Below are 72,089 nucleotides of genomic sequence, written 5' to 3' on the forward strand. Positions count from 1 at the left end.
TGAGAATCCAGAGAAAGTATATTCCTGTTAGGGTGAAAGGCAAGGCTGGTAGGTGTAAGGAGTACTGGAAGACTAGAGAAATTGAGGTTTTAGTTAAGAAAAAGAAGGAAGAATATGTCAGGTATACATAGGAGGGATTGAGTGAATCCTTAGCAGAGTATAAAGGTAGTAGGAGTACACTTCTTTTCATCATTTATATAAATGATTTGGATATGAACATAGGAGGTATAGTTAGTAAGTTTGCAGGTGACACCAAAATTGGAGGTGTAGTGGACAGCGAAGAAGGTTACCTCAGATTACAGTGGAATCTTGATCAGATGGGCCAGTGTGCTGAGGGTGGCAAATGGAGTTTAATTTAGATAAATGTGAGATGCTGCATTTTTGGAAAGCAGATCTTAGCAGGACTTATACACTTAATGCTAAGGTTCTGGGTGTGTTGCTGAACAAAGAGACCTTGGAGTGCAGGTTCATAGCTCCTTGAAAGTAGAGTCACAGGTAGATAGGATAGTGAAGAAGGCATTTGGTATGCTTTTCTTTATTGGTCAGAGTACAAGAGTTGGGAGGTCATGTTGTGACTGTACAGGACATTGGTTAGGCCAGTGTTGGAAAATTGCGTGCAATTCTGGTCTCCTTCCTATCGGAAGAATGTAGTGAAATGTGAAAGGGTTCAGAAAACACTTACAAGGATGTTGCCAGGGTTGCAGGATTTGCACTCTAGGGAGAGGCTGAATAGGCTAGGGCTGTTTTCCCTGGAGCGTCAGAGGCTGAGGGGTGACCTCACAGAGGTTTATAAAATCATGAGGGACATGGATAGCATAAATAGACAAGGTCTTTTCCCTGGGGTGGAGGGGGTCCCGAACTAGAGGGCGTAGGTTTAGGGTGAGAGGGGAAAGTTATAAAAGAGACCTAAGGGGCAACCTTTTCACGCAGAGGTACGCGTATGGAATGAGCTGCCAGAGGAAGTGATGGAGGCTGGTACAATTGCAACATTTAAAAGGCATCTAGATAGGTATATGAATCGGAAGGGTTTAGAGGGATATGGGCCGGATGCTGGAAAATGGGACTAGATTAAGTTGGGATATCTGGTCAGCATGGATGATTTGGACCGAAGGGTCTGTTTCTGTGCTGTACATTTCTATGACTTTATGACTCTATCTTAGCCTGTTGTCTAGGCCTTGACACAGCACAGGATATTGAAGTACCTAAGAATGGAACATATTATATGGAGACAACTTGCATGTTCTGTAATTTTCAATACAAATCTTTTGTAATGTGCTTTTTCAAATTTTATGAATAAAGTATATTTTTGGATAAATAAATAAATAGATCTGGCCACCTATCCTTCAGAATTGACATCTCTGTTCAGTCTGTAGGAATGACCCTGACCTCACAGCTATCATGCTGACATTTCTCTCTTAGGCCTGTGACAATTTTCCAACTACGCACAGCGCAAGCTTGAGGATAACATCTCATTTTCTGCTGAAGTAATTCACAGCCTCAAAGTTTCAATATTGAATTCAATAACATCAGAAACTGACCGCAGTATCTCTGTTTTCTATTTTTCCTGTGTTCTCTCCGCCCCCCCCCCCCCCCCCCCCCCACCTCCATCCCCCACAGCTATGCCATGTTTATGTCTTGCTTAGTTTGTATTTAATAGAGTGGATTATTTCTCTCCTTTTAGCTACTGAATTATCATCCATTTTATGTCTTTTTTTTCTCTATTATTACTACCCCATTTATCTTTTACATTGGGCCTCTATACTCTCTTGCTCCTCAATACCACCTGCCCTCTTGTACCTATTCTGTCTCTGTCAAGAGTAGAAAAATTAATAACCTATTTCCAACACCCTTTTAGTTCTGAAGAAGTCATACCAAACACAAAACATTAACTTTGTTTGTCTCTCCACTGATGCTACAGATTTGTTGAGTTTTTCCAGCATTCTCTGTGTTAGTTTCAGATTTTCAGCATACACAGTATTTTGCTTTTTTCAGATGAGTCTTAGTCTTGCTTATTTTGATGGGGATTTTGCTAGTCCCTCACTGACATGATAGAGGGAGATTTTTCTGAAATAATGTAAAATTTTAGGAACCATGCTTCTGATCACATTAAAAAATTTACTCATTTTATTTTCAAAATAAATATTCATATACAGCCACGGAATAGAAAGATAGCGAGTGATAATCTAAAATGTTACAGTTTTACTCAGACCATAGTTGGGTGATATGAGTAATTGTCAATATTCTTTACAAGAAAAACAGTAAAGACATAAAAAAGGAATAAAGCATACTGTAGATTCATTGTGCAGGTTCAGGTATGAGCAGGATTAGAGATATGAAAGCAAATTTGCTAAGCTGGTGCTTCTTTCACTAAGATTGAGAAATTTAAGGATTGTTCAGATAGAAGTGTTCAAGCATTTAAAGTTACAAAAGAAAATGTGTCGAACGTGTGACTGAATTACTTTTATTGTGGCCTGGTGAGATTTATCACCCACTCTCAAACCTGGTTCACTTAATGACTACGAGACAGTGAGGTGTGCAGATGCTGGAGATCAGAATTGAGAGTATGTTGCTGGAAAAGCACAGCAGGTCAGGCAGCATTTGAGGAGCAGGAAAATCAACATTTCGGGTCAGAGCCCTTCATCTGGAATGAGGCTGGGAGCCTCGGGGTGGAGGCCATCTGGTGTGTTCTGTGATAGAACTGGTCTTCCTGGGAGCAGATGCGGCAGAGGCGGAGGAATCAGGAATACAGGATAGCATTTTTGTAGGAGGTAGGGTGGGAGGAGGTGTAATCCAAGTAGCTGTGGGAGTCGATGGGTTTGTAAAAATTGTCAGTGTTGAGTTGGTCCTCATGAATGGAATGGAGAGGTTTAGGTAGGGGAGGGAGGTGTCAGAGATAGTCCAGGTGAATTTAAGGTTGGTGTGAAATGTGTTGGTGAAGTTGATGAACTGTTCGACCCCCTCGTGGGAGCACAAGGTTGCGCCGATGCAGTCATCAATGTAGGGGAGGAAGAGGTGGGGTGTGGTGCCAGTATAACTCCAAAAGATGGACTGTTCTATGTAGCCGACAAAGAGACAGGCATAGCTGGGACCCATGCGGGTGCCCATGGCTACCCATTTTGCTACCAGCCTTACCCTCTCTTCACCAGATGCCATTGGCACCTTTTTGCCACATCTTATTTTTCTCATTGCTTTTTTCCTCTTCTTCTGTATCTCTATGTAACTGCGCCACGCTTATTTCCTCCACCTCAATTGCTGCTGCCAGGGCCTGATCAGGGCCTTTTGTAACTGCCTTCTTAGCTGCCTCAACAGCACGTAGTGTATTCCTTTCTGATGTGCTTTAAACTTTATCACTGCTGCCTCTGCTGGTAGTCTGACAGTTTGCACTTAATTCACTAATTACTGTCTCATGTTGTACATGTTCATTTTCCTGAGGTGATATACCCCATCCAGTATTGTATTACCATATATGCATGACGAAGCAGAGAATCCCTAGTGTGGAAACAGGCCATTTGGCCCAACAAATCCACACCGACCTTCCGAAGAGTATCTCACCCAGATCCATTCCCCTACCCTATTACTTTACATTTCCCCTGACTAATGCACCTGAACAGTATGGCAATTTAGCATAGCCAATCCACCCAACCTGCACATCTTTGGATTGTGGGAGGAAACCGGAGCACCCGGAGGGAACCCATGCAGACACAGGGAGAATGTTGCAAACTCCACACAGACAGTCGCCTGAGGCTGGAATCAAACCTGGATCCCTGGTGCTGTGAGACAGCAGTGCTAACTACTGAGCCATGGTGCCACCAATATAAGTAAATATAAAAAAAGTATCCCAAAAACTTAACTATTGTCTATGTAAATGTTAGGCTGTTGAGTACAATATCACACCATGTATTAATCTGTACCTGACATTTCAATTTGTTTCTCAAGATTTAATTTCTTCTCTCCACTTCACCTGAAGATGTGGATCTGTGATGGTCTTGCCTGCACTTAGGGCTTTATTCTCTCAATGACATTCTGTTACAAAAAATATTGCTAATTCTCAATGAACAGCAGATGCAGATAAATGCATTAACCAGGTGAAAGTGAGGACTGCAGAAGCTGAAGATTAGAATCAACAGTGTGGTGGTGGAAAAGCACAGCAGGTCAGGCAGCATCCGAGGACCAGGAAAATCGATGTTTCAGGCAAAAGGCCTTAATCAGGAATGAAGGGCTTTTCCCTGAAACATCGATGTTCCTCCTCCTCAGATGCTGCCTGAAATGCTTCAACCATCCAATCAAATGAACTTAAAAGATCCTGCAGCTGTCTTTTCCTTAAACTGTATCCAATTTGTTATTTCTGTTATAGTTCCCAAAAATTAATTTTTCCAATCCAAACGTTATCCTTAAAGTACTCAGCTTATATGCATTTTCCTTCAATAAAAGTAATATCGAGTTATAGAGTTCCACAGCATGGAAACAGACCCTTCGGCCCAACTTGACCATGCTACCCAGTTTTCACAATTAAACTAGTCACACTTGCCCACATTTGGTCCCTATCCCTCTGTACCTATCCCACTCATAGACCTATCTACATATTTCTTAAATGACAAAATTGTATTCGCTTCCACCACTACTGTGGCAGTCACTCACCACCCTCTGTGTGAAAAAATTGCCCCTCTGGATCCTTTTGTATATCTGCCCTCTCACCTTTAACCTATGCCGTCTGATTTTAGATTCCCTACCATGGGGAAAAGCTGTTGGCTATCTACCTTACCTGTGCCTCTCATGATTTTATCGTCCTCGATTATGTTACCCCTCAGTCTCCTATGCTCCTAGTGAAAAAAATGTCCCAGCCTATCCAACCTTTCCTTATAACTGAAATCTTCAAGCCCAGGTTGCATCCTAGTCAATTTTTTCTGTACTGTTTCTAGTTTAATAATCCCTTTTCTACAGCAGAGCGACCAGAACTGCATGCAGTACTCCAAATGTGGCCTCACCAACATTTTGTACAGTTGCAACAACAGGTCCCATCTCCTATATTCAATGCTCTGAGGAATGAAAGCAAGCATATTGAAAGCCTTCTTCACTGCCCTGTCTACCTGTGATTCCATTTTCAAGGAACTATGAACCTATACCCTTTGATCTCCTTGTTTTATAACACTTCCCATGGCATTTCCATTGATTGTGTAGGTCCTGCCCTGGTTTGACCTACCAAAATGCAATATCTTGTATTTATCTGAATTAAGCTCCATCTACCAATCCTCAGACCACTGGCCCAGTTGATCAAGGTCTCAGTGTATTCCCAGATAACCTTCTTCACTGTCCACTATACCACCAACTTTGGTTTTATCCATAAACCTATTACTGTAATTATAACTCCTAAATTCTCACCCATTTATATATCCAATTGGCTAGCTCTCCCTGGATCCTGTGAGATTTAACCACACTCAACAACCTACCTTGGCAAAGGCCTTGCTAAAGTATATATAGACAACGTCTACTGCACTGCCCTCCTCTGCTTTTATCTTCAATCAAGTTACACCATGAAAGGTTGTTCTGAGTTCTCAGAACGAAACACATTTATTGATTCTATATAAAAGCCAAAAGAACTGCAGATACTGTAAATCAGAAACAAAAACAGAATTGCTGGAAAAATTCAGCAGGTCTTGCAGTATCTGTAAAATCAGTGTTAATATTTCAGGTCTGGTGACCCTTCCTCAACTCTGAAAGTAGTGAGGAAAAATTTGCTTTTATGCAGAAGATAGGGGGAATGAGCAAACAATAGGTGGAGATAAAGTCCAAAGATAGAGAAAAACAGTCGGATAGACAAAGGTATGGATAAAAATCAGTCGGGGGGAATGAATAACTACTAATGGTGACTATTTGTGGATAATAATGTGTTGTGCGTAATAACAGACCAGGCCTGATGTGTGGGGGTTGGAGTAAGGACATGGGAGAAGGTGCCTCAATTTTGATTCCAGAAGGCTGTAGAGTTCCCAAGTGGAAAATGAGATGCTGTTCTTCCAGCTTGTGCTGAGGTTCGCTGGAGCACTGTAACAAGCCTGAGGTGGAGATATTGGCCAGGGAACAGATTGGTATGTTAAAGCGGCAAGCAACTGGAAGCTCAGGGTCTTTTTTGCAGGCAGAATTTAGAGGTTGTGTGAAGTGGTTGTCCAATCTATGCTTCATTGCTCCAAAGTCGAGGACACCACATTGTGAGCAGCAAATGCTATGGACTAGATTGAGAGAAGTGCAGGTAAAGCACTGCTGCACCTGGAAGGTATGTTTGGGGCCTTGGATACGGAGGAGGGAGGAGGTAAATGTGGATGTTGGTGGGATGGTAGGCAAGGACAAAGGGATACTCTATCGCTGTTGTGAAAGGGAAGAGAGAGAGGGTGAGGGCGTAAGTTAGGATCAGACCCATTGAGGGCCCCGTCAACTACGGTGCTGGGGAATCCTCATTTGAAGAAGAAAGTGGACATTTCAGATGTGTCCTTATTGAAGTTGGCATCATCAAAAAGATGCAACAGAAACGGAGGAACTAGGAGAATGGAACAGAACCTTTACAGGAAGCAGGGAGTGAAGAGGTATAGTAAAGGTATCTGTGGGAGTTGATGAGTTTGTAGTGGATACTGGTGGCCAGCCTATCCCCACAAATGGAAACAGAGATGTCGAGGAAGGGCAGGGAGGAGTCAGAGATGGACCAGGTGAAAGTGAGAGAGGAGTTGAAATTGGAAGCGAAATTGATAAACCTTTCCAATTAGGCAGAAGTGAGGAGTTTAGATTAGAGTGATGCTGGAAAAGCACAGCAGGTCAGGCAGCATCCGAGGAGCAGGAAAATCGACGTTTCGGGCAAAAGCCCTTCATCAGGAATGGAGGCAGAGAGCCTCCAGGGTGGAGAGATAAGTGAGGTTGGGGGGGTGCTGGGGAGAAGGTAGCAAAGAGTACAATAGGTGAATGGGGGTGGGGATGGAGGTGATAGGTCAGAGAGGAGGGTGGAGTGGATAGGTTGGGAGGGAGATTGGCAGGTAGGACAGGTCATGAGGACAGTGCTGAGCTGAAGGTTGGAACTGGGGTAAGGTGGGGGAAGGGGAAATGAGGAAACTGGCGAAGTCCACATTGATGCCCGGGGTTGAAGTGTTCCAAGGCAGAACCTTTCTAATTCCAGACAAGAGCAGGAAGCCGCACCAATGATTCATCAGTGTATCAGAGAAAGAGTTGTAGGTGAGGACTAAAGTAGGACTGGAACAGGGAAGGTTCCATGTAACCCACAAAGAGTCAGGCATTATTGGGGCCCATGCAGATGCCCATGGCCAGCTCTTTGGCCTAATGAAAGTGAGTGGAGTTAAAAGAGAGGTTGTTCAGACCGAGGAAAAGCTTGACCAGCTGGTGGATGGAGAGGACAGGTCAGGCCTTTTTTCCAACCATGACTAATTTACAATTGCCGCTCCTTGTCTTGCTGAGCAACAAAAGATGTTACCAGTGAAAAGTGAAAAATATATATACTGCATCAATGCTGTAGACATAAACAGCTACTATCATTTAAAAGTAAAACAGTGTCACCTTTTCGTGTGTATCTCCATTGTTGGAAGGAAAGGCAACTCTTTTGGGAACTTTGAGCCAATATTAAGCAATTCTAAGAGCTGTTGCTTATAAATATCCATTAAAAACAAGTTGAAATCTATCACAGAAATCGACAACCTGCACATTCTTTGACTGAACTTAATTTTAAAAATCCCTTTTATCAAATTCTCTCCTCGCCTGACTCCTTGCTTATGATTGGATTCCTTAGTTAACAAGGTCTTTCTGGTATCTCACTGCATTAGCCATGAACTGTGATTTTCAATTATTAAGTTCTTCAGTTATACTGGGGGATTAGTGGAGGTGCAATACAGCTGATTCACTGCTGTCCACTTCCATATTAAAGGTTTGGGTTTAGTCTAAAGAGAATCCTAGCCCTTGCAGGTGAAAACTAGAGTAGTCATAGAATCCCTACAGTACAGAAAGAGGCCATTTGGTCCATCGAGTCTGCACCAACCCTACAAACAGCATTCCAACCAGAATCACTGAGCCACCGTGTCACCTTCAGCACTAAGTGACATTACTCAGATCTTTTGAAAGGAACTCGAATAAATTTTGGTCACTTGTACTGAGTTGGAGCCAATAGCAGGTTGAGAATTTCTTTGGTTAATCTGTGATCTGTCCAATAATCTATACCCTGCACTGCATGTGTAATCCTGAAGACTACTCTGACAATGATGTAAATCATTTGGACAGTACGATGGCTCAGTGGTTAGCACTGCTGCCTCACAGCACCAGGGACCTGGGTTTATTTCCATCCACGGATGAGTGTAGAGTTCGCACATTCTCCCCATGTCTGTGTGGATTTCCTCTTAGTGCTTCAGTTTCTTCCCATAGTCCAAAATTGTGCAGGTTAGATGGACTGGCCGTGCTAAATTGCCCATCGTGTCCAGGGATATGCATGCTAGCTGGATTGGCGACAGGAAATGCAAGGTTACAGGGATGGGGTGGGTCTGGGTGGCCTACTCTTTGAAGGGTTGGTTACTTATGCTGAATGCATAAGTTCATTGAAATATACCACCAATATGCTCACCCCCGTGGGAAGGAAGATATGTTCAGGAATATTGGCAGATGCTGGTGGCAAGGAATGGGACAAGGCAAAACAAAACATTTGTCAGTAATAAAACTAGAGATTGCAGGAAAAGCTCAGCAGGTCTGGCAGGATCTGTGGAGAGAAATCAGAATTACCGTTTCAGGTCCAGTCACCCTTGCTCAGAACTGCAGCAATGCTAAAATAACACAAAGACCAGTCAAGGTCCCAACCTTGACCAAATGACCAAACAAGCAGTTATAGTTAATTTCACAGCACTTCTCCTAGCAAGTCAGGAAAAAAACATTGTAAATTGGTCAATAATGCCCAATCAATGTGGCTGGAAGTCTTTCCAACAAGAGACAGTTGAATGACAAATTTTGGTTGAATAATGCTTAATAATGCCATCCAGGAGATCTTGAAGGGCTGGTCAGATTTGTTATCTGGATAGGACCTAGGGTACACTGTGTAACTGTCGGGGCAATATTACTATAGATCTTGTTTTCTACAGTGGGTATCTCAACCTGTTCGTTCCTGCACCTACTTTCCCATTGTGGCAGATCCCAAACCTTTCTCAGTTTGTGCAGCTCCTTGTACTGCTTTCTGTCAAATCTTTGAACTTTCACTTGTGGGAGCTAGTTCTCACTTATGATCACAACACCCCCATGCAATCTCATTTGCCCTTCCTACCAATAACTCATACAGTCTATCCAGTTGATTTATTTAGTGTAGCCCTTGCTCCTATCCAAGTGCTTGGTAACAAATCTGCCCATCCCTTCCTACACTGGAAACGATCACGATTAGTGATATGTGCACTGGTATAGACAGTTAGGAAGGTTTCTGTGATGTATTGGTAGTGTCCCTACCTCAGATGAAGACACCTGGATTCAAGTCCCATCTGCTCCAGAGTGTCTAATACCATCTCTTAACTGGTTGATTAGAAAAAAAAATCTGAAAAAAGGTCATTGGAAACACTGGTGACTATTAAGAGCAAATCTCTAAGTGACCAGCTTTGAGAGCCCATCTGCTTTCCTCAACTAGAGGAGGCATTTCCACTGGATACCTCATGTGACTCTGTAACGTGGGATAGGGCCCCAATAGACATGAAGGCTCAAGATTCTGATATTTAATGTGAGAAGGTCTGAATTAAGTCATTTCAAGGAAAATTAATTTTTGAAAAATAATCTTTCAAACAGGACAGCCAGGCCGATTTGATGCACCTGGTGGAGACAAAACTATCATGGGTTAGAGCCACAAAATTGATCTTCTTGATTCTGAATGTTTGCAGGCATTGTTTTGGGGCCTGTGCTCACAACAGACATCATTAATACTAAACTACTTTACAAATTTACTGCATCTTAACTTTTGAGCTGTGACCAAGCTACAAATCATTACCAAACTACAAACTAAGGTGGCTTGATTTCCACTTTGCATCATTGTGAAATACTTATTTCTACTCCTAAGACCTTCTATCGCTTCAAATCATCTTCCCTCTGCCCTCCATGCCTACAGGGCCAAAGATATTCAAAAATTGACCAAGCTGACAATCTGAATCACAGAAAACCTATGCTTAAAGGCCATCGCTTCAAAGGATTTTGTTTTACTCTCAATTCTTTTTGTGAAAAATAAATTTGCTTTTTTGCACCGGGGCACCTTGCTACTCAAGTGGCAATTGTGCCTCAGCTTGCACTATACTGGTTTGTGAATTAGTTTCTGGGTTGACAGCTCACTTCTGGGCTCTAGCACAAAAAAAAGGCATATTCTAGTATGGGAAATAATATTGCATTAGAGTTTTTAATGCATGAGACATTAAATGGAGTTGCTATGATCTTGAGAGATGATTTTGAAGACAGTTAAGAGTTGCCCCCCCTAGTCAACATTTATTCTTCAATTAACATTACAAAATGATAATCTGGTCAATATCAAAGTCAAATCACAGCAAAGTGATTTGACAAAGCCCTTTGAGACAGTCTAATCATCCTGAAAACTTCTATCAAAGTGTGTTCGTTTTTTTTGGGAAAAATAAGTAGTTAGTCAAAATCCAACAAACTTTTGCCATTTCATGCTTGTCCATTCTACTTTACCATTCCTTATATGACAGGGACCATTTATTCAGGATCACTAATATAACACATCACCTGCAACTTTCTTGCAGATTAGCAAAGTGCAAGAGAGCATGCTGGTGCAGAATTTCACCAGCTACCTTCATGTTAATGCCAATTGAAATGAAATGCATATCTGGAAAGTGTAAAATATTAGGCAGCGCCAATAATCTATCCTTGTACAAATCAGTACTTTGGTCTAATCAGTACTTTCATCTTCAGCTTGGGATACTTGATTATATGTCACAGGGTAAAAAGATCAAAATTTATACTCAAAAAGACAAAAATAGTTTTATTAAACATTTTCCCTCAGCAGTCAACAAGAAAGTGAAAACATTACAGAAGAAACTGGGCAGTACAAGTATTCAACAAAAACATTGCTTAAGTCTAAATTTATAAATAAAATAACTCAGATTTCAAAACCAACTTATGTATTGCAGAACTGGTCACATTGGAGAACAAACTGCTGCATTAGCTCAATATTCGAGCAGAATTGTTTTGACTGATTAGCTACTTCATGATCATATCATTTATAAGCTTGAACAGAGTCAACTTCACAATAGTTACAGGCTGTAATACACTAGTGACTGTCAAATGGCACTTAGCAACTTGATCAAGTACCTAAGTTTCAATTCAGCATTACAACAGCAAATTTATTGAATATGAAGTGCCTGATCAGTTTCTTGGTTGTTTAATCCATTCAAAAAAACCTGAGTTAATAGTAACTCCAGAGCAATAGTACATGGCTAATGATACTTTGAAACCACATTTCCATAAACTGCCAACAAAACATTACAGTAACATTAGAAATAGGATATAATTAAAATAATTAAAATAGCCATAATATGTTGCTAAGCCAAATATTCTGCAAGTTGGAAACTGACTGATCATTTGTCCAGATGTAGTCTTAATGTGTCATGTGTCCACTTGCAGTTCAGCTTTCTTAAATGTCAACAATATAAGCAAACAGGTTCATATCAAAGCGATTCAAATCGGGGTGACTGCAGTTTAATCGTGGATTTGAATGACAGATCGCAAACAAACTGTCCATTAACGTGCACAATTTTTCTGGCAAAACAGTCAAGGTAACCTTATTACTGTCAATAAAAGGACCAAAAATACATGTGATATTTATGCATTTAATCAATATATCCCAAGTAAATGTAACAAATGTTCTCAATGCATAAACCAGCCAGCTGAAATTCACCTTGCAGTCAAAGGGCATTAAACAGATGGTGAACTTGATATTTCGGGTGCAGATTTTAAAATTTGACAATAACAGTACTTCTGAACATGAATATGCAAAACCTTGCCAGAACTTCCTTTAAATTTACTGCACAGAGTTAATTTTCATCATCATCCGTGGAATAGGAATGCCATGTCAGCCTCTCCTCATAGAACGCAATCACAACCTGCGGACATTTAACATTTGCTTCCTTGGATGGAACCAGGTCTGCATCATCTGAATCCTTCCTAAAAAGGGGGCAAATAAGAAAGGTTTACATAAAATCGGTGAAACAAAACATCTAAAGGCAACTTTCTGAAATCAAGCTCCATTTAATTGAGCTATTCATACACTAAACTAAGTTGCAAACTGTTAATATCTGACAGTTCCCTCAGAATCCCTTTCTCATCACTGAGATTGAATTCACAATGTCACTTTTATCCTGGCTGCATGAATACCCAGACTCTGACAGAGCTCAGGTTCCCAGCATAAATTGGCAACTGTAATGGCACAAGCTACCCAAATAAAGAACTAAGTGCTGGAGTAATTTAACAGTTCTAGCACCATTTTAAAATGGAACAATAGTTAGTATTGAATACAATGTGACTGTTTCAGAAAGCAAATTGCATTTATACTTTGATGGCCAATTCAAAACACAAAGCATTCAAAGATGCTCTTTATATTACAAAGTTGTTTCACAAACAGGAAGTTAGAAACAAATCACCATCATGCTAATTCAGTACTTTTAGTCATTTTGCCTTAAAATCATGAATCCATAAAAGGCTCATTTATAAAATGATCACCTATTAGGTTATAATAAATGCAAAAAAGAACCTTTAAGTCTACTTGAAATTTTGTCATGGCATAACACCAGGTGAGCATAAGGCCTTGAACACAAAGCTGCCTGTTAAATGTCAAACAGATAAAAACACAACAAAACAGGAGAAGGATGCATTCATGTGAAGGCATCAGATAAGCTCACTAAAATCTTGCTAGACACACAAGAAAAATTGAATCACAAAGGTGAAGAATGGACAATCACAGGTTGCTTTTCTCCTATATTTGCTACAGATAGACCATCAGCAGAAATGTTAGGAGAAAAGTAACCTGTGACTGGAGGAGCAAGGTGAGCAGGAGTTAGCAAGGTTGAGGCTGGAGTGATTGGGGCTGCAGGTTCAGGAGCAAAGCCACAGACACCGGGGTCCTAACAATGACAGGGAAAAGAGGGGCTACAGACACTAAATGTTGTTGACCAACACCAGACTAATGAATTACTGACTCAATAGTGAAAGCACCCCAATGCAACTGAATTTCAAATACAGTTCATGGGAGAGAAGTGTGCATCCAAGACCACGACTTTGTATTTAAGAACAATTAAAAGGAAATGAGATCAGAGCTCAGAAAAGTGAACAGGCAATTTAGGTTAAGGATAGGTGAAATAGAGGTGTAGTGGTAAACATTTAATGGGACATTTCACAAAGCATTGAATAGATATGTTCCAGCAAATAGAAAAAATTCAAAGTCACAACTGCCACCTGTGGTTAAATAAAAGTCAAGGATAATATCAAACTCAAAGACAATTGTATAAAGGTAGGTGGCAGGTCAAAAGATTGGAAGGGGAAAGTGAGGACTGCAGATGCTGGAGATCAGAGTCGAGAGTGTGTTGCTGGGAAAGCACAGCAAATCAGGCAACATACGAGGAGGAGAATCAACATTTCGGGCATAAGCCTGATGAAGGGCTTATGCCAGAAATGTCGATTCTCCTGCTCCTTGGATGCTGCCTGACCTGCTGTGTTTTCCCAGCAACACACGAGGTCGGAAGATTAGATAGAATTTAAAATAAAAATCAAAGAATTACTGAGCTGTTGATATGAAAGGAAAATTAGAATACTTAATTAGAAAATCCAGTTAGCAAAAACAAACCAAACAGATAGGAAATGTTTCTTTTCATAGTCATAGAATCAAGAAGCATGGAAACAGGTCCTTCAGTCAAACCAGTCCATGCTGAACACTGGGTGCAACAGATGACATTGGATAGAGGTGCAGATGAATTTCTGACAGATGTGAAAGGATCCCTTGGGCCTTGAACAGAGGCAAGGGGAGTTGTGCGGGTGCAGGGTTTGTGCTTCCTGCTGTGGCAGGGAGTCACCCTGGGAACAGATGCAGCAGAGGAATTGGGAATAAAGGATAGCATTTTTACAGGAAGTAGGGTGGGAGGATGTAGTCTAGGTAGCTGTGAGAGTCGGTAGGCTTGTAGCATATGTCTGTGGTTAGTCGGTCGGTAGAGACTGTGACGGAGAGATCCAGGAAGGAGAGGGAGGTTGCTGAGATGGGCCAGGTGAATTTGAGGTCAGGGTGAAAGGTGTTGGTAAAGTTGATAAACTGTTCAACCTCCTCATGGGAGCACAAAGCTGCACCAATACAGTCAGTCATCGATGTAGCAGAGGAACAGGTGGTGGGGGAGGGGGGGGGGGGAGGAGGTGGTGCTGGTGTCACTGCGAAAGATGGACTGTTCTACATATCCGATAAACTGGCAGGCATAGCTGGGTCCCATGCAGGTGTCCATGGCTACACCTTTGGTTTAGAGGAAGTGGGAGGAGTGGAAGGAGAAGTTGTTGATGCTCCAAGCAACATCCTAGTAAATCTCTGCTGAACCCTCTCCAGCTTAATAATATCCTAAAACAGGGTGACAGTATTCCAGAAGAGGCCTCACCAACATCAAGAGGAGCCATACAAGCGGGAGAAGGAAATAGATGTGTGGTTGTGGTAGGTGACACAATAGTTAGCGAATATATACTGTTTTCTGCAGCCATGAGCAGGTGTACAGATGACTGTCTGGTGTTACCTACAACATAGTTAGAACTAAAAAGGAGATTTTGCTGAAAGACTTGGAACACTTATGACCTAAATTGGAAGGCAGAATCTCCAATGCAACAATCTCCAGATTACCATCAGCCTTGGGCAAACTAGCATAGGGTTTAAAAAAATGTCAAGGAGTTAAAGATTGGTATAGGTGGAATGGGTTTCAGTTCATGAGGCACTGACATCAGTACCGGGGTATAATTCTATTTAAAGTTAAAGCAAGCACTGACCCCATCGTGTTGGTCTTCACTAGAGGAGGATGTATGAATGACATCCAGAAAATAGCTATGAATTAGAAAATTGCAAGAAAGAAGAAGGAGGAGGAATGTAGACTACAATCACCAGGGAAGTATTACTGAGTAAACTGTTGGAACAGAGTTGACAAGTCCCCAAGTCGTGATGGATTTCATCCTTGTGTTTTATCAATAACCAATGAAATGGATGATACATATGTTTTGGAGAATTAAAACCAATTAGATTTAGAAAAGCTTCCTTTAGGTCGAAAACTAGCTTTGATCAAAAAAGGAAGGAGGTAGAAAGCAAGCAAATGCAGCCCAGTTAACTTATCTATGATAGACAAATGCTAGAAACTATTAGTAAAGGCATTATAATAGAACAGGAGGATAAACTTGATACAATTAAACTAAGCTAAAAGGATTTTGTCAAAGGGAAATCATTTATCATGTTTATTGGAGTGACCAATGGTATGGTAGCTAAATTTGCTGATGACATGAATAGGTAAGAATGACAGTTGTGAAGATGATATAAGGAGTCTACAAAGAGTCACTGATAGGTTGAGACAATGTGCAAAGGTTTGGCAAATGGATCACAATGTAGGAAAATGTGAAAGTGCCCATTTGGCAGGATGAATATAAGAACATTTAAATGCTGAGAGATTCTGGATCGCTGGCTTGCGGAAGGTTCGGAGTCTCCTTGTTCATGGATCACACATGGTGCAAGTACAAGTAATTAGGGAAACAAATAGAATGTTACCATTTATCACGAGAAGAAATATAACAGTAGGTAGATTATGTTTCAGTTACACAAGTTATTGGTGAGACCACATGTGCACAATACTGGTCACATTATTTAAGGACGTAAATAAGTTTGAGGCACTTCAGAGAAGATTTGCTCGACTATGACCTGGAATGAGAGGGTTGTCATTGAGAAATAATTGCATAGGCTATATTTGTGTCTTCTGGAATTTAGAAGAATAACAGGCACCTTGATTGAATTTTACTAGATTCAGAGGGGTCTTGACAGGAAAAATGTCAAGTGGAGGTTTCCTTTCATGGGAGAATCTAGAACTAGGAGTCACTATTTAAAAGTCAGGGGCCACTCATTTAAAACAGAGGTGGTGCTTACTGAAAACTGTGGCAGAAACTAAACCCTTATATTTTTTTAAGAGATGGTAGATGGGATTCTGGTTCAGAAAAGGCTGAAGCTTATCAGGGCCAGGTGGGAATGTGGATTTGATGTTACAATCAGATTAGCCATAATCTTAGTGCATAATGTAGGGAATAGGAGTAGGCCATCAAGGGGCTGAATGGCCTACTCCTATTCCTCATTTGTATGTTTGTATTTTATGCAAAATGGTTTAACTTGGAATGCATTGTCCAAAGCGTGGCATACAGGTAGACTGAATTGCGATGTTGAAAAAGGAAATGGACACACTTGAAGAGATGAAATTTGCAGAGATATGGGCCTGGCCAAATTGGTCCTATAATCAACTGCCATGAATATGTTGGGCCAAAATGCCTTCTTCAACATGTCTATGAATTGCAAGGCGCTTCATGATTTTTTAAGATGGAGATCATTTGTTCATTTCCCTTTGCTACATTCCTCCTGCCTTGTCCAGTCAAAATAACCCAGGTTCCCACTGTTTTCGCACACTGTACAAAAATACAATTCCCTAAAGTGCCTTGGGTTAGCTTCCTATTTAACAAGGAATGTTATAAATTCAAAATTTTTTTATTTGGTACAATTCTCCCTGCACCCCAAACAAGACAGGCAGGGGCAGAGAGGGCCCCAGCCCTGATTAGGAATAACCTATATCCCTGTGGAGATGTCAATTAATACTGTCGGCTTGAATATAAATTAACAGAGGATGGGGAGATAAAGGTGAAACCTTTGAAAGGAGCAAGGTGAGAGTAACAGACTTAAGAAAACATTGGCAGATTGGTGAAATGGGCTGATACAATTTAACAGAAATGGAGTGAAACACTTTGGTAGAATAAATGAACTGTGACAATAGAAACTAAATTATACAATACTGGAAAAGTAGGAAGAGAAATCTGGGGATTGCATAAAGTTTTTGAAGATTGAATTACATAAAGAACACATGGACGTATGAATTAGGAGTAAGAGGAGGTCATTTGGCCCAGCAGCCTGCTCTGCTTTTCAAAAAGATGATCTTGCAGCCTCCATTCCACATTCCTGCCCAACCCGAACAATCTTTGGACTTCAGTGAAGGATCTTAAAACAACATTTAGGACTGTGGCTTAATAAAGAGAGAGGCAGGGAGTATAAAAACAAGAAGTAGTGGTCAGCACAGTTTAAGTTTAGGGAGAATGTTGAGAAAACGCAGAGATGATTTACTGAAACATTATGAGAGAAGTAGGACTGCAGTTACATGCCAAGTCTAGAAAAGTTGTTGTTCTTAGACCCCAAAATGTTATTGGAAAATTTAATAAAGATCCTCTAAACTAAGAAACCATCATTAGATCAAATGGGAAACTGTTGAGGAGCCAGCATCCAAAGAAGAGACCAAAATAGGATATCGGTGGGTTGGACAATAAAAGTAATTGACAGGGAGAAGCTGAAGAAACATAGCAACAGGAGTAGGACATAACCCTGTATCTATTCCATCTCAGCAAATACATATCCTTTAACCAATACAGGGAAAATTGAATCATTACATTGCTGGGGCTATACTGTGCAAATTGCTTGCCATGCTTCATAAACAAAAGTATTTCTTAGGCTGTAAGTCACTAAGTAAGGACAAGCACTAAATTTCTTCATTCTCCTGAACTGAGTTTTCTTGCAAGTTTAGCATTCTATTCAAGTAAATTTGAGATGCTCTTGTAATACTGAATGGAACATACCACTAACACTAACTGTAGTAAGCTATTCTTGTAACTGCAGATTAATCTACACTGGAACTCTAGCATAATTTAAAATAAAAATCTTTACCATTTCATTAGAAACATCAATTCTCCGCTCGAGTCAGTTGCACCAATGATACGTTCTGGTTCTAATCCCCGTGCAAAACCTCTTGGTTGGTTGTCATTCTTTTAAAAAAAATATGTTATTTTATAATGCAAACATTAAAGTTATAGAAAACATGTATACACAGTTATGTTATGCTGATAAGGATCCTACAATGGCATACACTTTAAAATCAAGTGAATTTGTCACTAAGAGATATTTGGATAGCTGGCACACGAGGTAGTGATACAATGGATTGAATAAGAGAGTGAGCGAGCAGTAGCAGAGATTGATTCACAACTTAATTCATGCTATGCTGACCTGGATTGCAGATTCAGGTTTTTAAGTGGCTCACAAAAGGCAATGTATTTCAGTTCCCCTTGATCTCACCAATTTTGAAAACTGCCAACAGTTGTAAAAGGACATCAAAATACTGGAGACACTTATCATTCTGATTTCACCCTCCGACCTCACTTTTACTCACCATATTTAATCTTCCCCTTCAGCAAAACTGCACAACTTCTTACCTTCCCTTTATTAAAGTAATTATGCCCAAAGTCTACAACCTTAATTACTAACGTGACACCAAGCAGGAGGACATTGCTGCTGCAGCAGACCCTCATACTTACAGATGACTTCCTGACATTTGGCTGATTACGTTATTAAAGGGCTTATAGGGACCAAGTTTATCCAACAGCCCCAATGGCGAACTGCCCTCTACATGTCCACTGCTTTAAAAATCTGTTTTTATAATAATTCAAAAATGTCCTATTGCCATTAAGCCATAAGAAAACATTTAAACATCAACTATGAAGAAAATTCTCTTCAATAGCACATTCACAGACAAACTAAAATTGGAAAATTTCCAAGAAGTGCTTATACTGTTAATTAACTTTCCACCTGACTAGACATTGCATTTTTCTACTTGAATATGATCCTTATAACCATTCATTTCAGCATTTCTTATCATGCATCAACTGAAATCCATGCCACCTTTCTCAAACATTTCAATTAGTTTTTATGTATCAAGTGCCAATCAATTCTTTAATCTACACCTTCAAATTTAAGAAAACTTCTAACCATACTTAATCTTGCCAGGCAACTCCTAAACACACAGACCTTGCTATCGCAAGAGATCTCCACTTCCATGATCTCAAACAGACCACAGCCATTTCTGACCAGGTGTTCTTTACTACCCCATTCCCAGAATGATACCATTCATCCTTAGTAGCAGTAGGGGGTGTATATTTGTTGGAAGAACATTTGGCTGCACTTTTTAAATAGTCTGTGACATTAGAGTCATAGACATGCACAGCAATGGGAAAAGATGCCTCGATCCACAACTTGTCCATGCCGATCAGTTATCCTAACCTAATCTAGTCCTATTTTCCAACAGTTGAACCACATCCCTCAACCTTTCCACTTCATATACCCATCCAGATGTCTTTTAAATGTTGTAAGAGTGTACCAGCCTCCAACACTTCCTCTGGCAGCTCATTCTATCCACAACCACCCACTATGTGAAAAGGTTGCCCCTTGGATCTCTTTTATATTTTTCCCATCTAAACCTATACCCTCTAGTTCTGGACTCTCCCCACCTCAGGGAAAAAAGCTTGTCCATTTACCCTCTCCATGCCCCATATGATTTTATAAACCTCTATAAAAAGTCACCCCTCAGCCTCCGATGCTCCAGGAAAACAGTCCCAGCCTATTTAGCCTCTCTTTTTAGCTCAAACCTTCCAACCCAGGCAACATCCTTGTAAATCTTTTCTGAACCCTTTCAAGCTTCACAACATCCTTCCAATAGGAAACCAAAAGTGACCAAATCAATGTCCTGTATGGCCACAACATGAAGTCCCAAATCCTATAGTCAATGCACTGAACAATAAAGGAAAGCATATCAAACGCCTTCTTCACTATCCTATCTACCTGCGACTCTACTTTCAAGGAGCAATGAACCTGCACTCCAAGGTCTCTTTGTTCAGCAACACTCCCTAGGACCTTACCATTAAGTCCTGCCCTGATGTGCCTTTCCAAAATACAGCACTTCACATTTATCTAAATTAAACTCCATCTTCTTCCCACATGTTGACGATGACACCAGTAGTACTTCCTTGTACCTTTAAAAAGGTGTCATGAGATCTTATCAAGTGTTCGTGATCTTATAGTCAAGGGAATAGCAGCTGAATGGGGTGGAATTAAACTAATTAAATTGTGGCTATGGACAGGTTAAGTTTGGACATCGTAGGCAACAGTGAAATGAAAATCACAGGAGGATTCAGTAAAAGTGGGTGAGCAGAAGAGGGATGATTATTGCATGGTTGATCTCAATCGCAAAATCCATTGGCCTTTCTGTTCAAAGGTGAGGGAAGAACAGGAAAGCAATTTTGGGAGGTGTACAGAGCTTAAAAATGTGTTGCTGGAAAAGCGCAGCAGGTCAGGCAGCAAAGGAACAGGAGAATCGATGCTTCGGGCATAAGCCTTTCTTCCTGAACTCCAGCATCTGCAGTCCTCAATTTCTCCTCCTTGGGAGGCGTACAGTCAATTAAAAGAAGGTATATGGCCTATTGCACCATTCAATATGGCGAAAGCAGATCAGGTGATCATGGACTAGATCGGTTGTGTGCTCCAGTTTGAAAACCCCAGACTGAGGGAAGAAAAGAGAAACACCAGAGAAAAATATAAGAGAAGATCTTCAAAAGCAAAAGATGAACAAAGATCTAATATTCTTCTGTGGTATTCCTTTCTTTTCTTCCCTCTGGAGTTTTCAAACTGGAGCAAACAACCAATCAACTAGTCCATTATCACCCAATCTGCTTTTACCATGTTGAGTGGTGCATTAGGATCAGAATTAAAAGGGACACATACCTTTTAATTGACTGTACACCTCCCAAAATTCCTTTTCATTCTTCCCTCACCTTCAGACAGAAAAGGTTCCATGGATTTTGTTACTAAGATCAACCACTCAATAATCATTCCTCCTCTGCTCATCCACTTCTACTGAATCTTCAATTACTATGACTTTCATTTAATTTCACTGTTGCCTACCATGTTCAAACGTTAAACCTGTCCACATCCACAATTACTTGAATTCCATCCCATTCAGCTGCCATTCCCTTGACTGTGGGGTCACTAACATATGTGATCTTCTTATCAAATCACCTTTAAAAGAGCAAGGGAGTATTCTGGATGCTATAGTAAGGGAAATATGTTGACCAAGCAGATCTGCATATCATTTTTGCAATACTTTAAGTATAACATATTATGTAATTTCATTCCCCAATGAAATGTTGGATGCAGTCAGCTTCCTGGGATTTTCTATATACGTTAGGAGCTAATGATTTGTCCTTAAAATTTTCAACTTTTGCTGAGATTTTGTCATTTCGTACACCGAATATACGTCTCTACTTGCATTCTGTAGACTACCCTCATGACTCACTTCCTACTATATAAACAAAGCAAACAGATTCTTTTCATCTCCAAATGACCACAATATAGGAATCTCAATAATCCATCCTCTTCCTGAATTTTTAGACTAGATTACTTAGTGTGGAAACAGGCCCTTCGGCCCAACCTACCCTCTGAAGAGCAACCCACCCAGACCCATTCATTTTCCCCTTCACCTAACACTGTGGGCAATTTAGCATGGCCAATTCACCTAACCTGCACATTTTTGGACTGTGCGAGGAAACCGGAGCACCCGGAGGAAACCCACGCAGACACGGGGAGAATGTGCAAACTCACACAGACAGTTGCCTGAGGCGGGAACTGAACCCGGGTCTCTGGTGCTGTGAGGCAGCAGTGCTAACTACTGTGCCACCGTGCTGCCCACATCTGTGTAAGTGCACTAGCCCCTTCTAACAAAGGAACATCCAAAGAACTTGCACTGATTTTCTTTTTAGGTGGGGAGCAAAAACTGGCCCTCTACAAGAGGAGGATATATTGAGTAGTTAACAAGCTTGATCAAAAACTGGGAAGGTCATAAATGAAGGATGTGGGAAAGCAGAGCAGTCTAGAGAGGAAATTTTAGAGTGTGGGATCCAAGAACTCGGCAACAGAAATTAAGTTTCAAAAGACACATCCTATTAGCAATCATAGGAATATGACCCATTTCTAGATATTGTCTTAAGATGTCCAGCCATATTCCACAATAATTTCTTGTGGAAATTTCTTGTGGAAAAGCCATTGGCTTTTCCTTCCAAAAATCAGGAAAACTAAACTTCTAACTTGGCATTCATAAACATTAAGCCACCTGGAGTACATACTCAAACTGAACCAGTCCTGGCAAAACTTTGGCATCTTTGATCCTTAACTATAAAGCCATTTATCACATCCATCACTGCATATGCTTATTTCCATCTCAGCACTAGTAGCACCTCATTGTGTAAGCAACTGAGACAGTCATTATGAAATAAATTATAAAATTTTACCATGTGATCATAATCGTCTTCACCAATTGGGAGTCCAGCCCCAACACATCAAGCTGAAAACTGGTACTCTCAGGTAATCCCATTATCTTAACCAGTCCTCAAACTTCCCTCTATCTCCCAATCACAGCATTATATTCTTCCTCAGACCTTATAAACCTTCCCAAAGACCACCTCCTCTGCAGGCTTAGAGCACTTTAATGGTTTCCACCTCTTTATGCCTTTTATTTAAAATTAATTTTAAAAAAAATGAAGAGGTTCTCCATAAATGCATAGATATTTTCAAACCAAGCTGTTCAGATGTCCTACTACACATATGCAATGGATGGAACTTGAACCTGGGTCTCCTGAGCCAGAATAGGGATTTAATCATTGTGCCAGAAGAATCCTTATAATTGCATGTTTTTTTTCCAGAAATTAACTTATTTTTCTAATCAACCTGTTCATAGATGTTATTACACACCTCTGGAACAGGTGAGACGTAAACTCAGGCCACCTGGTCCAGGGGTAGGGACACTGGCGTGTGCTACAAGGCAGTCCTAAACATATCCACTGACAATCAAATTTATTAAAAGCACCTGGACTAATGTAGGAAATTAAATAAAATGTGACAATTTTTAAAAGGTTATCATAGTTCAGAATAACAATTGAATTGCCTCCCCAAGTGTTTTTTTTGGAATCTCAAATGTGAAAATGCTAGCAGCCCCTGAAAATTCTACTCACCAAGTTACTTCCATTTGCAATATATCAAATTTATTGCTAGGTTAAGGTGTCAGGCAGGTGGCAATTTGATTTAAATTGACAGTAGACTCATGACCTGAATTTACACCATCTGCTACATCCTTCCTAATTGACTCATTCTCATTGCTCAGGTGGAATGGGAATAAGCAAATGATTAAAGCCCCAAAAGCATTGAGACAAGCTACTTTTAACATGTGAAGCAACTGCACACAACTAGCGGCCAGGGAACAATGCTCTTGCTTGACTTCTAATGCGAGAAATAGTGCAGCAAAAATCAGATATCATCTTTGGTTTCTGTTGTTTTGCTAGACTTTTGTTTTGCACAGCCTTGTTGTAAAGTAAATAAAAGCTGCTTCAGCTGAAATAGTGCCGGAAACATCAACCTGAAGACAATGGCTTACTGGATCCTTTTTCTTTTTTGACTTGTTTTCTTCACCCTCATTTTCAGAGACAGACTTTCTTTTGAATCCATCGGTACGCTCCTTGGTAGCCTTTTGGGAATCCAGAAACTCCTGAATCAACTCTGGGCAATCTAAATTGTCCTCCGGCTCCCACGTATTGTCAGCACTGAAATAAGTTCATATCAAAACGGAATTAAATCAGTGTTTAGTCAGAATACTCCATTTAACATAACCAGGACCCATCCTAATAAAAATCAGCCCAAGAAGGAAAGCACTAAACACATGACTACACATAGCATGAGAATATTTACACACGAGCAAATCTTTTCTTGACACGTGACACTAGCTCTTCCTAAGTAGGCAATGTAAAAAGTGGATACAAGAAAAAGGCAAGAAGTAAATCCTATTCATTGCACATGTTTTTAATGAATAAAATCACTAGTTTGAATTATATGAACTTTACAACTAACTGGCAATAACCCTTATCCTCAGCAACCACAGCACAAAATGTTAAACTTCTTATTGAATAATACCGCAAAAAGGAGCTGACCAAATGCCAATTCAATTTTTAAAAATTGAAATAGCATTCCGGAGTCAATAACAAATTCTGTAATGTTCCAAATAAAGTAGTTTATTTGTTAGACGGCATGGGTTTACAGCATGATCTTGCTTTCTTTCCTTAGTCTTTATAAGATGTTATTTATGGAACTGCAATGGAAATTCATTTAACAACGTACAGATGAACAAATTTACAAGCAAAGCTCAAGTTTGTCAACATTAATCTCTACTGAAATTTAGGATTACTCAAATTCAACCCACAGCAGGAATTATGCTGCTAGGTGGTTTGGATCACAGTATTCTCCATGCTATACTGTAAATACAGCACAAGAACTGATCAAGCATGAATCATGCTGCATACCAACACACCAAATATACATATACCCAGTATTTGCTGAGAGTTGAGGAATACAAGCTAAGAGTCAGTCTCAAGATTAGATGATACAGCTCTGGTATCACGTTAGCAGATGAGAAGGAATGGCTGAGCAGTCTTTGAGCACAGTGCTGCAACTTAAGTGTCAACGCAATCAGCTCAATTATTCAATGCTACCAACACAAACATGATACCTGTTAACTGTTGTAACTGGATTATGTGCACAACTCAAACCAAATACTTAACTTTTGACAACTGATGGATGCTTAAAACAACGCAAGAAATTAAAAATAACTTTTGAGAAGTAGCAAATCATAACTTTTGTGAGCACTTGCTTGTTGTTCTCAGCACTGTGGACTCTGCCCCAACACAAAAGGAATGGATTTCACAGCACCAGATGCTACAGCATATAGTAAAATTTCTTTCACATAAAACAAATGACATACACACTTCTATGCCCATTGATTCAGATGGGGAGTCTGAAGCCAAATAGAAGCGATTTCACCAAATTTAATGGTGCCTGTAGAATATCAGCAACATTATGGCAGCCATTTAACTGTGTTATTGAATACACTTTGATTTTAAAATCAGGATTTGGCGGACAATTACATTTCAACAGAAAAATAAATGCACCATCTAACACAAACAGAAACGAGTGAGAAAAGTCACGAAATAGGCTGCCTGTGCAGTAAAACTTCTTACTCTGTAAAACCTTTCCATTTCAAAAGGTATTCAACCCTTCCTTGTACAACTCGTCTGTCTAACACTCTTTCGACAATATATTCTTCAGGTTGAACATCTTCAGATTTTTTTGTCTTGCTACCTTGCTTCTTTCCCATTTTGGCTGAAAAAAATAAGACATGATAAAGCACAAAATAGTATTTACAAATTGATTTGAGAACTAACAATGAAATTTAGAAATAAATGATAAATCAAAACAAGTAATACCTGATTAGTCTCAATTCCCCATGCTCACTTCGTATCTTACAATCAAGTCCAAGTTAAGGCCAGCATTTCAGTTTCAAAACAAACTGGTTTTCCCCCATTATCAGATGTTCCACTGAATGAATCATGTGCTATTCATGATGGCTACTGGTACAAAAGTGAGCCAATAATACAAGTTTGAAATGTTTCATTTAGTGGACCAGCCAAAATTTGATATATCCTTGATGTAGGGTTGACCAGCACCAGAACCCAAGTTCACGCATTGCAGTTGTTAAGTCCTATAGCCAAATGCTTTTACATGTTTAAATGCAAATACAGGCTTGCAGGTATATTGCAGTACACGCATCTCCAAGAACATGATCAAGGCACATATCAATTGAAGAGGCTGTACAAGGAGATTTTGTAGTTGGCAAAAAAGGCCAACTAAGCTAAGATGTCCTTTTCATTCAAAGCATCCGTTAATTGAAATTTGACACTATAGATTTTTACATCCATCTTTTCCAAGGTATTTCTAAATATTCATATGGCTTCACAAAAATCAGAAATCTGTGGCACAAAAAGAAGCCTTTCTTCCAAATATGTCCATCCATTCTAATCCCACTTTCCAACTATGGGTTCACACTCCTGCAGGTTACAGCCCTCAAATGCATTTTCATGTACTTTTGAAATGTTGAGGTTTTCTTCCTCAATTGATCTGATTGGGATGATGCATCATTTTCAACTGCACTGCCTTGACACACTAAATATTGCAACCAAAGTCTGCTATCCTCAAAACGTGTCCATGTTTATAAATGTTGTTGTTTTTCCAAATAAAATTCTTAACAAAAGTCTTTTCTCCAACCCAAAGTGAAATATGGCCAATTGAAATTGAAGTAATCACAAGGTACCTGAGTAATTTTAAAGTGGCATCAATACCATACCCCTCTTTACCAATTACCCAATTAAGTGCCTCAAATGAAAAGTGCACTATTACAATATGGCAATAAAACTAAAATATTTAAAAGCTAATACCTTAAATTGCAAACAATTAAAGTCTGTGGAGCATTGTAATTTGGAAGCTTTAAAAAAATGCTGTATTAAAAGCCATATGGAGCATGGTAATGTGGAGGCTTTAAAAAAAGCTGCATAACCTGATTTAAAAAAATTGCAATCAATCTTTCTAATAAAGGCTCAAATTAGAAGTGCAGAACTCCTACCAATTTTATAGTTTTTTTTTTAAGAAAAGATACATATTATATGTATACCTTGGGTTACTGGTGCTCTTTGCAAAATATCTTGGGATACACCACTAACAAGTCATTACTTATCCTTACTACTACTTACCATGAAATGCCAATGATATGCAAGAGAGTCCAGAATTAAGTGCTGAGTCAACTCCATAAAAGATAATGAATCAGTTCAATTTTTAAAACAAAAATTGTGCTGGCCAAGAACCAAATTTATTGAATTCAATTTCCCTATTTGTCATGGTGGAATTTGAATTCAACTTTTGGCTTAGCAGTTGAGTACTTAACCAGTAAGTTACTCTACTGCCAAATCTTCTCCTTTCACTCATCCACATAAATTATAAACTGAAACACAAGGTGAACAGAAGAGAACACGGATCCTCAAAGACGTTGGTTTCTAACAGTTCCCCAGAAGGACTGACATTCAAGGCTCACTTTCAACTTTTTTTTTGAAACACTTCAAATGGAAAAACCAATTTGAGAATTTTCTAAAACTGCATAACTGGTTAAGTTACACCAAAGTCTGTACCACTTTCTATGCTAACCATCACCATGTCAAAATTTCAGAAGGCTTATTTAAAACAGAATGCAAAACAAGTGAGTGGAGGTCAGACGGCAAAAATTAAACACTATGAAAATTGAAATGTGAAGTTATCAAATCTTGAATGTATATCTAACAAATAGATTAATGTAATATTGGAAGCGTCCCAGTGTGGCTCAGAAATCATAACATGCATTCAAATATTCAGAATGCAAGTCGAGTGGAAAAGGAATAATGTCAGAACAAGAAAAGAGCAATGACTTGTGTTAGTTGCTGCTGGGTTTAAAAATTGGAGGCAAAATGTACAACTAGTTCAGATTCACCATCAATGCAGCAAGTCAGATGTTTTCATATGAACACCATGGAGCTGTTAGTGACCTAAAGAGTGTTCCAACAGAAATTTTAGTGAAATGGCACAAAAGTTTGGATGTAAAGCCCAAGTTTCTTTAAATGTCGATTTCTTTTGAGCTTCTGCACCAAAAATGGAAATGTCATCCTTGTAATTATTTCAGAACTTCTTGAAAAATCCAGACCCAATGGCAACTTTGAACTCTTCTGGAGATGGGAAACTGAAGGGGAAAGTTTGAAAACCTCCCTACAGATGAGCAAAATCCAATCTGTCACAGTTAACAGTTCATAGAATCCCTACAGTGTGGAAACAGACTCTTCAGCCCAACAAGTCCATACCGACCTCCGAAGAGAGGCCCATCTAGACCCATTCCCCTACTACTCTATGCACCAGACTAATGCACCTAATCTGCACATCCCTGAACACCATGAGCAATTTAGCATTGCCAGTTCACCCAACCAGTACATCTTGATTGTAGAAGGAAACCCATGGAGACATGGGGAGAATATGCAAACTCCACACAGGTAGTCACCCAATGCGGAATCGAACCTGAGTCCCAATGCTGTGAGGCAACAGTGCTAAACACCAAGTCACCGTGCTGCCCCAAAGTTCTACGCACAAAGACACGGATAACAGAAAACAGTCAACTTGCAGATGCGCTTTGCTGGCTAGCTTTGATTATAAAGCTAAAGCTAGAATAAAATATTGGAAAATCAAAGGCTGTGAAATATATGTGCTGGCTCTTGAAAAGTGCCAGTGCCAGCCTCAAACTTACCATTTTGACAGATTTTAAGACAAGCCCATTTATGGAGCAAAAGGAAAGTGGGAGATATTGCTTTCTTAGGGAAATTCAGCTTTAAATCAGGGAAAGACTGTTAGATATGACCTTTCGCGAGCTTTTAAAACAAAAAGATTGTTGAACAATTTTATTGCTTTGTAAATCTATTACATCCATTCTATATCACCTGAGGTAGTTAAAATTACTAATGGAAAAAAAGACAAGAATTAGAGCGGGGTGAAAAGTCAAGAGTCCACAGTTACTCTCACAGCAGTTACTATCAAAAACTGAGCTAATGTATGCAGATTTCAGCCAGTTCAGAGATACTACCCACACTTTGATTTCACACTTTTTGATACTAAGTGGCATTTTCATCTTAACAATCTTTCTTAGATTTACCAAACTCTCATAAGCAAAGGAGATTGTCTAACCTACTGAACTAAGATTCCAAATGCAATTTCGTTTTATGTTTAAGCCACTATGTTAGCACATTTGCTTGGTTAAGAACTACGCAAACAGGAAAGACGATCCTTCAAATTCAAACTCTCTTGTGCTAAGTATTGCAAGTTTCCAGGTAGTGTCCCTGGGCTAAGGGGAAAATCTGATCATAGTGTCAAATACTGATTTTTTTTAAACTCCTGCTGCTAGTAGGAATGCATAGAGACATTAAACATTCTCACTGAAGAGTTTTCCTTTTTCTAGGATATCCCAACCAGTTTTAAAAGTTAAAACTTATTTTGCAAACTCAGTATAAAAGTGACTAAGAAAGAACTTGCTGCATTTTACCTTTCAATAGTTAAAAAGCCTGGTCCTCTCCTTACCGTTTAAAAATCAAATGGATAAAACACTAAATGTCCTATTACTGCTCAAGTATCACACACACAATGAGTGAAAATAATCTTGGCGACCAGTTAACTTTTTGAAAATGGCCAAGAGATTTCTTCACTATCTCAATACAATCAAATTGCTGAGCCAGACAAATCAGATGCCCAAGGATAAAAGTGCATTCAGACAGCCAACACTAATTTGGAAACAAGAAGACATGACTGGTTTCAATGCCTTTGGCTTAAGAGGGAAAAAAAAGCACAAGGCCTTAACTACCTAAAAGGGATACATGTGCATATAATTTTGTTCTTTGTTAATAATAAAGTTTGGCTACAAAACAATAAGGATCACACAAATGTCTGGGCAAGACATCGGAAAGCATTTTAGAATCTGAAATCCAGCAATACAGGGATTGGGAAGAGGGGAGAAAATGTAAAAATTGTGTCAGAATTTATACTCTTGCAGGCTACCCTGAAATCAAAGTATCACTACAGTGCTATTAAGAGGCGTCACATTGTCACTAATGATTAAACCCTACAGAAGGTATCACTGTTGTTGAAATGCTTCAGTTTTAAAATTAATTTAAACTGGGTTGTAAAAGAATTGGAAATAAAATAAGTTTATTTGCCCTCTAACTAGCAAAAAGTGTGACAATGGAAAAATGTTTAGTGCTGGCTTGTCAACAGTTGATTCATATCAAAAAGTATGATTATTCAACTGCCATTCCCATTTTACAAAGTTACAGTAAAAAAAATTTAAATTATTAATCACACTTGGGGGGGAAAAGAGGAGATCGAATCTAATCTTGCTGTGAAACATACAACTTATAAAATACACAAATCTAAAACTTCAGGCTTCCATTAAGCACAAAGCGTTCTTTTTGACTACAATTTGGAACTTCACAGTACAAAAAAATGGAGATTAAAATGGGAAAGTGGAGAAGAGTTGCAGTTCTGAATTCAGAGCTGTATCTGTTTAAAATGATCCAAAGATACACTTTTCAAAGGAGATAACAGAGGAATGGGTGGCATCTCTAAGCCAGAAACCTTAGCTTCAATGCTCTCACCAGAATTTAAATGACTAAGAAAGGAGTACTGTCATCATAAAATGGCCAAACGGGTCGAGTGTCAACCTGTAAAATTACTCCAGAGGGTATATTAGCTCAGTTGGTTGGATAGCTGGTTTGCGATACAGTGACACCATTGTTGTATTTCCACATCAGTTGATGTCAGAGGCATGGTGACTCTCAAGCTAAACTCACCAGTCATCTTTCTCTAATGAGGAAGCGGCCCTATGGTCCTCTGGGACATTGGCAGCTTTACGTGCTGAAATCCCAGTAAGCGTACACCAATATCAGTAAGAATGGCAAAGATTCCTAGTCAGCCATGTGATGGCAAGAACTTTGGAGCCTCTACCATCATGTCTATCATCCACACCTCCAAACTAAAACATGCACATGGAAGTGCACTTTATCATAACAGCCCAAACGTGGAGAGAACTGTAATGTACCACCACATTCCAGAAGTTGCTCTATCAAGATAGAAGTTCTGAGAGCATATCTGCAGAAGCTTGCAACTTCAGATAATCATTTCACAAGATGTTTTTGTTACACACATATTGCTACAAGGAACCACACCAAGCATATTTAGGCTCCAATAACAAATCTAGTACATAATTGAGCATTTTTTTTCCTAACTCCACTAAACACATCCATGATATTCCCCACTTACTAGCTCTATGCAGGGTCCTGAATCAGCTGCTGACTATGAGAATTTGAAGTTTTTTTTGTTTAATTTCAGCAGATCCTTAATTCACAAATATAAAAATCTGCCATTTTGTAATTTAAAAAAATCAATCAACATCACAAGTGGCACAATAACTATCTTCTGAATAGTATCAATTGTGTGTTGAAAAGTCAGTGTCCCAAGATAAATAGTTAACCTCATTCTGTGATCAGAATGGCAGACCTGGGACCAGAACAGGAACTCTGATTTTCATTGTTTGGGGCCTGGGAGTTTATGAACAAATTTTATTCATTAATTTAAATATAGTTAATGGTTAAGTACTGTAAATGGGATATAACATGATGCATTTTCTTTTTATTATTTGTAAACATGGATTAACTCACTAGTAGAAACAAGGCTAATAGGAGAAAAAAAGGAATCTTCAACCGTGGTCATCTTCTACTTTGTATCCGCCTACACAAGCCCCTAGGAAAAAATAATCAGCAATTGCTCATATGTATAAAGTCAGCATGTCAAACATTTACATTTTGGAGTAAAGATGATAGCAACTATTTTAAAACTTGTTTAAATTGTAAATATAAAGTAATAGAAAAGGGATACATAGTGCAAGATGGCAAAGGTTATAGCAACCTAATCTCTGATCAATCAATTGAATACAAACATTGCAAAAGTAAAAAACACAAACCAATTCCCAATGTAATTACTTGCTCCTGTCATGTAGCATTTGGTTCAAAATACAGAAGTGTCTAATAAAGCTTAACTGTTTTAAAAATCTCAAACTTCTAAGCCAAATTTTTTTTTTAATTAAAACTACTGCAATAATAAAAAAGTAGAGAAAACATTAAACTTTTTGTTGATCCCCTTATTTAAACTTGTAAGCATTATTACAACTACCATGTCAATTGAAAAAGTGTGTTATGGCTTACTGCTCTTAATCTTTGAATTCAAAATTATCTAACATATAAAGAACATCTAACATTAAGACCCACTAATTCACCATTTTACTTCTTCCTAGTTATATTTCCCCTCAAGTCAACGACCAAACTAAAAGAAACTGACAGTGGCAAATAATCTTCTCAATGAAAAATAAAGAATGCGCAGTTCGTAAGAATTCTAAGCTTCAAGTCCTGATTTTCCACAATGATTCTGTTAAATCACAAAAAGTGCTAGTTACAAACATAACAAATCACCGATATTTACAGTATTAAAAAAAAGACTTCCGCAATTAAGGAATTACAATCTCATCTAAATTGCCTTTTAACTCATCTACCTCATAACCTTTTATAAATAACCCCACACAGAAACATCGACAAAAGATAAAATCCAAAGCAGTTGTTGAGTTAACAAAAAAATTGACGTAAATCCCTTAGATCCTGAACCAAAGAAGGTGCAATTTTTTTTCAGTCTCCAGGTTGAAACCCAACCTCGCTATACCCACCCTTCCCCCAAGCCAAAAGAACACGCAGAGAGTTCACAAGTCCGAGAAACCTTTACTCCACGACCAAAACAAATGAACCACGGCCTCCTCTAATAATTAAATTAACTTCCGTTAGCTCCAGACACTGGCCGCGAGTTTGCGGCCTACGCAATCTTGGTGTGCTCCACTCGATTGAGATGGAAGTTTTAAAAAAAAAATCAGCTTGTTGGGTAATTAATCTCGGGCTGCTCTGCAGAGCTGCCAGGCCCACACTCCGCGCTGAAGAGGAGTCACCGGATGGGAGTAAAACAGTGAAGCACTAATCGGCTGGCGAGCTACCTACTGCCTGCCCTACCTGCCCAATTCAGTCCTGATGTGCTCCGAAGGCTGTTCCAGACTGCCCTCCCTCTCTCTCTCTCTCCCCCTTTTTTTTCCTTTCTCACTCTCTCTTCCTTCCTTCCTTCCTTTCTTTCTCTCACTCCCTCTCTCTCCGCTTCACTCAGTCCCGCCAAAAACACGCTCTGACATAGCGCGCTTGCGCACACCTCCGACCGGCACACCCTCCTTTTTTTGTAAAATTTATCAAATAACCTGACATCAGCTATTCACGAATATGCGTTGGCTGGACAGAGAATGAAACCTTTGAAATCGAATAAAAATCCTTATCGAAAGACTAAACATTTGCGAGGGCTCGCGCCCGTCACGTGACCAAGAATAATCCCCCTTTGGTAATTATTATCGCAAATTATATCAAACTATTGAGCGGGATTTTGAGTGGAAAATATACAACGTGTTACGAAACACAAATGTCTGTGAATTTTTTTTTAAATTCGATTTTAAAAAATAAGTTGCGTCATACCCGAAGCCGTTTCGGCTTTTTCCGTCAGAAGTCCTATGTGGCGTAATTATTGTGTTCAATTAAGGGCGATATTTGTTTTAGAAATATTTTTTCAGAACCGTAGTATAAACAAATTTTCTTGTATTTTCTGGAATTTTTTTCGGTTCCCGCCCGGTATCGTCACCAACTTTGCCGTTGGCGACTTGGCGTCACGTGATAACCGTTCGGCCATTTTGTGTGGCTGAGAGAAGGTTCTAGAAAGTGTTGAGCGGCGTCGGTGGCGGCAGCGTCGAGGAGGCTGTGGATTGCAGCTTGTCTCTTTAATCGTTTTTCTTTAGCTATAACGCCATTTTTAATCGATATAACGTTATTTACGAAGCGCTTGAGTTGAAGTATAGCGTTTTTATTTAAAAATTATTTTTTCGAGCAGGATGGAGGTAAGGGATAGAAGAAATGAGGGTCGGGAGGTGGCGTAGCGTATTTTTTTTTCAGTGTACTATTTTGAAAGGTTGATCTGAAATCCTGTGGCGATAGAAGAAAACGGGGATGCCGCGCTAATAACGGTGGTTAATCGGAGCCCGTTCGCGGACGTAACCCTTTCTGTTGGGAAACACGAGTCGAGTGTAGGTGACATATATTAGGGGTTGAATTTAGATCACTGATATCTGCGCTTCTCGGGTCTCTGTTGTTATTTTACAACACTTTTGTTGTCAGCTTGCCAGTTGATATCCCGAGAAAGACTTGTCCTCCTCCTCCTTAAGAAGTTTGAACGCTCATTAACATTTCAGGGTTGAACCCAATCTTCTAATAAACGGTAATCTCAAACTTTTCTGTAATTTGTGATGAGTTCACTGAACTATCCAGGAGGTTTTAATCTTTCCACTACCAAAAAGTTTCAGCACACGCACTTCTCTGAGCAGGGGAGTCGGTGGAAGGCAAGTACAGAATGAGCATTTCATGTTCTACGCAGTTGTAAGTCATTCTAGAGGCTTTTAAAAAGCCTTGCTGGAGGGTGACAGGAGAGTGTGGGTAATGGTTGCCTTGCAGAGGAAGGATGATTTCAGAAACATCTTGGGAATGTCACTTGATAGGATTAAAAGCATCAACATCATCAAAAAACTACCAAAAGAGAATAAACTGCAAGAGACTAGGAGAAGAAAACAAAAGTAAATTGGAGGGTTTTTTGCATCAAGTATCAGCCTCCATGATGCACTCCTCACTGATCCCTGAGAAGTGCTGACAACATTCACCCAACATGAACAACAATTCCTACTGAAGTTGTTAAATCCATATGGCCAGAGGGCTGAGGTGTGTAGAATTACAACACTATTCTCTTACTGTTGTTTCATTGAACTGTGTAGAAGACCAAAAGTAGAGATGGATGTGTATTTACTGAGTCACATGCCTGCTTCAAGTCCCAATGTAGGACTTGAGTACATCACATTAGACTGGTGCTCCAGTATTACACTGCCAGAAGAACTACCTTTTTGAATGAGATTTTAAACTGAGGTGCTGTCTGCCCTGTCAGGTGTTTGGAAACAAAATCTGGTATTCTCACACAACTATGGAGTTACTCCTGGTTAAAATGCATTCTGTCAAAATCATAAACACCTGGTCATCACATTTTGAGAATTTTGTCTGTAAGTTGATGATCAAATTTCCTGCATTATAATAGTGTTTACTTTTTACATCATGGACTAAAACGTTTTGGGAGATCTGGCAATCTTGAATAACATGATATAAATGCAAATTCTCCTCTGTTTTGTAAAGAGTCTGGGTGCTTTCCATTTGTTTTTTGGAGGGTACTGTATATTAAGCTGCAGATGTATTTGTGGCCCTGAGAGTAAGATATGAGCTTTTACAGTCATGAGAGAGAACAAGAATGGCGGAGAGAGTTTCCCTCGTATTGTGGAAGGAGGGGGTCACCTTGCAATCTGTCGATGTGAAGAGGGGAAGGCAGACACATGCCATGTAAAGAATGGGATAATTTAAATTCACTAATGCTAAGATGGTGGTTTATGATAGCCCACAGACATAATAGTAATATCCCTTGTAATCCAGAATTATATAATTTTAATTCATATGCATGTATGAATTTAAAAATATACTGGATTATCAACAATAACCGTTTGCATTTATTTCCTGTGTGAGAAATAATGTTCTTGGGATTTTATAAAAAGGGATTAGGGCAATACAGATTTGAAAGTGTACAGTGTTGGATTGAGGATGGAAGTTCAGTTTGGTGTTAAATAGAAATAAATTCTGTTCCACCTTGCAATGGCTGGGGTGGATAATTGGTGAGGGAACTGAGTTTTTTTTTTGCAGGGACCAAAGCTTTGGGCTTCAACTTGTTCGGCAGTCTTTGATTTCAGACAATTAAAACTCATCCAGAACTCCATGTCTCAAGGAAGCAGTTTGACTACACATAATTGAGGGAGAGCTCTGTGTTCTCATTTTGATCCCTGAAAGATAGAAGTGCTGGAGTATTTGTAAAATCCCTGAAGTCTTCTGTTTTAAACCTGCTTTTAAAAATCTCGTTATTTTTCCCCACTATTAGAAAATTGCTTTTAAGATATCAAGGGTTGCCCTTCATAAAGGATTTGTCAAAAGGGTTGACTCCATAGGAATTTGTCTTCCTACCTCTCATTCTGTGGTCTTGTGTGGGTGATTTGGAAGGATTTTGACAGCACTGAGAAGCTTGTGACTCTATTTTATAAAGTAAATATTGAAATGTTTACCTTGAAAGGTAATTTTTAGCACTCACTGTTCTCTCACTGATGACAGAATGATTGTACTTTTGTCAGTCATCCTGAAATGCTTCCAAGTGCTTTTGCCCCAGACATACTGTCCTTTGCTGTACAATACAATTTCCATTGAGCTTGCTAAATGTGCGGTTGCCTTGGTATTAAAGGGGACGAATGCCATGTCAAATTAAGCACAATTAAAAATATTTATTTCTCCAGAATAGGGATAAGGAGCAGTATCGCAAGCTGTTTATAGGCGGTCTCAGCTTTAACACAACTGAAGAAAATTTGAGAAGCCATTTTGAGCAATGGGGAAAGCTCACAGATTGTGTGGTAAGTTTTGGAAATGCATATATAGTTTGTTCAAATCGGATTATTGAGACTAAATCATTGGTGCAAAAGAAGGAAAATGACCAGTTTACCTTGTTTAGACAAGTGGTGATGATAAAACTCCTTTCTTAAACTTAGTAATGTCTTCATTCTGAGCATGTGATTTTGCGCAAGAACAATAGATTGCCAACTATAATAGTCAAGAAATTATATGGAAGTAAATTCAGTTTCAAACTTGTGTTTGTACTTAACATTATTGATTATTCAGTACTGAAAAACTGCTTTTTAAGAAATACACAAAAGGCCAGAAACATCTGTTTCTACTGTTTTCCTAATATTCAGCTGCTTTTGCCAAGCAGTTGCCCTGGTGGAAAAAGTTCTGATACGTAGAAGTCAGCAATTGATGACTTGCTTAAAAGGAAGCTCTTGAACTGTGTCTAGATTAGATGATGATCCTGGATTTAGTTAATATACTGGTGTTCAAAACTGGCTTAGTGGTTAGCACTGCTGCCTCCAGCACCAGGTTTTATTCTAACCTTGGCCGATGTCTTTGTGGAGTTTGCACATTCTTCCTGTGTTTCTGCTGGGTGTGCATGTAAGGTGGTTTGGCCATGCTAAATTGCCCATAATGACCAGGGATGTGTAGGATAGGTGGATTAGCCATGGGAAATGGAGAGATAGGGTAGGGGGCAAGTCTGGGTGGGATCATTTGGAGAGTTGGCGTGGACCCGATTAGCCAAATGGCCTGCTTCTACACCATAGAGATTCAATGATTCTAAAATACTTGTTTTTATAATTTTATTCAAGTGTTCCAGTATGAAATTACAAGTAATCAACTTTGCAGGTCATGAGGGATCCTCAGTCCAAGCGATCAAGAGGGTTTGGATTTGTGACATTCTCTACAGCTGAAGAAGTTGATGATGCAATGGCTGCTCGGCCTCATAAAATCGATGGTCGTGTTGTGGAGCCTAAACGAGCAGTTGCAAGAGAAGTAAATTTTTAGTAATAATAGCATTATTATTTCAATGTTTCAAATTTAAAAAGCAACAAGGGACATCTTGTACATTTTCCTGTGCAGTGCATCAATAAGTGAAACTTGCCAAATATGCATTTCATGTTTGCAGCTAAAATAATTTTCTTATTCCTGAATCTCTGGTTGAAAAGAATAGAATGAATTACAAGTTCCCCACTGAAAGAGCTTTCAACAGGAACAGGTGTGGGCCCTATCATAGTCCATCGACCTTGCCCTGGTATTCTCTGTGATCGTGGCTGATCTTGGATTCCATCTTTTCCTCCTGCTCTCCACATAACTTGATTATCTGAGACCAGAAATCTCATATCTGCATTGTGTATTGGAGCAAGCACAACTACCATTGTTAATTCTGGTTGTTTTGTTTTATGTTGGCTGATTGAGGAAGGTTGGCCACGATAGAGATGCTTATGTTGTGTCCATGAGAGAAATGCTAATGTTGCAGTCTCTTCATTTAAGTATTTCCAAAGTACTTTCTTTGGGCCAGTTGCTTTCTGTAGTTTTACATGCCACAAGGGTATCATGTGCTACTAAAACACCAACTCCCTACTAAAATATAGAATTTCATATTGTATTCTGTCAGAGTTGTAGAGTTTGTCATGTTTGTGTATTCCTGCTTTTTGAATTGGACTATTGATGAACAAGGATGTTTGATTATTTAAGTGTGGTCTTCCTTCTTAATTAGACAAAATTTATTCAAGAATCTCCAAACCGCTTTTTCTACATTATTTGTTTCAGACTTGTACTTGCTTACACCTTCCCATTTAAAAAAAACTTTAGCATGCTGTCATTTAACCAGATACTGACAGTAGTTAGGACATATGTAAATCTTAAGTGACTGTGGTGAAATGCCCTTTGAAGTTCAAAGCTCAGAGGTGGTTCTCTGCTTTTCTTTTAAGGTGATGATTGTTTGTTGCTTTTCATTTCCTAGTTTCTCCAAAGTAATGCCTAAGAGTGCCTCACAATAGAAATGATTCCTGTTCTTGATTAGGTAACTTGAATATCCAATTACAGTTGGAAGAATTGAAGATTTTGGATTTTCAGAAAAATGACATTTATTGATGCTGTGGTTGCTTTGGATTAAGTTTGAGAATGTATTTGACAGTGCTTGCACTATTTTTTAGGAATCTGGGAAACCAGGAGCACACCTGACTGTGAAGAAACTATTTGTTGGTGGAATAAAAGATGACACTGATGAACATCACCTCAGAGCATACTTTAAGAACTATGGAAAAATTGAAAGCATTGAAGTAATAACAGACCGCCAAAGTGGGAAGAAGAGAGGTTTTGCGTTTGTATCTTTTGATGACCATGATCCAGTGGACAAAGTAGTCCGTAAGTATCTACACGCGCACACACACACAAACACAGCAGCAGTCTCTACTGAAATTTAATTGGAAACTGAGAAAAGATTGTTTGGTCTGAAAGAATAACATTTTGTGCTTTGAGCTTGGTTAGCAAATAAGGCAATATATCAAGGCATACATAAGTGAAATTAATAATAAAAGGTAAAGTTTGGTCAGTCTTTGAGATACTAAGGAGTACTTTAATTGAATGAAAGGAAGAAAGAAATGGAGATATTTTGAGACAGAATATCAGAGCAAGGAGGTTAGAATGCTAAGATTGTCGTGATATGGCAAAGGTAATAAGGGGATTTCCACAATTTAGAGGTGAGACTTTGAAAGTTAAATACAAAACTTGGAGTCTTAAATTAATAGTTTTGGAGAATGGCACACAACACAGGCATGATTGTAAATAATGTGTGGTCTGAGTTCAGTTTTTAGATTGTGATAACTCAGCACATCTGCTCAAAATAGAATATGCAGGAGAGCTCTGTAAATAGCGGTATTTGAAACTGTATAATCAGATGATTTTATTTGACATATTGGTAGCTTGTATTTGCAATTGCATACTCATGTCAACGTGAAATTTGCCACAGTACCATTTGGCTGTAAACGTGTAACTACTGTTGTAAACTTCTGTTCCAGTTCAAAAATATCATTACGTTAATGGACATAATGCAGAAGTAAGAAAAGCTTTGTCCCGTCAAGAAATATTGGAGGCACAAAGTAACAGGTCAGGACGAGGAGGTATGTATTTTGACCATGTTGAGACATCTTAATCATTTAACGTTTAGAATGGTCTGGTCAAACTTTGTGGGGATCAATTAGTTCAGTTGTCTGGGTGACTGGTTTGCAATGGAGAGTGGGTTCAATTCTCACATTGGCTGAAGTTACCATGAAGGATTCTCCCCAAAATTTCCCCTTCTTAGGTCTGATGACTCTCAGGTTAAATTGCCATCAGTCTTCTCTCTCCCTCTCTCTCTCCCTCACATATGAGACACAGCCCTATGGTCTACTTGGACTATGTCAACTTGTACATTTAAACTTGCAGAAAACTTTTTCCTAAAGTATTTGATCAAAATAGCAAAGCAATTGTTAAAATTTCAGATATAACCTTTTGACCTTGTGATAAGGCTTGTTCAATTAACTCTACTGATTTTGTGAACATTCAGTAACATTAGTTTAAAATAAAATTGACATAATATTGTTATTGACAGGTGGTGGCTTTAGAGGTGACCCTCGTGGAAGTGGCAATTTTCCTATGGGGCGTGGAGGTAACTTCGGAGGTGGCCCAAGTAAGCTTTGGAGATATAATTGTGTATTTTAATGAGCAAATATTTCTTTATTTTAAGATTGTTAAAACTGTCTATTTCCCTAACAGATGGATTTGGTGGTGGCCGTGGTTTTGGCGATGGCCCTGGTTTCAATGGCTTTGGTGGAGGAGGTATTTTTTTAAAACTTTCTCATTGTTTCTCTTCCCATTACCTCTCTCCTCTTAGGCCCTCCATCTTTTGAATATGTTGCTTTCTAACTGGCTAACCATGGATTCCTCTTGCATTTTGCCTGTGTCCTACTCATGAGCTGTTTGATTATGTAAGCAGAGTCTAGATTAGAGTGGTGCTGGAAAAGCACAGCAATTCAGGCAGCATCCGAGGAGCAGTAAAATCGATGTTTCGGGCAAAAGCCCTTCAGGGATTATGTAAGCAAGGTGTTGAAAGAATGCACCTTCTGCACTCATCCATGTCTGTTAGGAGCACTTGCATTGCGGTGTTGGTTGGCTATTTGGTGAAAACTTAGCTGAGATATATCATCTCTTTTAGAGAATAGTGTATGTGAGAGAGGTGGATAGATAGCAAAAACAAAGGATAATATGAGAGATGGTCAATTATGAAATAATGACAGGAAAATAACCACTAAATGAGTGGGACGAAAATGTGTAATATCTGCATGCAACATTAGTGAGAAAGTAGGTGTACCAGAAGATGTGAAATAGATATTAGAAATTATTAGGAAAATAAGAACAGATCTCAAGTTTGTCATCAGGCCCTGAAGGTGTGCTCCCTAAGCTGTGAAGGGGGCTATAATCTCAATTTTTCAACCTTCCTCCACTGTAACTTTGGGCATACAGGGAGTCATTGGATTATGAATGAGTTTTGTTCTTGAGTCTGTTTGCAAGTCAACTTATACACAAATTGGAATAGAATGCTGGACATCATAAAGTAGCCATTCATAAGCTTGGGAAATGTTCGCATGTCCAATCTTTAAAATTGCACTCCTATACTGGATCATTATCGTAAGTCAAACATTCGTAGATTGGGGAAAAACCCTGTGTTACTTCTGGAAAGAAACCAACAAAACAAAATAAAGATCTGTATTTAGTGCGTTTTATACCACCGAAAGACTGTAAAGCACATTTCTGAACTGTAGTTCTGTTGTGGGAAGCTCAGCAAGCACCTTTGCCTGAGTCACATGTTCCAAATTACACTCTGGGGTTTGAGAATAAAAACCTGTAATAACAACTCTGCAGTATTCAGTGAGTGCGATGTTGTTGGAGGTACAGTCAGTTCTTATGTAGTTTTGTTCTAGTGCCATCTTGCGCTAAAGAAAATAGCGCAATAGCTAAGCCATTCAAACTAATGGTGCCAAATATGCATTATGGCCAGTAGAGGTAAGGAATGTTTGTATTTTACAGATCCTGGTCTAAATTCTTCAATCATGTTAAAGCCTATTCACATTGAAGAAACACATTTTAGCAGAACCGACTGTTTCATCTTTCAGATGAGACACTTGAACTGAGACCCCATATGCCTACTTGGGTTGATGTAAAATATTCCGTGGCAATATTTTCAAAAAACATAACTGGTGTTCTGGTCAATATTTGACTGAGATGTTTTGCAGAGTTTTAATGTTGGGTTAACTTACGCTTTTATATTTGTACATAGTTTGGGCTTGAGTATCATTTTCACAGAATCACTGCAAAATTCTTTGCATTTAAAGATGGACTTGAATCTCTTTTTCAACCTCAGTGCTATACCGCCAGTGAAATACTTGTGAATATTCTAACAAAGGCAGTTAGGAGAATTATAATTTAATGAAGTAGCTTAATAAAATGAGCAGATATTTGAGAGATGGAGACTCCAGAAGATGTGAACTATGGGTTGAAAGGCTGGGGTGTATATGTCTGAGTGGATAGATACTGTTGTGATCAAGTAGAAACTTTTAGGGTTTAGGTACATGATTCCATGGATGTGCAAGTGGGGAAAGAAATCTTGCAAACATCTGTGATGGTAGTGAGATATTGGGAGAATTTGTTTTATTTTTAAAATTTATCAGGTCAGTGTTTCATTCCAACAGCTAGATAAGGCTTTAAAACATGGAATCCTTTATAGGAGAATTAGATCAATATTGGAAAAAGGAAAATATAGAGGAACAAGGACAATAATGAAAAACAATTGCAGAATGATCACCTAAATAGTCCTTTGTATTATAAACTTGTGCTGTTTTGCCATCTTCTGTCCACATTCCCCACAAAAAGACTTACTTTTTGTTGTCAGTTGTGACAGTTCAATTACTGCCAACTCAGATTGGGTACTTTGGCACTGACTGTGGAAAACCTAACTCTTTTTAAGGACGTTATTCTGTGGATCAACCTACTGACCCATATGTTTTTTAGTTGAGGCAGAAATGAAGACCATTTAAATTCCAGGAATATACAGTGTTGCATATAAAGTGAAAACTGGAGAAATTAGACATTTCTAATCATTAAGACATAAAATATTTAATTTAGCTTTATCATTTCTTGGTTGGGAAATTTGAAAAGCAGAGATTCCTCATGTTAAAATACATTCTCACTTTCTCAAATTCTGTTCAAATTGAATTGTCAAAAGGACACCACTTTTGTCTACTTTGTGATTTCTAGGGTTTTTGCAATTTTGAAATGTCTTGAATTAGAAAAACTTAAATTGGCAATATTGATAGCAAAAAAAAATTAGAAGTCCAATTGGAAAAGTTGTTCAAACGTGGCTGAAGGCACCATTTGTCTAAAGGAAGCAACTTGTATGGCTGGCAGAAATACTGAAAATGGGATGTGGCAATTAATTGCTAAGAAACTGCTAGTTTTCGTAAAACAGTTTTTCATTGATATTCAAAAGCACAGCTTTAGCTTTTGTATGTACTGTTCACACCCAGCTCTACTTCACCTTCCTTTAATCCCTCTGCTAGTGTGACATTCAGTATTGAATGAGTGGAAATGTTCCCCAGTCAAATTTTCGGGCAAAGGAAGTCGCTGTTGCAGCTCTGGACTGTTTCCTAGCTTCTGACTGTCTTGTTCTCCCTGGTAATAGGCTAAACCAGTCTGTTTGCAACTTGATGTTACGTTTTGTCCCAAGATGAGTTTCCAGGCACGTCACAGCATTGTCTATGTTGGCCTCTAACTTTGCTACATATTTCAGCTCATCTGTTAAAACACTCATTCCTGCCTTGCACTTTTTAGGCTTGACTATTCCAATAATTTCTTTACTAGTCCTCTCTCATAAAATTTAGATAAATTTGATAAAATTAAGGTCAGCCAAAATACTTTTGATGTCTCCCCTCCCTTGTGTTCAGTGACCTTCATTGGTTGTGCAAGATCTTTATTTTTAAAATGCTTATCTTCGGGGATTTCAAAATCCTGTCCCAGAGCCCACTTTATCTCTATATGCTCTGTCCGTACAAATTTTGACTTATCATCTCCCCCATCTTAAGTTGCTCGATCTTTGCTAGCTGTGTCTTCAGTAGACAGGTCATAAGCTCCAGAGTACACTCCTCATATCATTTTTGCTGCCTAGCTGCTCTGCATGCTTCCTTTTTAAGATGTATAAAAGTATTGTCTGACATGACATCTATTGTGTATTGTATAATGCTCTTATGAAGCACATCGTGACATTATATTGCATGACTTACTTCTACTTATATTTGTATAATGCCTATAAAAATAATGTGTTAAACTAGTTGGATTCGTAACAGATTGTAAGACTTCTGTTAAGGTGCTCAACAAGAATTTCTGGATCAAAAATCTTGAAAATAATCCATTCACTTGGATTGGGATTGGTTAACAGGAAATAGATTAGTCTTTTGTTTTAACAGAATACCTAGTGGAGTACCTCAAATGTTTCGGCCTCAGCTGTTTACAACTTTTCACTCACTTAAATTAGTCTGGTTGTAATGTATCCAGGGTTATGTTATTGCAAAGCTACATATAGAAGTAAGCTGTGAAGTTTGTGAATGGACAGGTGGAATTTAAGATGGGGGGGGAGGAAACAGGAAATAGTAGGTTGTTCTACCTAAAAAAGAGTGGCACAAAAAGATGACCAGTTTGAATCCTGAAGTTGAAGGATTATTTTGTAACGATATTGTTATAAGCTCCTTAAGATTTTAGAAGAATGAAAGGTGAAACACAGGAAATCTTTAAAGGACTTGATAGGGGTAAATGCTGAGAGTATATTTGCCCCACTAGAAGGATCATCTTAGAATATTCTAGATGCTGTCTATTCAAGACTGAAATGAAGAGAAATCCTTCTTGGTCAAAGGGTTGTGAATCTTGGGAGTCCCACTTCACAGTTCTGTGAATGCTCAGTTTGAGTATATTCAAGTTAAGAATCAGTTCATTTTTGCTCACTAAGTGCAGGATAGGAAGATAGTCATGTTATTGAATATCAGAACAGGCCTATGTCAATTGAGCATCTGGTCATGTTGTCATCTGAACAGCAAATTGTCAAAGTGGAAGTCCTATGTTTGGTTCACATCCATATTTGTGATTTAGATTAGATTCCCTACAGTGTGGAAACGGGCCCTTCGGCCCAACCAGTCCACACAGACCTTCCGAAGAGTAACTCGCCCAGACCCATTTCCCTCTACCTAATGCACCTAACCGTATGGGCAATTTAGCATGGCCAATTCACCTAACCTGCACATCTTTGGATCGTGGAAGGAAAACTGAGCACCTCGAGGAAACCCACGCAAACATGGGGAGAATGTGCAAACTCCACACAAACAGTCTCCCAAGGCTGGAATTGAACCTGGGCCCCTGGCGCTGTGAGGCAGAAGTGCTAACCATTGTGCCTTCATGATGTGTAGAAAAATAATTTTTCAGAGACCTAGGTTCAGTTCCCATCTCAGGCGACTGTCTATCTGGAATTTGCACATGCTCCCCATGTCTGCGTGGATTTCCTCCGGGTGCTCCAGTTTCCTCCCACAGTCCAAAGATATGCAGGTTAGGTAAATTAGCCATGCTAAATTGCCCATAGTGTTAGGTGTAGGAGAATGGGTCTGGGTGGGTGCGCTTCGGCGGGTCAGTGTGGACTTGTTGGGCCGAAGGGCCTGTTTCCACACAAAGTAATCTAATCTAGTCAGTCTAGTTTATGAGAACGTCAGGTCATATTCTTTGAGGCTTTAAACTTAAACATTGTAGAATTTTCAAAGGTGTTTACAGTAAGTGTTAAATGTACAATTAAATGTAAAATAATTGCATTTTTTCATGTTTGTGCCTTTGTCTTTGTTTGATTTCAAACCTACATTCACTTCCTTTGGAAATATGTTTAACGAACAGATTCGGCTGTGAGTTTTGTATCATTTTGCCTTGTGATTCCACACAATGCAGTGAGAATTAGAACTGATTTGAATGAGATATTCAGTATGTGTTTTATGTTTCCAGGTGGTAACTTTGGAGGACCGGGGTTTGGAGGTCCAGGATTCGGTGGAGGATTTGGTAACCATGGTGGTGGCTATGATGGCGGTGGAAATTATGGTGGTGAGTACCTTGCTGCTAAGAAATTCGACAAACCTTTATGAAACTATTATGAATTACATGGTATTGGGGCAGACATTATGACAATTATTGCAGCCTTAAGTGCATTGAAATGCACACATTTTTGTACAGAATGGTAATGAAAGCCAGTTTCTCTAGTTTGTTCAAATAGCATTGTCAACTATTTAATTTGGCTGCTTGAAGCTGAAAAATTGCCATATCTGAGGAAGGATATGTAAGGTAGGAAAAAATGTAGGAGTGGTTGGAGAAAGGGTTGTACTTGAGTCACCTTTATTCCTATAGATGGATGGAAAAGGACCTGATATGAAATTATTTGAAGGAGGTAAAATTATAGTCCTGAAACAAAAGTTGAAGAACCTCTATTCAAATGCACATTTTTGAACTCCAAGCAAACACAAGGCTAGCTTTACTACTTGGAATTAATACAAGTCAGATGCTTGCTTATTCCCATCAAAAATCCATTTATCTGTAAACTTATTTAGCTGGAGGGTGATCCAGGGCAGTTCTGCTCCAAAGCTTTCTGTTGTGGGATGGCACTTCTGGGATATAGTTGATTGCAGATGTTGAGGCTGGGATGAAGAAGGACAACAAATATTTTTGTAACCACCAATCCTGAGTGCCATGTAATTTGTTTTTTTTTTTGGAATGATCTAATTGTATACATGAAAGCTTGCCAAAACAAAATCGCATATTGGTGCTTGAGTTTTGATTTGCTTATCGCTGTATAATTTATTCAGTTGGTCAAAAGTATTTTGGTGTATCTTAAACTCTGTTTGTGTATGTCTGTGAAGCAGGCATTATTTTCCATGGATAATTAGTTGGAAGGAGTTAGTAAGCTGCTCCCTTGCAGTTGTGTGGTGTCATATATCGATTTAGTGATTTTTTTTTTTGCAGCAGAATTAAACAAACAGTGATATTTTTCCCAAGTTGGGTGGTGTGTGACTTGAGGGTCTTGCAGATGGCGCACATGTATACTGTTGCTCTCGTGAATCGAAAGAAACTGTCAGGTTGCTTGTAAATGCTATGCATAGAGTTGAGTGCAACACTGATGATTGATTGCAAGTCAAGTAGGCTGGGTTTTTTTTCTTTTCTGGTGCTGAGCAATTTGTGGTGTTAGTACTACACTTCTCCAAGTAAATGTTATTACCTGTAGAATTCCAAGTCTCTGACCTAAGTTTCAGCACAGTATTTGTGATCTATCTGGTTAAGTTTCTGGTTGCTAATGCTATTGAATGTCAAACCTCTGCATAGAGTAGATTCCCTTGTTGGAAATACTCATTATCTGGCACTTGTGTCATGCAAATGTTGATTACCACTTATCAACCCAAGCTTCAACCTCGTCACAGTCTTGCTGCATGCAGGCAAATGCTACTGCGTTTTCTGAACATTGCAAATGGACCTTCACTTCATCTCTGACATCAATTATTTATTTGTAACAAGGCTGCAGTGATGCCTTCAGCCAAATGATCTTGTCAGATATTGTGTGAACTGTATGTTTGTTGAGTAATCACTGACCACTATGTGCCCTTTAGGACTCGAATATTTTATTCAGCAGTAGTGTTAACAGCTTACTCCAAGTGAAGGTCCTCACTTTGAGTACATTCTAGCTACCGTTGGCACTCAAAATGTAAGAACATCGATTCCTTAAATGAGGGGCAATAATACCTGACATCAAAGGTTTCTTCCACTGTTTGACTCAAGGCCATGACACTTCAACATGGAGTCAATGTTGAGGATGCTAATGGTGTGTCCAATCATTTGCAAACTAGTATAGACCTTTGGTAGGTCTGACCTGTTGGTGGAATAGGAGGCACTTCAAGATGATGATGGAGGAAACCTGTCTGGAAAGGAAACCATGTCAGGCTTTTACTTGCTTAGTCATTGTGGCATATGTTCTCTGATGTTAGAATTTTCAGGATCAGGTTAGCTGGCTGTTAGTTTGTGCCTGGTGTACCCTTTGTGCTTGGTGCTTAGATTGATAACAAGTGGTCTGTTTTTTATTCTTAGACTTTTTTTTCCAGAGTTGGGTATGTCATGTTATAGGGCCATTCAAGTCAATTTTAAGGATCTGGAGTTTCATATAGGCCAGATTGGGAAGGGTGCCATAATTTCTTCCATAAATTCTTAGGGAAGCAAATTGTTGGAAAAAATAATCGTAGTCTCATGGTCAATGCATTTGTCACTTGTTAATTTTCCACGTTCAATTAATTAACTCTTAAGTTACCCATCTGCTATAATGAAATTTGGACACCTGTCTACGGTTCCAGGACTTTGAGTAGAACAGCAAAATATCATTCCCTTTTAATGTGAGGAGAAGTGAAACTGGATTTGTGGTTGTCAAATTTAAAATTTTAGTAATAGCGAAGGGTTCCTATGGTGGCATAGATTATGTAGGATTTAAATAACTGACCTGGTGATCTGTATTTTATGTCCTAGGAAATTTTGGAGGAGGTGGGAACTACAATGATTTTGGGAACTACCATCATCAGAACTCTAATTTTGGACCAATGAAAGGTGGAAACTATGGAGGAAGAAATATGGGTGGACCGTATGGAGGTATATTTTTAGTTAATGTATGGCAGAAATCAGTGTAGAGGTGGTTTAAATAATTCATTATCTTAAGAATATTGAGTACTTGCTTTAACTTACACCCTAGTCAAGCAGCAATGTATTACTGTTAGGAAGCTAAAACTTTGAACACTTTTTTGACTTTTAAGTATTGTCAGTATTCCTGGGCAGATAGGGTAAGACTTCTATTAGAGCAACATGCTTTGATTCCAACCACAAGCATATTTGAATTTTGCTGCGATTCAAACATGGACCTGATGAAACAGCCTCCATTTATGGATTTGTAGTATTTCCTTTTGCCACCTCTGGAGTGTTAATAGTTTTATGTTGAAGAGATGTGTCTGATCATTTTACAAGTTTAGTTTGTTCATGTTCCTTGTTGTCTCTCCATATTTCTGACATCATAAATTATTGGTAGTTTCGTGAGGGAGAAGTGATTCTTGACAGATGAATGTGAAGAGTTAAGTGGCTGGAGAAAATTGGTCTGATGGGGAGATTACAGCTGAGGCAGTCATGATGTCAACCATTGTTCACAATTCAATTGGCATCACTAAACAGCAATCAGGAATGAAAATATCATTGATCTGTTTTTCTTCATGTCCCACTCTATTCTTGTCCTTACAGGACAACATATTGATGAACGTGCACTTCTTTCCTTGTCTAACATAATGCAAAAGGAATCAAAACAAAATACTCTGGTTGCTAGAAATCTGAACCAAACAGAAAATGCTGACAGGTTTGGCAGCAAATGTGGAGAGAAAAACAGAATTAGCTTTTTGAGTGCAATATGACTTAAAAGGAATCCTCTGTTCCACCAACATTTTATTTAGTGGGAAAAAATGTTAGGCTAAATGATTAAGTTAATGTGATCTGCATTTAAAACTCAAATATGTTCTCATTTTTAAAATAAAGAAATCATGTATAGTGAAGAATCCTAGCAAAGTGGATAGGATTTTGTTGATAGAGATCCTACAGTGACATGGCAGGTCTTCTGATTTATCCTTTTGAAAGTGATGAGGTCAAGAGGCTACTCTTTAAAGTTAAGGTCTCCCATTTAGGATTAACATTTTTACAGAGTTGAGAGTTTTGGAGTACTACAGAAAATGATGGAAATGGGGTCACTAAATATTGTTACAAAGGCTGTCTTGTTAGTCAACCATCTATGGTTATTGGCGTAGGCAGGAATATGGGATGGAAGCTATGATCAGATCTTCCAAATCTTGTTGAATGGCAAAGCATACGAGATGATCAAAATGCTCCAACTCCATGTGCTTTACAAATACCAGGTAATCAATAAAGCTACTAGTATTCTGGGGATGTCTTGACCTTTCAGAATGGAACCTTTATGGAGGAGCTGATTTTATTTTGTGATTGTATTCTGATAGAAACAATTCGGAGTTTTCTAGTTTGTTAATGATAAACCTCCACTTCCATAACATTTACTCAAGGTAGGGGGCAACTAGATTTTTTTTTAAAATTGGATCAAGCCTATGTAGTCATTAGAGCTAATTAAAGTTAAGGATCACAACTTAACCATAAATGCAATAATGGTTGAAGTAGACTATATTGTAGACTGAAGGGAGGAAGGGTTTTTCTTTTTTAAAAAGGAATGGTACATATAGATCCGAACATGCTTTTAAGATTGGCTGAGAAGTTGAACATTAATATTCCAGTTGCTGTCTTTAACTATGGCCACCAAACTTGTTTTTTTCATTGTTTTCTTGTATACAGGTTACTCATTGTCACTTTCTTTTTGATAACATAATTTCTTAAAATCTTAACAATGGATGTTATTCATTTGACAGTCTGAAATTGTTTAAAATATTTTGGAATTTTGTTCATTGTTATGGCTAGTCCCTGGTCAAGGGCCCTGAATTTATTATGGTTCCCGATGAGATACCCTAAATATCAAATGCTCAATTGAGCAGCATCGAACTAACTGTCCTTTATTCATCCACCTCCACAGTTGGTTGCAAAAAGGTTAATTTAATTAGGAATGCCATCCCTTGTGGCTTCCTTTCTAAAAGACCACATGAAGTTATGGTTTAGAGGAGCCAATTTAACCAGATTCTCTGGCGTTGATTAAAAGGTTAGTTTATTAGTAACTATGTATGAGAAGAAAGAAAGAAGCAACAAATTTGCATCAGAAATGAGTGGTGAATCTAATAAAGGTAAAAATGAAAAAGAAATGTAAGGATTGGCTAGAGTTCCATGAAGAGTAGATGATAGGATGTTGCAGCCATTACATTTGGTGATACTGGTCTTGCAAATATCAGTAGGGGCATGAATAATTGAGATACTTGACTTTACATCTCAACTGAAATTCTTTGAAACTGTTTTCTCTCGATTGTTGGCTTACAGCAATCAGACAGTACGTTTCCTTTTTACGTGGAGTGTGCTGGTGTTTAATTGCTGGCCTCGAGCTGTGACCTTCATAACAAATTAGTTCAGTGACATAACATAAATCATGTTTTTTAACTTGGGCTTTGTGAATTCATGTTTTTCAACTCGTGTTCCCAGTCTAGAATATAACCAAAAAATATAATCTCCTGTTGAGAGGAGGTAATTAGATTGCCTTGCATTTCTGCCATTTGAAGTCTTTTTCCCCAACAGACAGTGAATTTTATGCTTAAAGTTACTTACCAGCCAGGCTTTAACTTGAAATTTTTATTTTATAAAGAAGTATTGCTTGAAAGCTGAGTGTGCCCATGTATAATTTAGAGTTCTTTTCAAAAGACTTGGATATTATTAAGTATTTGACTTGTGTTTTTTTGGTAAAGCTTGAGTTTAATCCTATTCAACTGTAAATTCTTGAAATGTTTGTGAAATTTCAAGTCACTCAGTTCCTTAGCAACTAAACCAAAAGTAGACATTATTCTGCTATGACCGACCTAGGTTTTCTTTTAAGGGCCTATTGAAGGCATTGCTTTTTAAATCCAACATATTTAAACATTGTTGATAATTCGTAATATATTATTGTGTACCAATGGACAAATGACAGTGAAAGTAAAGAATTCCAGGCTAGTGTTCTTTACATGGGGCAAATGATTTTCACAAGGTAATTGTCAGCAAAATCCCATTGAGATTTTTATCATTGAATGAATGATTTTGAATTTTGACTGTACCAAAGGCAAAATGAATGCGGAATATTGAATAATTTTAAAATTTTGCATTTTGTCTGAAATGAAATTGTATTGATCCAATTTTATATAACCTTGATCCCAGGGAATTATGGTGGTGGATTTGGTGGACGTAACAGATATTAATTCAGCAAAACCCATTCCAAGGGTAAGTATGTGATCTGTTTATACTACTACTGAATTTAACTCTGTGTATAGTACTGGTAGCGAAGATTTAAATTTTTTTTTGTAAATCTGTTGCATGTTTGAATCCTGAAACCCTGAAGTTTCAAGTAATTTGAACTTTTATCTCCTTTGTATGCTTATTCCACAATGCACAACTATTCATAATTGTAGCAGGTTGTCTGGGGAAGAATATAGCCACAGTTTAATTAAGTAACTTTATTTCTGGAAATAAAGGTTCATTTGACATACATTCTTAAGGGTTTTGTACCATTTCAATGTTAAATAGATGGTAAAATTGGATTTTTATGATTAACTGCTTACTGTTTACCTCTATTTTATTGTAACAGGCATCACTATATAAATAGGGGAGGATGAGAGCCCAGAGTTTACAGGACAGCTGCAGGTTATTCTCTCAGCAAAATTTTAAGGAAAAAATTATCTCAGCGGAACATAAGTCAGTGAGATGACGGAAGACTCCAGAGCACAGGCAGAGAAAACCATTTTGTCAATTCTTGGGATTGTTTAATTGAGCGGACTCTTGATGTGGAGAAAGGACTGTAAAGATGCCTTGGAGACAGATTTCTAGTTTTTTAAAAAAAAATTCTTTGCTGTAGTATCTTTATAGTGTTCTTCTTAAGTTGCAATGTGGAATTGTTATGAGTTTGAGGGGATTTTTTGACATTTTAAATATTCCTAGATGCACTGAGAATTTTGAGAGCTATGAACCAGGATCATGGAGTTATAATATTCAGCCTTTCTATGTTAAATATCTGCAGTGTGTAGAGTTTGGAAAATGTTGTATGTCCACAGTAACTTTAATAAAATCCCAAAAAAAAGAAAAGGGGGTGTGTAATTGTTTTCTTAGGTAGATTTGTTATGGGTGGGTGAAATATTCAGTGTTTGACACAGCTAGGAAAATGCAAGGACTACTAATCAGACAAAAGGTGCAGAGATGAATCTTCAAGTCCTCAATTTAAAAACTGTTAGAACTGAGTTGTTTCTACAAGAATCAAAATCTTTAGATCCTGTAGATACAGCAGCTACTTCATCGGCCAGGAAAGGCGTGATCCGACGTTAAACAGCAAATGGTTTACACTTTCAAGAAAACAGGTCTAGCGCAAGAAGTCTGGACAAAGGAGCCTAATATCAGCCAGCATCCTTATAAAGTGAGCGGTATTCATGCAACAAAAGCTTTAACTGCAGTAAATTTAAAGAGGAGGCCAACGAAAACAGATCTATCTTGTAGAGCAGAATAGAGCTAAGCATCAGTTAAACCTCATCATGTAGGTAAGATATTATTTAATTGTTTTTTACTTTTACAGAAGTGAAGAGGTGTCAATACAATAATAGCTCAAAGCAATATAGTGGATTGTTTGTTTTTTATATTTTAAGTATGTTCTGTAGTACCACATCTTTGGTGTGTAGGAATTTATATACACCAGATTTCTTTTGTGCAAGGTTAAAACTGACACAAAGCTAAAAACGTGTAGTATCTTTGTGCCTAACTGTTTACCTTTTCTGTGCTATTTAAGGTTATAGTATCTGAAGTTGATTGGGTGTTGATTGTCCATTGGATCTTAAACTGAGAGCTGCCAGACTTCATTCCACATGTGATCAGAACCATCCTCAGCCAGCATCTGACCTCTATCGACTGGTCTGAGCTGCACTGGAACTGAAATCACAGTGGAGAAGGCAGTGATCTAAGCTATAAGCTACATGATCAGTTTTGTTCGCTACAGAAGTAGGTAAGTGTACAGAGCTCTGAGCAATATGTGGTGATTTGAATGTAGCATTCAGTGACCAGTGAATTGATGAACATGGCACTGAAGGGGTTCAGCATGTCAGAATTGAAAACATCTAATTAATACTTGCCAATTTAATGAGACAAAGTTGGAAGATCACTAACCAGGCAAAGTATATGGAAAAAAATCTTTGTAATGAAAATATTGCTTTTGTTTTAAAAGTTGACATTTAATATAGATGACTGCTACTTAAGCAAATTTTAGTTCATGTTAATTTTCAGAAGTCTGATTTTAACTTTAATAAATGCACATTGTTGCTCCATTAGCTCAGGTGTCAAGCAGACACCGTATTTCACATCATTGACTAAATAATTGAATGTTTATATTAAGCTGTCTTTCAGTAGTAGATTCCCTCCTTAGAAACTGGCTCTGCATTTAATAATGTGTGCCTGATTGAGGTTAGTTCTGGATAGTTAGTTTTAATAAAATTTAAGCAGATCGGAAAATGTCTGTAGAAACAAATGCAGTACCCTAGTTCAGTCAACAAAATACAGATCAGTTAACTTTACAGCCCCCAAGTTGCTTTATTGCTGGCAAAAGTGCTGAATATTTCAGGTTTCAGTGCTTTTCATTTGTATTTTTGAGTAATGTTAGCGCTCAAATTCCTCCAACAAAAGTTGTGTAGTTTCCAAACCTCTGCTCCTCTCTCTAATATGTTCTTTTGCAGAAGTAGTTGTCCTTTTTATCTACTTTCCTACTTCAAAGTGCCAGGCTTCTATATTCCCTATATGTATCTAGCAGATGGTTGCCTAGAAATGAGGCTCTAAGGGACAAAATATGTGAGGATCTGTAAGTAATCTGATTTAATAAATTGATTTATGTAAAACTTTTAATTTTACTGGTTGATTGCTAGGTAGTTATGGGATATGCAGTAATGTGCAGAGGCAATCTAAGCTAGTAAATGAGCAGTTATGGCAAATAGCTTGTTTTCTAAATGGCAATTTTGTAAACAGGGTATCCTTCAATCTAAAAGAAGTCGATAGCATTGTGGTTTGAGGTTTACAAGTATCTTTTGAAACTTGTTGAACCCCATTTCTTGTTTCATAGGCCCTTTGATAAGTTCCTTGATACCTTTGAGACAGTGGTCTTGTGGTAATTTCACCAAACTAGTAATCTAGAACTGTGGCTAAGGTTCTGAGCTCATGGGTTGAAACAGCAGGTGATGAAATTTGAATTTAATGCAAATCTGGAATAAAAAGCCTAATGGTGAACTAAGTCATCGTTGCTTGTTAAAAATGCTCCTGGCCTACATGTCACTCCATACTCATAATAGTGTGGTTAAGTTAACTTAGTGGGTAATAAATCTTTAGCCAGCAATGCCCATGTGTCATGAACAAATTTTAAAAAGCAAGGAGTGAAGAGTGAGTGAGAATGTGGAGAAATCAGATCTTCCATGATCTTATTAAATAAGGGCAGGCCAAAGTGGCTAAGTGGCCGCTCCTCCTAATTTACATGTTTGTATGTTTCATAGTTTATTTTGGGTAGTGAAGCCTTATAAAGAGAGTATGATCTTTATGCATTCAAGTTTGATATGTTCACTTTGAGGATTGGCTGATGACTTGAGGAGCAGCACTTAGTGGAGTGAGCTGTAAAGCATACATGTCTGGCTAGTGAGTTCGAATAAATTCAGTTGTAAAAGTATTCCCTCCTGCCTTATTTTCTAACTTAGACTAGATTTTCATGATCACAGCTAGCTTACTGAAGAATGGCCTGAGACTCTTGATCTTGTTAACCAGTGATCCCTGTTGGACCTGTTCCAATAGTGGATATTGGAGTAAGAGATTCAGGCCTGATTAGGATAGTTTGTGTTTTAATCTCCATGAAGGAAGTTAATAACAGGAATAGATGTATCGACTCATGGTTCTGCTGTGCCATAATCGTCAGCATCCACTTGCCCACCTGATTTCCCTGTATTCCACTATGCTTTGTATCCAAAAGCCGAGCAATCTCAATCTCCACCATAACTGAACCATCCACATTCCTCTGGTTGGAGAATTCGTATAATTCACAACCTTTCTGACTGAAGAAATTTCTCTAATGTTTGTTATCCAAGTTTTGCGCCCTGAAGTTGCTTAATTTCTGTTCATTTCTATGAAATGTGAAGCTTACGTTTTGGATTGTGATAATATTTTTCTCCCTTTCTAGGAGCTGATACGGAATTCAATGGATTGTGGATGTTTTGGATTGTGGATGTTTTTTGCCAAGGATGCTGAGTTCAGTAAATTGATAGTTTTTCATTCATGACAGGTTTAAAAGGTAGTTTTGACCAGAGCTCCAGTTTACTTAATGCTAAAATCCAAAGGATGTTTCAATTCACTGTTATTGCTGCTCATTTATTAACTGGCACTTTTGGAGCCTGTTTGGATGAAAATGTTCAGAATTCATTATAACCTTGTGAAGAAAGCAGTATTGGAAATAGCATGTTTAGTTTCCAGAGTATAATGTTGAGGATTGAAAGGTAAGCTTAAGACTAAGGTTAGGAAGTCTTTGCAGCAGGCAGTGTTTCAAATGGGCTCAGCTCCTGAATAGAATAGTGGTGATAACAGCCTCAAAGAGCCAGTTGAATGCCATTAGTTTGCTTTAGTGTGCAATTTACACAAAACCTACTTATACAGTCACAACTCAAAGTGGGTTGTGTGAATGTGAACTCTGAGAACCTCAGTTAAGCAAAAGAAATTTATTAAAAGTGAATTGAAATTTTTCTGTTGCAATCTACCTCAAATATTTAATCACAGCAACAGAAAGTCTGAAGTTGATGTGAAATTGAGAACTATATTTAAAGAAAATTAAATGATGGAAATGCAATATTTTATTGGTGATGGACTCCAAGCACATTTTTAAAAAAAAAACTGCTCATGCATTGAGATTGGTGTAATAAGCCACCTGTTACAGATACTAATTTCTGTTGGCTTATTTTCCTTGATACGCATATTTTCATGCGTAAGCTGAATGTCCAGTTTTCCATGTCATTTGGCTTTGTTTCAAGAGCTAGTGCTATGATTCAGTAAAATACATAAAGTTTCCATTGTTGGTCATTACACATTATTTGAAAATCTTAGAATCTGCTGTCTGGGTTCAATGGCACAGGCATAGTGAATTTTAAAGCCATTATATTGCATAAGGGAGAACAACGGATCTGAGAAATAAAACAAGGTAAACAAGTGGGTGTTTTTTAATCAGAAATGACCATTGCCACATGTGAAAATAAATTGTAACTTGTCAGTTCTACTTTACCTTGGTTTTAAGTGTTACTGATTTTAGTAGATTAATGCTGCTGCATATAGATTCTATAGGCAGTGCTAAAGTTCATAAACTGCACTGAAACAAAATAAAATTGCTTTCAGTCAGAATGGTAAACAGAAGTGGTTCATATTTGGATTGCAGAGGATCCAGCTTAGAGGCTGGTGTAGAAGGTGTTTTGTCAACTTGGGCACAAAATTGTGTTCTAAGTTTGGGGTGCAGTGTGTACATTGATTCCATAAATAACAGTTCTTTCAAACTTGTGACTGGAATCATAAGATCAAGACACAGAAGTATTCCAACCCTCCTTTAAAATCATGGTTTCATCAAAATGTACTACGTGTAAAATATTAAGTTAACTATGGAGTCAGAAACAGACAACATTCTTGGCTGTTGCTTAAATTTGCTTAACTAAATGTTGGAGAGTAAGGTTCTGTCTTAACAAGCTAAAGGTGTTATGTTATTAAGATCTTGCCATTCTTTAGATGGACATAAATATGATTAGTCACACAAGTAGCATCTGAAATGTCATTCAGGAGCCTGAGTTCAGCCAAGACAAATATAAATATTTTTATATGCTATTATTAAGTAGCTACCTAATTAATACAACTAGGTAAAGGCAAGACTGGGTTTTATTAGAAACTTTGTTGCTACATTAGCACTTAGTGTAAACTACAGACTTTCTATGATTTAGCTGGAGTTGTAATTTTTAGATAAATTATATAAATCTCAATCTGAAGTGTTCAGAATTTGATATTCCTGTAAAAGAACAGAACTGTTTACCCTTAATGCTGCCTGCAGAGTAGGAGTTGAGCAAGAGTTCCTAGAATGTCGACAGGCTAGTGAGTGCATGAGGGAGACAATATGTGGCAGCTTGCTAAGTACAGAGGAACCTTGATTATCCAGCGTTCGAATAACCGAATTTCAGATGATCTGAACAAGATTGCAAGATCCCAATGCATGGCTAACTGTTATCCAACATTTGATTAACGGAACAAAATACTCCCCATCCGTGTCCTTTCGATGAACAAGGTTCCTGTAGTGGAATGGATCCAGTCATGAAAGCTGACAAGGGAACATTTTTTTAACATGGTGTATTTGCATCCTTGTTCAATGGATGGATATTAAAGATGTGAACCTACTGAGATGTATTCCTTTCTGTTATTTTTTGAAGGATTTCTTGCTCTTTCAATTTTAGGATTAATGCTAGAGATTGCAGGTGGGTGCATCTCCACACTTATCCAGGAATCTCTGCTATCTTTATTGCAGTTCCATATTTGGAGCTGTGATTCGGAATTTCCTGCATTGAAAATGTCAAAGTCAAAAATGCTGTCCTTGGTAACAGAGGTGCATTAATCCTGTTGTTCCCACTTCAACTATTGACATCTGTAGTATCCTTCCCCAAATTTACCATCAGCCCACCTTTGCCCAGTTAAGTGGGCTGATAGCAATTTGGTTTCACTCTCCTTTGATTGGACCTTCAGTAATTTTTCTTCAAGCATGGATTGGCAAATATTGAATCCAGCTTTTTCTTGTACACTTTAGATCCAACACTAACCCTTCCTCTCCACTGGCACCATTGTCTGATAGCACTCCAACTTCAAATATTAAGTGTGCCATGGTTAATACTAAAAAGTCAGAAGCTACTTTCTTATATACCTGCAAGAAACGACATGTTAAAATTTTATGCACCTGGGCCATTATTTTTGACTAAGTTCGATCATGAACCATGATATTCTATAATCCTGAATTTTTGCTCCAATGTATTTCCAGAATGCCACCTGTCTCTAATTGTTTTGTGTGATATTGAAACCTTTAACTGTCACTTCCATAGTATTCTAATTTTGCTAATTGGCTTTCCACCCTCAGTAAAATTTTGCCATTTTATTCTGCAACAAATTCTGTTCATTCTATCTACACTGACTACTATCCCTTCAGGTTCACCAGTGCCTCATTTGAGATTCTTATTGTGTTTTAAATGCTTTCATAACTGGATTTTCTGATCTATTTGATTCTTCTCATCTGAAAATGACCTCTTGCTCATTTCTCCCTCACTTCCACCCACGTGAATAGGAAGGGTTTAGAGGGATATGAGCCAAATGCTGGCAAATGGGACTAGATTAATTTGTAATATCTAGTTGGCATGGACTGACGGGTTGGTTTCCATGCTGTACAGCTCAATTACTTTACCCTGCTGTTTTCAGCTATACATGAGTGGCTCAACAATCTCTTTCCCTTCCTAAAGTGTTGTTTAGCTGATCTCCCATCAATTTAAAAAAAAACACCTTTTAGATAAACTTTGATTACAGCTCCTACTGTTCAAGGTTGAGAAGTTATGCTTGTAGTTAAAACCATTAAAGGAGAAAAATTGTGTTCCGAGAATTGTGCACTGGTTTTTTAAAAAAGTATTTTCATTGCCTGCTAGACAACACTTTCGACTATATTAACTTCACATATATTTTGCCTTCTGCAAGGAAGTACAAAATCTCTTGTAATATCCTCCCGATGGTATGCCCGATTAGGTGATTTATTTATCAGTAGCAATTGATGCTTTCACAGTATAGTACAGAAGCAACTGATCAAAGTTGTTTAATAAAATCTTAGTTGCCAGCAAGTTCTCTTAAATTATTCAAAGAGGAGTACCTACTCTATAATTGGACAAAATCAGTCAGCCAGTCCCACCAAAATCTAGACTCCGACTTTATCTCAACAATACAACTGCGTGTACTTGGTTTTGAGGTAAGACAATAAGCACTGGCTTTCATTTCAAGCTGTTAACTGGTTTCAAATGGCTTTGCTTTAAAATCTCTTTTTTTCTGAAGTTAGTTGCAGTTTGTTTTTTTAAGTAAAAATCTCATTATAGTATATATTGAATTGGAATATTGATGAGTGGCTCAGTGTTGAGGGACAAAGGGTCAAAGTAGAAGGACGTGCCTTTTACCCAAGGGGAATCGATCCTTAGACCAATAGTTTGTTCCTTGTGATTTTTGATCATAATACAAGTGAATCCTTAACTAAATACTGCTTCAAAAGAAACTCCTTTCCTATGCTGAAATTCTATATATTTTTGAGACGTAATTTGCTTCTCCTCATCACACCTGCATTGCAAATTTCTCACTCCTTTGCAGCTGATGAGAGGTTATGATAGGCAGAGTCTGAGCCAAAATTATTAAGCATTGTACAGAAGGATACGGAATTGGTGTCTATTTTGGGTCATGTTTTTAGAGTCAAAGCCAGTTTGTTTCCTACTACCAGAATCCACTGTTGTGTACATTGTGGCTGAAGGAGGGGAAGAAAGCTTTGTAGCTGGAAATGCAGCTGCATCTTCCATCACACCTGGAGTTCCTTTTAATATGCTGAGAGAGTTGGAAAGTTAGAGAGTGGGGCAGAAACTATTTTCATCCATGTCACATTTTAGAGGAAATCTAAAAGTTTAATTCAGATTATGTCAGGAAATAGCTGAATGAATACTACAAAGGCTGTGTGATCTGACTATATCTAGCAATAGTACTGAAGACTTGTGCTGTAGGATTACTTGCACCTCTAGCCATACAGTTGTAGGACAGTATCAAGTGTCATCTATCCAGAAATGTGGAAATCGTATCCACAAAAAGGGCGAAGTTATGTTGGTCACCTACTGCCTAGCTGTTTAATGTCAATCACTAAGTAATAAGGCGTTGTTGGCACTGTTATCAAGCAGCTTACTCAAAAATGACCTCTTCACTGCTTAGTTTTGCTTTTTTTCAACGAAAACGTTCAGATTGATAATTGGTAACTAACATTTGAGCCGTGCAACTGCTAGGCAATGACGCTCTTCAACAAGAAGGAATCCAGCCATCGTCCTCTGATGTTCAGTGGAATATTATGGGTAATTACCCCATTACCAAGATATGGGTGTTGCTATTGAGCAGAACACTGACTGAACCAACTGTATAAATATTGTGGCTACAAGAGCAGGTTGAAAATTCTACAGTGAGTATAGCAAACTAAAATGGCATCCATGAGATGAAATATTTCAGATGATCAAGAGGTCTACATAATGTAAAAACAGGTGAAATTGAGGACTGCAGATGCTGGAGATAATGTAAAAATACACTAGTAGCAGGTAATGCAGAGGTATAAATGTTATACTTTATTTCCAGCATAAATCAATTAAATAATAATGCAACTTTGCCTTAAATAAAACTTAACGGCAGAGAACCTTCTCATTCACACCCTCAACCGACTTCATTGTGAAAATAAAGTTCTAGTATTTCAGTTACGTAATTTTTGCTGGTTTTTTGAGAATTCATAAGGTGCCAGCAAAAACGAGGTTTTCTGAACCTTGCCTGAATTGTGTGTACACCATTTACATATCTCCACTTGGCTGGGTAGGTGCAGCTCTGACAACACTCAAAAGACACCATCCAGAGAAAAGCTTGCTTTCACCACTATGAACTACCTTTGATATATGTTAATCACCAATGCACAGTGGCAGAAATGTGTACTGTTCATAAAATGCATTGCAGCAGTTCACTAAGATTTCTTAGACATAGCTTTCAAATCTGCAGTCTCTACACAGAAGGGCAGGCGATGCCTAGGCAGACCATGACTGCAGGTTTTCCACCAAGTCATCCACTTCACTTTCTTTACTGTGACTGGGTCAAAATCCTGGAAGACACTTAACTACACCATAGGGACTGAAGCAACTCAAGAAGGTATTGCAACCTTTCAACTGCAATTAGGATGGATGATACTGTTCTAGACTGTGAATCCAAATCCTGTGATTACATTATTTTTCAACCCATGATTGTAGTATTTCAACTATTGCTTATGATGAACACAATTTATGGAGTATAGCTTTAATGTTATTATACGGGTATTCCATGTTACAGGTATCAGTAGTGGGCTGTGGCACAACGTGGTTTGTTTAGTTTGCATTCACCATCCCGAGTAATTTATCAAGGTGAGATATTTTCAAATAAAGAAATGTACAAGACAAAGTGGTGGCCTTGAAATTTAGGGTCCAATAAACAGCTATTTATGTTGTGGTATTAATGTAGTAAAAACATCCTTGGGTCCATCAACCAATATTAGTAAATGTTAATCTTAAATTAAGGCACATAACCTACTGAAGTTTGATTAAAACATTTTTTTAAAAGAGAAGTTAGAATACACAGCATAGAATCATAGTTCCACTGCTGGCAACCAAAACCGGCCATGTTAGTGTTTACATGCCACCTGAACCTTGTACCATGTATTTTCTCCCAAATGGTTGTTTAACTTCATCTGCTCCCTGTGGTATCAAGTTCCATATTCTTTACAATGCTTTTTATATTTATCAACAATAGTTCCTCTGCTTTTTGACATGGTCCTTATCTCTCTTTGTGTCCTCTTTAGGCTTTCTTATGTCAGGCTACTTAATGTTTCCTCATCCTCAGTTGTTTCCTTATGACATCAGTCACCCATGGAATTACATTAATCTGTTCTTTTTGCAGAATATATTTTTTTATTATACATATGGATTCTATTTTGCCGTGCTGAAAGTTAATGCCCCTTTTTTGTTTTATACTGTCATAATGTTCTACATAGTGAATGTAGCTATTCAGACTTTCCTTTTTATGCTATTTCTAAATCCATGCTGTAATGTTTAGTTCCCAAGTCCTGTTTTTTTTCTTTCTTTGCCATTTAGCAGTTGTCCTTAATATCTCCTGTTTCCATTAAATGCATGATTGTCACCACCTCCCTTGTTCTGGTGAAGAAATGCATTGCTATACAAGTGGTTTCATTCTTGTTTGAGGAAATCCTATTTTTAGACCCCTTCAATAAGTATACCTATGCTGTCAATTGTCTCTTTTTTTAAATGTTCTATTCCTGATTGCATTCAGTCTGCTTGCATTTCTTGTAGATCCTCCTCAATCTCATTGTTTTAAACACTTCTACCACTCCTTTGCTGTTTGGATGGGAATCAAGCCCCATTTAAAAGCATCTTTCTGAATCTGAACAGGTAGAATTGTCTTTTGGAAATGAATTCCTCTTTTACAGTGTCAATTTTACCAACTGCTGTTGCTTTGTGATGTTTAAAGAGAAAAAATTGATTTAGGTCCTAAGCAGCTGGAAGTTGCCAGCAGTGGAACTATGAGAATAAGGAATCCTTAAAAGGCTGGTATTGCAACAGAATAGAGATCTTGAGGGATGAATGACTGGATTCATTGAGAGCTGGGATATGTTAAGTCCTGGAAGAATTGAAAAGTGAAGATGAGATACCTAATTTTAAATATTGTCATACTAGGAGATGATAATCGGTCATGGTTGAGGTTGGACCTTTCTGGGCAGCAAGAGTTTTAGGATGAGCTCAAGTACTAAAATCTTTGTGATCTACTGTAGAATATGGCAAAAAAAAGTGAAAATTGGGGTACATTATACTTCTATTTTATGACTAATAGATGAATGGAGTGTTAGTGTGGGCTTGATGGACCAAATGGCCTGCTTCCACACACTAGTGATTCTATGATGATGGTTATACGGACTTGGACTTGGGTTTTTTTTTTAAAGGATTTAACCTAAGGTATTGGCATGTTAATTCCTGAGATGTAAAATCAAAGTTATGTTGTGAAATGAGGGCTGCTGTGTCAGACTTTAATCAAACTGAAAACTACATTTGCCTGATTTATAAATTCATCCAATCTCACCTGTAGCATCCTGGAAAACTGCCTCAATATAGAAATCAAGATCCTAGACCTCCCTATTTCAACAACTCGCCACAAGTTTAAATGTCCATTGTGAATATCCGTGTTGGTGAATGAATGAATGAAGCAGTAGACAATTAATGTGAGGGAACTGTTTAGAATCAAAGGGGTAATTGGATCAGAAACTAATCAGTTAGTGGAGTTCTCAGGTCATGGATTATTGTGGTCAAGTGCTTGTGAGTATGACTGGGGGATTGCATATGAAGAGTCGTGGACGTATGTGGGAGAGACTAGACAAAATACGTTATTGGAAGAGGGCAGTTCCTCAAGCCAGGAACAGGTTAGGATTTCTATATTTCCTGAGCAACTTAAGGAAAATGTCACAGAACTGTCTGAAGCATCCTGGGGAGCAGGACATTACTTGTCAGAAGTAGAAAATTCCATTGTAAGTTTACCATATGTGAACATTTGCAGTTTCCCAACACATTGGATATATGTCCAGTCTCTGATTTGTTGAATGCCATTGAGGTCTGGTCGGAGTTCAACAGATTTCAGAAGACATAGTTCATGAAAACATCTTGTACCATAAATGATTGCATACATAGTTGACATTTGATTTGGGGATCTTTGCATTGTACAAGCATTAATATTGCTAAATTATGCCAAGATATCTAATACTGATTGACAACTGGTTCTTCTTAGAGTCCAGTGTTTACAGAAGGGACTTTTGGGTCAGATCTGTTGCTTTATTTAAGAGTCAGGAAAAACATGAGTATCCTTAATTCATCGTAGAACAAACAAGGCATTCTGTGGTGACACACAGCATAGATGCTAATGATTTAGAAGCAAACCAAATATTAGAAACACAAATATACAGGAGAAGGCTTAAAGAGGATTGGGATGGAAACAAAAGTCAACAATTGTGACTGGAAACAAAAGAACAAAAATGGGCTAAGGAGTCTCGGGCACTTTTATTAGATGCTTCAATTATGAAGTAAACCATCCATAGAAGCAGAACTTTGAAATGAACTCTGAGGAAGAGGATAAATGAACCTGAAAAAAAATTGTAGCAGTCATAATTTTGACCTGTGCAGTAGGTGCATGTACTTCAATAACACCAGATTGGTTAAAACGATAGCTTGATGCACTAAAGTTGAACAATACAAAGTTAAGACAAGTGCTGTTTACTCTAGGTTTGACTTAAAAAGTGTAATTATACATGAAGTAGTTTACTACATTTGTTATGGGCAGCTGGAATTTGAGAAAATATTGTAACATTGGCAGGAATAGAATTTGACATGGAACCTTATAAAGCAATTATTTATGAAAAGCTAGTTGATTGGCAGGTAGTGTTCTCTAAAAGCTTGATTTTGTTTTCAGCTCCATATGTCAGACAACAGGTACTGCGGTTAATCAATGGGAATTGGAAAATAATTCTCAATTTACATAACTTTTGATGAATGTGCACATTAAAAAAAAATCCTGCTTAAAGATCCAGATTTTGTTGAAGTATCAAAACTGACAAGAACAGAACAACACATGTTATTAGCCAAAAAGGCCGAGACTCTGGTTAGCACTGCTGCCTCACAGCACCGGGGTCCCATGTTTGATTCCAGCCTCTGGCGACTGTGTGGAGTTTGCACATTCTCCCCGGGTACTCCAGTTTCCTCCCACAGTCCAAACATGTGTGGGTCAGGTGAATTGGCCATGCTAAATTGCCCATAGTGTTAGATGCATTCGTCAGAGGTAATGGGTCTGGGTGGGTTACTCTTCGGAGGGTTGGTGTGGACTGTTTGGGCTGAAGGGCCTGTTTCCACACTGTAGGGAATCTAATCTATATGCAAGGCTAATAGTGATAACTCTGAAATGTATGTATTAGAATCCCCTACATCCTCTCTTTGTAAGTCTTCTGTTGTCATTAATATTGAACTACTGCAAGCAACCAGACGACTGGATGCCATTTTTGAAGTGTTAGAGTGAAGTACTTACATTAAAATGTTCCCTACTAAAGACCATTGTGTTTTGTTTTTAAAAAGTTGAAATTAAATTCACAAGTGACTACAGACATTAAGCTGGTCACTTTTTAATGTTTCACATGCTTATCTTACTGACAGGTATTCTAGTGCAGCTAGTTTCATAATATTTCTGATGGTAAGAATGACATGATCGTTTTGTCTGGAAGCTTAGAAAGGGATTAAATGTTGTTTAGGTAACTCCTTTTGGAATAGCATGCACTCCATTTTTAAAGTATGAGTGATTTATAGATTTGCTTGTCTCAGCACTCATTTCAAATCAGCAAAGTGGATGGCCATCAGTTTTCATTTACAAAAAGATTCCCATATACAATGTTTGAGACCCTACAGGAACAGTTTGAAAGTTTCTATACAATTCTAAACAAATTGTTCAAATTTGTACAGTCTAATTGTTAATAGTTTGATTGTCTTCATTGTTTCATCAACTGGATGGTTGCCCATTCACTTAACCTGCCTCCATCTAATTGGAGTTTCATTGAATTTTCATCTGTCTTTGTATTGTCAACAAATTTGGGGGAATTAGGTACAATCACTTTATTCGGTCATTAATCTAGATTTCAAATAGCTCTGGTCCTAGTGCCTTGCAACACTCCAGAAGTTGTAGCCTGCTAAATTGAAAATGCTCTTTATCTCTCCTCTGTCTTGCTTCCTATCCATTAATCAATACTTTTCTCCATGAGTGGGGCAGTAAAAGGGAAGGTGTTGCATTTACAATATTTCTGTGGAAAGGTACATTGGGAAGGAGAAGGGGTGTTGTTTCCATTCCCAAGCATCTATATCTTAAGACCCAAAAATGGACTGTTCCAGTAGACTTATTCCTGACCTATTCCTGGCTTGTGGAACTGCCCTCTGTTACAAATTTCCTGGTCCTAACTGTCGTTTTCACAGGTGTTCAATTTCTTCACACTTAAATGCTCTCTTTCCTTGAACGGAGACCCGTGCAGATACCATGCACCAGTGCTCCCTTCTGATCAGACAGACAGTAGTTGATGCTGGAAATTTGAAAAAAAAAAGCTGAAATTGCTCCAGTTTTCAAATTGAGCAACTTCAATTTCACTCGTTTTCTTCAAATAAAAGGTGGGTACCTGTCTGAGAGCTAGTTATGCTGACTTGTGGGATCTGAATAACTTTTGTTGCTAACATGTTTTAAGATTGTTTCAGGGGATGTGTTCTGGCTAGGTCAGCATTTAATGCCGCTCCCTCTTTGTCCTTAAAGCTAACAGTGAGCCACCTTCTTGAACTGCTATCTGAGATTAGTATATTCACTGGTCTGTTAGGGAGGGGTTCCAGAAAGAAGAATATTACAACTCAAAGTTAAAATGGATGGAGCTTTCAGTTAGGTTTCTTTGCATCTGCTGTCCTTGTTCTTTTCATAGGAAAGCTGTTTTTGAATAGTGTTGACAAAGGGTCCTTGGTGAATTGTGGTTCACACAGCTGTCACTGGTGGATGGGGACAGTTAACTTTAAAGCAGCGAATAATCTGTGCACAAATAACTGAGGTTCCTCTGCTCCTACACTTCATATAGACTGTCTTCTCTCTTCCTTCAAAATGAATGACCTTTCTGCATTAAATTTCATCTGCTTTTCTCCATTTCAACAACCTAAAGTCCCCTCAATTGTACAACTATCCTCTTCACAGTACTTCCACATTTTGCTATCTGAAGATTTTGAAATGGTGCTATATAAGAAAATTTCCTATCCATGCTGTCATTGCCCCCCTAAATGGATTGACAAACATGGGACACATTTGTCATAGAGATATACAGCACGGAAATAGGCCCTTCTATCCAACTTGTCCATGCTGACCAGATATCCCAATCCAATCTAGTCCCACCTGTCAGCACCTGGCCCATATCCCTCCAAACCCTTCCTATTCATATACCCATCCAGATGCCTTTTAAATGTTGCCTCTGGCAGCTCAAGTGTACCATCCCCTCCATGAAAACGTTGCCCCTAAAGTCCTTTTTATATCATTCCCCTCACCCTAAATCTATGCTCTCTAGTTCTGCACTCCCCCACCCGAGGGAAAAGGGCTTTGTCTATTTATCATATCCATGCCCCTCATAATTTTGTAAACATATTTAACGTCACCCCTCAGCCTCCGATGCTCCAGGGAAAACAGTCCCTGCCTGTTCAATCTCTCCCTCTACTTCGAAACCTTCAACCCAGGCAACATTCTTGTAAACCTTTTCTGAACCCTTTCAAGTTTCACAACATCTTTCTGATAGGAAGGAGACCAGAAATGCATGCAATATTCAGACAGTGGCCTAACCAATGACCTGTACCGCCGCAACATGATCTCCCAACTCCTGTACTCAACACTCTGACCAATAAAAGAAAGCATACCAAATGCCGCCTTCACTATCCTATCTACCTGCGATTACACTTTCAAGGAGTTATGAACCTGCACTCCAAGGTCTCCTTGTTCAGCAACGCTCCCTAGGACCTTAGCATTAAGTGTATAAGTTCTGCTCTGATTTGCTTTTCCAAAAAGCAGCACCTCACATTTATCTAAAACTCAATCTGCCATTTCGCAGCCCATTAGCCCATCTAGTCCAGATCCTGTTGTAATCTGAGGTAACCTTATTTACTGTCCACTACACCTCCAATTTTGGTGTCATCTGCAAACTTACTAACTATACGTTTTATGCTCCTATCCAAATCATTTATATAAATGATGAATAGTAATGGACCCAGCACCGATCCTTGTGGCACTCCACTGGTCACAGGCCTCCATCGTCACCCTCTGTATTCTACCTTTTGAGATATTTGTATCATCAATAGTCACAGGTGAGGTTGGCTAATGTGGTGCCACTGTTAAAGAAAGGTGGTAAGGACAAGCCAGGGAACTATAGACCAGTGAGCCTGACGTCTGTGGTGGGCAAGTTATTGGAGGGAATCCTGAGGGAAAGGCAAGAACTGATTAGTGATAGTCAACATGGCTTTGTGCATGGGAGATAGTGTCTCAAACTTGATTGAGTTTTTTGAAGAAGTAACAAAGAGGATTGATGAGGGCAGGATGGTAGATGTGATCTATATGGACTTCAGTAAGGCATTTGACAAGGTTCCCCCATGAGAGACTTATGAGCAAGGTTAGATCTCATGGAATATAGGGAGAACTAATTATTTGGATACAGAACTGGCTGAAAGGTAGAAGACAGAGGGTGGTGGTGGAGGGTTGTTTTTCCTCTTGAGAAAATAAAATTCTAATCAAGCTGTGGAACCTGAACATATTACCATTGCACCACAGGAGTCCCAAATGCCTGTTGAAAATATTTTTTAATCAAACTGTCCAACTATGTTGTTACACCCTGTGAAGTACGTAGGACTTGAAACCAAGCTTCCTGGTTTGGAGGTAGAGACGCTACCATTGTGTTGCAAAAGCCCCAAATGCCACTTAAATCAATGAAAGCCATTTTAATCACATGATCCTCATAAACCGTCTGTGATCTCCATTTTTAAAAGTCAAGCAAATTGGTTCAACATGACTTTAACAGTTCTGTTAGTTTTCCTTAACTGTTTTTGGCCAGGTGTAATTTTGCCTTGCATTATCATTTCCCAACAGCCTTCCCACTACTGAGGTTCAATTGACTGAACTGGAGTTGCTGTGTTTATCTCTCCACCCTTTTGAACATAAGTGTACCATTTACAATTCTTCCACCCTGTGTGGTTGACCCCAGTCTAGTGTTGAAGACAGACTGTCTCACTGTCATAAACTTGTTGGGCAATGTTAGTTGACAAACTATTGATTCTAGTCATTTGGCCTGCTGTGCACCCATCATTATCAAAATTATATGGATAATGGACAAGCTGACTGAGGATAGATTGAATGCATAAAAGGAACTGATAACTCTTCAGGGATTTGAGATGTCTGCTGTATGTGGTTCAGTGGGGTGGGGTCATGGCTGCTCTGTTGACCATGTGCTGGGTTTGAGATCTTTGAAGTCAAACACATCAGACATTTGCCTGCATTTGGCACATGTCCCTCTAAAACCTTGTGATCCATGTACCTGCTCAAATGTTTTTTACATGTTATAATTGTACCTGTTTCAACCAGCTCCTCTGTTAGCGCATTCCATACATGTACCACTGTGTGTGGAAACATTTGCCCCTTGGGTCCCTTCTTAAATTTTGCCCCTCTCACCTTATAACTGTGTCTCTAGTTTTTGTCTCCCAAACTCTCCTGGGGAAAAGAGCTTGGCTATTCACCTTATCTATGCCCTCATGATTTTATAAATCTCTTAAAATCAACCCCAGTTTCCTACACTCCAGGGGGCAAAGGTCCCAGCCAGTCCAGCCTCATTATTTCACAAACCTTCCAGTCTTGGTAACATTCTTGTAAATCCTTTTAGCACCCTTTCCAGTTTTCTAACATCCTCCTTTATAGCAGGGTGACCAGAATTGTACAGAGTATTCCAAATGTGGCCTTACTACTGTGCTGTGCAGCCATGACATGACATCCCAACTCCAATACTATATGCTCTGACTGATGAAGACAGGCATGCCAAGCACCACTTTGTACGTGTGATGCTACTTTTAAGGAGTTATGTATCTGCACTCCGAGGTCTCTTTGTTCAACAACTATTTATAGGAAGGGTTTAGAGAGGAGTGGGTTAAACGTTGGCAAATAGGACTGGATTAATTTGATATCTTGTCAGCTTGGGCAAGTTGGACTGAAAGGTCTGTTTCCATGCTGTACAACTCTGACTCTTTATTAATAGTATCCAAGGACTTGAATCTCCACCTTTTCAGAAACAGTTTCAAAGACTCATGACTATCAGAAGAAGGAAAAACAAATCGCCTCATCTCTGTTTGAAATGGGCACTCCCTGATTTTTAAACAATGACCATTTGTTTTAGATTATTCCGCAAAAGTAATAATCTCTCCACATCTATTGTGTCAAAACTCCTCAGGATTTTTGTTTCCGTCAAATAACCTCTTCATCTTCCAGAGTCCAGGGTAGTCTGTCCAAACTCTTCTCATAAGCTAACCCTCCCATTCAGGTTTCACTTTAAACCTTCCCCAAATTACCTCCAGCTTGTTTATATCCTTGCTGGAATAAGGTGACAGATACTAAATGCAATACCCCAGACATAATCTCACCAATGTTTTGTAGATTGAAGCGTAACATTGTACTTTGGTATTTAATTCCTAATGTGCTAGTGTATCAGCCTTCCAAATTGCACACTGTATCTGCATACTAATCATTTTGTCATTCAGGTGCTGCATATAAGATTACTTAAGAACCCATGCTGTTGGGGTAGTATTTTAATAAGGATAGGGGATTGACTAACAATAAGACTTTTTAAACAAACTCACAATGAGAGTATTGCTGCTGAGGTCAGCATTCATTGCCCATTCTTAATTACACAGAGGGCAATTAAGAGTCAACTACTTTGCTGTTGGTCTGGAGTCCTATATAGACAGGACAAGGTAAGGATGGTGATTTCCTTCCCGAAAGGACAATAGTTGATATAAAGGGAGCATTTTCAGGATGCCAACCTGTAACTGTGACCCATCATGGATCCTTGTGGAACTCAATCATTTACAATATATGTTAATGACTTTGCTAATGTGGTGCCACTATTTAAGGTGGTAAGGAAAAGCCAGGGAATTATTGACCAGTGAGCCTGACATCAGTGGTGGACAAGTTGTTGGAGGGAATCCTGAGGGACAGCATTTATGTGTTTTTGGAAAGGCAAGAACTGATTAGGGATAGTCACTGTGGCTTTGTGTTTAGGGAATCGTATCTCACTAACTTTACAAAAAAGTAACAGAGGATTTATGACAGAGTGGTAAATGTGGTCTACATGGACTTCAGTAAGGCATTCAGCAAGGACTGTTGAGCAAGGTTAGATCTCGTGGAATAGAGGGAGAACTAGCCATTTGGATACAGAACTGGCAAAGGTGGGTGACGGAGGATTGCTTTTCAGACTGGAGGTCTGTGATGTGCCACAAAGGTATGACTTGGGTGTGAACATAGGAGGTATGGTTAATACATTTGCCAATGACACCAAAGTTGGTAGTATAGTGGACAGTGAAGAACATTACTTTAGATTACAAAAGGACCTTAATCAGATGGACCAGTCGGCTGAGAAGTTCAATTTTGTAAATGTGAGGTGCTGCATTTTGGACAGGCAAATCGGGGGGGTGGGAGGAATTGTATTTAATGGGAAGGTGTTCAGAAGTGCTGAACAAAGAGACCTTGGAGTGCAGGTTCATAGTTCCTTGAAAGTGGAGTCACAGGATAGTGAAAAAGGTGTTTTGGTATGCTTGCCTTCATTGGTCAGTGCTTTGAGTACAGGAGTTGGGAGGTCATGTTGTGGCCGCACAGGTCATTGGGTAGGCCACTTTTGGAATACCGCATTCATTTCTGGTCCCCCTGCTTTACGAAGGATGTTTTGAAACTTGGAAGGGTTCAGAACAGATTTGCAAGAATGTTGCCAGGGTTGGAGGTTTTGAGCCATAGCTGAATGAGCTGGGCCTGTTTTCTCTTGTGCATCGGAGGCTGAGGGGTGACTTTATAGAGGTTTGGATATGGTGAATAGCCAAGATCTTTTCTCCAGAGTAGTGGAGTCCTAACCTGGACAACATAGATTTAAGGTGAGAGGCACAAGATTTAAAAGGGCCCTAAGGGACAACTTTTTTACACAGGGTGATGTGTGTGTATGGAATGAGCTGCTGCAGGAAGTGGTGGAGGCTGGCACAATTGCGACATTTAAAAGGCATCTGGATGGCTACATGAATAGGATGGGTTTAAAGGGCTTTGGGCCAAATGCTGGCAGATGGGACTAGATTAATTTAGGATATCTGGTTGGCATAGATGAGTTTGACCAAAGGGTCTGTTTCTATGCTGTACAGCTCTACGATTTGGATAGTGAAAGTGGATGTATAATCACCAAGTTCGGTGACAAAATAGGTGGAAAGGCAAGTGGTGTATTCAGGCATATAGAAGGGGTAAACGAGTGGGCACAATCTTTGTAGATGGTATATATTGTGAGGAAATAGGGCATTCTGCACTTTGACAGGAAGAAGAGCTGAATATTTAAGTGGGAAAAGCTG

The 72,089-nt window shown here is 38.6% G+C and overlaps 2 protein-coding genes across 13 annotated transcripts; one reads left to right on the forward strand and one right to left on the reverse strand.

Annotated features, from left to right (window-relative positions):
* Positions 1–10,966: 10,966 nt before the first annotated feature.
* On the reverse strand, positions 10,967–32,798 carry LOC122549707 (chromobox protein homolog 3-like). Of its 5 annotated transcripts, none has more exons than XM_043689580.1 (6): positions 32,677–32,797; positions 31,288–31,369; positions 25,198–25,339; positions 23,565–23,730; positions 17,981–18,078; positions 10,967–12,174 (listed from the first exon to the last, which is right to left on the reverse strand). In XM_043689580.1, exons 2-6 carry the CDS (start codon positions 31,337–31,339, stop codon positions 12,045–12,047), a joined length of 588 nt encoding a protein of 195 aa, XP_043545515.1. In that variant the 5' UTR covers positions 31,340–31,369; positions 32,677–32,797; the 3' UTR covers positions 10,967–12,044. The 5 variants fall into 5 exon arrangements, with proteins under 5 accessions (XP_043545515.1, XP_043545516.1, XP_043545517.1 ...); XM_043689581.1 differs by lacking the exon at positions 32,677–32,797 and adding an exon at positions 32,393–32,648; XM_043689582.1 differs by lacking the exon at positions 32,677–32,797 and adding an exon at positions 31,831–32,159.
* Positions 32,799–33,395: 597 nt separating this feature from the next.
* LOC122549706 (heterogeneous nuclear ribonucleoproteins A2/B1-like) lies at positions 33,396–57,468 on the forward strand. 8 transcript variants are annotated; one of them, XM_043689573.1, is made up of 14 exons: positions 33,396–33,596; positions 36,123–36,236; positions 37,078–37,224; positions 38,388–38,598; positions 39,252–39,353; positions 39,824–39,901; positions 39,988–40,050; positions 45,298–45,393; positions 47,848–47,967; positions 51,205–51,267; positions 51,632–52,571; positions 52,817–53,029; positions 53,754–53,875; positions 55,232–57,468. In XM_043689573.1, the coding sequence occupies exons 1-10, from the start codon at positions 33,591–33,593 to the stop codon at positions 51,243–51,245; spliced, it is 978 nt and encodes a 325-aa protein (XP_043545508.1). In that variant the 5' UTR covers positions 33,396–33,590; the 3' UTR covers positions 51,246–51,267; positions 51,632–52,571; positions 52,817–53,029; positions 53,754–53,875; positions 55,232–57,468. The 8 variants fall into 8 exon arrangements, with proteins under 8 accessions (XP_043545508.1, XP_043545509.1, XP_043545506.1 ...); XM_043689574.1 differs by having other exon boundaries at positions 53,792–53,875; XM_043689579.1 differs by adding an exon at positions 34,251–34,467 and having other exon boundaries at positions 33,398–33,596; positions 52,817–53,875.
* The last annotated feature ends 14,621 nt before the right edge of the window (positions 57,469–72,089 follow it).

This window comes from Chiloscyllium plagiosum, chromosome 5 (assembly GCF_004010195.1).
Source record: "Chiloscyllium plagiosum isolate BGI_BamShark_2017 chromosome 5, ASM401019v2, whole genome shotgun sequence".
NCBI lineage: Eukaryota > Metazoa > Chordata > Chondrichthyes > Orectolobiformes > Hemiscylliidae > Chiloscyllium > Chiloscyllium plagiosum.

Bases quoted from the DNA above. Each gene is read 5' to 3' on its own strand.
- LOC122549707 (XM_043689580.1), bottom strand. From the start codon at position 31,339: ATGACCACGGTTGAAGATTCCTTTTTTTCTCCTATTAGCCTTGTTTCT. The intron at 18,079-23,564 runs GTAAGCCATTGT...TTTTTTTAAAAG, and splicing joins CAAAAAAGAAAAAGGATCCA to AATGACAACCAACCAAGAGG. The intron at 12,175-17,980 runs GTAAAGATTTTT...CCCCCTTTTTAG, and splicing joins TTGATGTTTCTAATGAAATG to GAAGGATTCAGATGATGCAG.
- LOC122549706 (XM_043689571.1), top strand. The intron at 36,237-37,077 runs GTAAGTTTTGGA...TCAACTTTGCAG, and splicing joins GAAAGCTCACAGATTGTGTG to GTCATGAGGGATCCTCAGTC. The intron at 45,394-47,847 runs GTGAGTACCTTG...TTTATGTCCTAG, and splicing joins TGGCGGTGGAAATTATGGTG to GAAATTTTGGAGGAGGTGGG.